The sequence below is a fragment of the Hyperoodon ampullatus genome (assembly GCF_949752795.1).
Source record: "Hyperoodon ampullatus genome assembly, chromosome: 20".
NCBI classification, from domain to species: Eukaryota; Metazoa; Chordata; class Mammalia; order Artiodactyla; family Ziphiidae; genus Hyperoodon; species Hyperoodon ampullatus.
The window spans coordinates 13062633-13134721 of NC_136933.1; the positions used below are offsets into that span (position 1 = coordinate 13062633).

The window sequence follows — 72089 nt, forward strand, 5'->3', positions numbered from 1 at the left end:
AAAGGTGGAAGATCATAAAATGCAGGGACAAGAACACTGGACTCAGAAAGAAGCAAAGCCTTAAAGAAGGGAAGGGAGGGAAGGTCACTGGTTCCAATTATTTTAGGGAGAATGTGAAACTATTCTAATTGCTTATTTCCCAATGAAGAAATTATTCAAAAACCATCCTCTTTCTTAATCCACCCATATATAAGGCATTTATCAAAAAAGAAAGAAAATCACCTTTAAAAGAGGCCGTGGGGGAGGACACAAGTTAATAAACCTCTATGATCCCCAAGGGCAGTACTGCAGAATAATGATGGTGTTGATGATAACAAAAAAAATGGTGATGGGCTTCCCTGGTGGCGCAGTGGTTGAGAGTCCGCCTGCCGATGCAGGGGATGCGGGTTCGTGCCCCGGTCTGGGAAGATCCCACATGCCGCGGAGCGGCTGGGTCCGTGCGCCATGGCCGCTGAGCCTGCGCATCCAGGAGCCTGTGCTCCGCAATGGGAGAGGCCACAGCAGTGAGAAGCCCGCGTAACGCAAAAAAAAAAAAAAAAAAAAAATGGTGATAATGATAAATAAAAAAAAATAAAAGAGGCTGACTGCTATGACTAACCAGCTTTCACATGAGGTAAGCTTAACTCTTATCAAAGAGCTAAAGCCTCCAAAATACTTTTCGCCCAGTATCACTTTGAGGTGATTTGATTTTATCAAATTTTATCAATTGGACTAAAAGGTTCAAATACTCCTGAGATGACCAGATTCAAGATAAACACATACAAATTAAGGTACTTTTCTATATGTGAGCAAGAATCAGTTAAAAAATATAATTTATATCTAAACTCAAGAACAGCAAAAATGACAATCTGAGGAATAAACCTAATATAAAATGCATGAGACCCATTTTAAAGACAACTAGAGAAGTTTACTAAGACATCAAAAAAGGGCTAGAGAAGACACACTGAGTTTCTGGATAGTCAGTCTCAAAACTTTAAATATATTAATTAAATCAATACACTCAAGAAGCAATACCAAGAAAAGACGTAGGCAGGATTTTTCATCGAACCACAAGTTTATATTAAAGTTCACTAAGAAAAGAAATAGGTCAAGAGCAGTAAATATTTTTTTGGAAAATAAGAACAATAAGGAAAAGCTCACTCTACTAAACATAAGCAGTACACAAAAACAGTAATTAAAATAGTGTGGAATTGGTATAAAAATAGATATAAATCAATGGAATAAAACATACCACGTTCAGAAACAGAGCCATGTAAATATAGAAATTTGACATATGCTAAAGGAGGCATTTCTAATCTTTAAGAAAGAACAAAGTACTCAATAAATGAGGTCAAGAAAACTGTCTAAAATTCTGGTATACCATTATCAGCAAAAAATTCAAAAGATTAATCACATACAATATTTGCAAGAGAACAGAAACTGGCCTCATCATTTTCAAAGACATTTTGTAGAACTTAACAGCACTTTATATTTCCATACCCTTCACCACATGCACATATAAACACAAAGATGTATGCAAAGGATGTTCGTTTTATCAGTCTGTAATAGCAAACATACTAAAAGCAATCAGTAGGGTAAATTAACAGTTAAATAATCAATGACATATCCATATACGGCATAATAAGCAGTCAGTAAAAGAATAAAATAGAACTATATGTATTAAGCTGACAAGTTCTGTAACATAGGTGCCAAGTGAAACAGGAAAAACTAAGTGTCAGTAGTAGTTACCATTTAAATTTGAAAATACAAAATGATAATACGTGTATTATGTAAATGCAAAGAACAATCCAGGAGGATAAGTATCAGTTAATAGGGGTCTCTACAGGGAACAGAATGGAAATGAGGTCAAGTACGTGAAAGTAGAGTTTTAATATTCTATAGTTTGTTTTTCAACAAGCATATCTATCTCTCTCCCATCCTCACTCCCTCAGTCCCTCTCTCCTATCCACCTCTTTTTTTTTTAATAATCTCTTACTCTTTTTTTTTTTAATTATTTATTTATTTATTTAATTTTTGGCTGCATTGGGTCTTTGTTCCTGCGTGCAGGCTTTCTTTAGTCGCGGTGAGTGGGGGCTACTCTTTGTTGCAGTGAGTGGGTTTCTCATTGTGATGGCTTCTCTTGCTGCAGAGCACGGGCTCTAGGCACGTGGGCTTCAGTAGTTGTGCCACGTGGGCTTAGTAGCTGTGGCTCACGGGCTCTAGAGTGCAGGCTCAGTAGTTGTGGCACACGGGCTTAGTTGCTCCGTGGCATGTGGGATCTTCCCGGACCAGGGCTTGAACCCGTGTCCCCTGCCTTGGCAGGCAGATTCTTAACCACTGTGCCACCAGGGAAGCCCATATCCACCTCTTTCTTGAAATCTGAGAGTAATATGAAGGGCCCCTGTAAGTAATGAAGTCAACAGTGATTTATATTTTTCTAACATGGAATCCTGAGGATAAACACAGTCTCATGATTTTAGTAAAATCAAGAATGAGGGCTTCCCAGGTGGCGCAGTGGTTGAGAGTCCGCCTGCTGATGCAGGGGACACGGGTTCGTGCCCCGGTCCGGGAAGATCCCACATGCTGCGGAGCAGCTGGGCCCGTGAGCCATGGCCGCTGGGCCTGCGCGTCCGGAGCCTGTGCTCCGCAACGGGAGAGGCCACAACAGTGAGAGGCCCGCGTACCACAAAAAAAAAAAAAAAAAAAAAGAATGAGAGGAGCGGAATGTTGATTACCTTAATACAAGTAGGAAAGATATGGGTAACAAACCCATTCAGCCTTCCCCATCCCACCCCCACGTATAAACAGCAAAGCTTCTGGAATGGGACTGACCTCATTACCGGTACCAGGAATGAAATCCAATTGTTTTAAAGCCAATATGGAAATCCCACTCCCCTTGCTACACAATTGATTCAGGGACAGGAACTATAACCCAGGTCTCAATTCTCTGGTCTCCATTCCTGTCCATAATTACTAGGTCCAAGGTGGTCCAATTGTAACAAAGATCAGGATTCTCCTTCCATGGTATGGGAAGGGATGATTTTCCTCCTTCTAGATGTGAAGAAAGAAATACATAGCCATAGCTGATGCACACAATCATCCTACAACCATATAAGACATCACCCTGAAGGTAAAGCATTTTCATGCCTTCTTCATGGAAGAGGAACAAATACAGGGCCAGAAAAAATAGGCAGTGCTCTGACTGAACATGCCTGAAGGCCACTCTCTCTCAGGATGTGTCCACTAAATAGGCTAATAAATAACCTTTTAAAGCTGAAGTCACTTTGATTTGGATTTTCCATTAGTTGCAACTAAAAGCATCCCTGTTGATGGGATGGGATAAGTAAAACCTAATACCACCTCTTGATCCTATTTTTTAAAGACTATATAGAATTCCATTTTCTTTATCTATCATAATTTATTTAACTATTCCCTATAGATGACAGTTAGGTTGCTTGCAAATTTTATCACAGATAATGTTCAGTGAATACCCTTGTGTGTATGTGTGTATCTTTAGGCATTCATATTACTATTTCCATAGGACAGATTATTAGACATGAAATTACTAGGTCACAGAGCACTCCTATTTCTCTGCCTGTCTTCTTAACAATAAATTTTTCACAACCCTGGGAGACAAGACAACCCAAAGAAGCTATACAGAAAGCTAAGAAAAACTTCTACGGAAGTTTGGTGAAGGACTTTACCAAATCGTGTGGCACAGAATTTCGAACTGAAAACTAAGAAAAGATGTCTTACATCACCTGCCACTCCTACAAGAACACTTTGGTCAAAGAACAGACGTCCATGAAGGCTTATGGGTTGACTATGAGTTGCAATACAACCATATATAACTCAATACCTAATTTTCCAGCGTCAGATATAGATCAAGTTGATGGTATTTGAGATGGATATTAACGGATCGTTATCACCATCAGTACTGTAGCTCTTTATATCTATAGCCTACCTTCTTTCCCCCATACTTGCCCAGTGGCTTACATCCTTTAACGTATAATATCTGGGGAATATAATGTGTCTCAGTTTTCTGACTAGCTCTCCCCCAATAATTGTGCCTACACCCTGCTCTACCCATTTGTTCACATGAGAATACCATGTTATTAACAATAACTGAATCCTTCCATAATCTCAATTTCAAGCATCTCACTCTCAAATTAACATCTCCTATTTTTGAAGCTCATTCCCTCTAGAAACTCAATCTTTTGATCCACCTGGGACCTATAATCCAATGGTCCTACCTTTGCACTCTCCTCACCCCCAGGCAGTCCTTACTTTCTCCTTGGCCAGTTTAAATTGCAAAATTATAACCACTTCCTTGCCTACTTCCCCAATTTCATTGCCCACCTCTGGTTTCATTATTCTCTCCTGGCAAAACTCTAACCCTGAACAAAACAAATTCTCTGCCTGCTCTGTGCCTATACCTATGTAGCTGAATGAATGTAGCAGGTGAAAAACATAATCTTGTTGACTGATGTGTTTAAATTTGTGACCACCAACTTCAAGTGAACGCTTAGTCTTCCTAGCAATTCTACAACTTTTCCCTAATCTATTTACTATCCTCTCTTTCTAAGCTAACTATTTATACCTTCTCTTGTCTACCTAAACCTATCATATTTCCTCCCATTATCCCTCCCAGCTAACAACCATGCTTCAGATTTCACTTAAGCAATCAAAAAAGAACGTCCACAAGCTCCTACCCTGAAATTTATTCACATAATTGTATCTATGCCATATACTCTATTGTGATGGTTAATTTTATTGTGTCAATTTGAATGGGCCACAGGGTGCCCAAATATTTAAACATTATTCTGGGCATTTCTGTGAGGGTGTTTCTGGATGAGACTAACATCTGAATCAGCAGACTGAGTAAAGCAGACTGCCCTCCCCAATGTGGGTGGGCTTCATCCAATCTGTTGACGGCCTGACTATAACAAAAAGGCTGAGTGAGGGATAATTCACTCTTTCTGTCTGCCTTTAAGCTAGGACAGTAGTCTCCTGCCTTCAGACTCACACTTGGACTGAAACAAATAGTGTCTGCTCTCCTGGTTCTCAGGCCTTCAGACTTAGACTGGAACTATACCACTGGCTCTCCCAGGTCTCCAGCTTGCCATCTGTATACAAGATAGATAGATAGATAGATAGATAGATAGATAGATAGATAGATAGATAGATAGATAGATAGAAAACTGGGAATTGGCCCATGCTATTATGGAGGTAGGTAGATAGGTAGATAGATAGATATCCCCCATGACTTATCTGTGCTCCTAAATCCAGCCCCTCCTTGTGTGCACTAGATTCCACATCCTCTCATCTAGTCAAGGGCATTTTTCACCTCTCTTCTGCATCATCAATTTCTCCCTCTCTACTAGTCTACCAGAAAAGTTCCAAAGTCCCATCAGTATATAAGCATATGCAATTTCTCCCATCATTAAAAAAAATCAAACAAATTTGACTTCACTAACTGCTCCATTCTTCTCCCCTTTATAGAAAAACTACTCAAAAGAGTCATCTATATTAGCATCTCCATTTCCACTCCTTCCATTGTCTCCATTTTCACTCCTTCCATTGTCTCTTCCCAGTGTTTAAAAGACACTCCACCCCCCCAAAAGGGCTCACTCATATCAAGGTTACCAATGACCCTCATGCTGCCAAATCTTACAGTCAGTCCTCATCTGGCTCAACACACCAGCAGCAGATGACCCAACGCAGCCAAAAATAAATTAATTAATTTTTAAAAAAGAAGACGGGCTTCCCTGGTGGCGCAGTGGTTGAGAGTCTGCCTGCCGATGCAGGGGACACGGATTCGTGCCCTGGTCCGGGAGGATCCCACATGCCACAGAGCGGCTGGGCCCGTGAGCCATGGTCGCTGAGCCTGCGCGTCCGGAGCCTGTGCTCCGCAACGGGAGAGGCCGCAGCAGTGAGAGGCCCACGTACCGCAAAAAAAAAAAAAAAAGACAAGTTTCATTGCAACAAATGGAACAACACCTATGTTCATGGAGAGAAATACTTAATATTGTTAAGATGTCATACTACCTAAAGCTACCTACAGATTCAACACAATCTCTACCAAAATTCCAAAAGCCTTTTTTTCAGAAATGGAAAAGCCAATCCTCAGATTCATATGGAATTGGGAGTTCCCTGGCGGTCCAGTGGTTAGGACTTGGCACTTTCACTGCCGTGGCCTGGGTCCAATCCCTGGTCAGGGATCTAAGATCCCACAAGCCACCTGGCTGCAAAAAAAAAAAAAAAAAAAATCATATGGAATTGCAAGGGGCCCTGGATAGCCAAAACAGTCTTCAAAAAGAACAAAATTGGAGACTCAGAATTCCCAGTTTCAAAACGTACTACAAAGCTATGATAAGGGTTTAGTAAGAATACACAAAAATCTCCTACAACTCAACAACAAAAAGACAACTCAATTTAACAACAGACAAAGGACTAGAATAGACATTTCTCCAAAGAAGATATACCGATGGCCAATAAGCATGTGAAAAGATGTTTAACATCTTTAGTCATTAAGGAAATGCAAATCAAAACCACAGTAAGATACCACATCACATCACCACCTAAGATGGCTGTAATAGAAAGAAAAAGGAAAGCGGAAAGATAAGAGAAGAAAGGAAAACAAAAGAGAAAAGAAAAAAGACAAGGAACAGAAAAAAGAAAAGACAAAAGAAAAGAAAAAGGAACAGAAAATAACAAGTTTTTGAGAGGATCTGGAGAAATTGGAACCCTTATAACATTGCTGGTTGAATGTAAAATGGTTCCACCACCGTGAAAAACAGTTCTGCAGTTCCTCAAAAAGCTAAACATAGGGACTTCCCTGGTGGCGCAGTGGTTAAGAATCCGCCTGCCAATGCAGGGGAAATGGGTTCGAGCCCTGGTCCGGGAGGATTCCACATGCCGCGGAGCAACTAAGCCCGAGCACCACAACTACTGAGCCTGCGCTCTAGAGCCCACGAGCCACAACTACTGAGCCTGTGTGCTGCAACTACTGAACCCTGTGCACCTAGAGCCCATGCTCCGCAACAAGAGAAGCCACCACAGTGAGCAGCCCGCGCACCGCAACGAAAAGTAGCCTCTGCTCACCGCAACTAGAGAAAGCCCGTGCGCAGCAATGAAGACCCAACGCAACCAAAAATAAATAAAATAAATATTAAAAATTAAAATAAAAAGACCTAAACATAGAATTATCATATGATCCAGCAAGTCCACTCCTAGGTACAGACCCAAAAAGAACTGGAAAAAGGGACTCAAGCAGATCCTTGTAAGCCAATGTTCAGTGCACCATTATTCACAATAACCAAAAGGGGGAAAAAACCCAACTGTCTGTCAAAAGATGAATGGATACACAAAATATAGTATATACACACAGGAAACAGTATTCAGCTATAAAAAGAAATTAAGTGCTAATACATGGTACGACATGGATGAACCTTGAGAGCATTATGCTGAGTGAAATAAGTCCGATGCAAAAGGACCAATATTATATGATTCCACTTGTATATACTACCTAGAATAAGCAAATTCATAGAGAGTATATCAGAGGTTACCAGGGGCTGGGCAGAGGGAGCAATGGGGAGTTACTGCTTAATTAACCAGTTACAGAGTTTGCTTGGGGTGATGCAGAAGTTTTAGAAATAATGGTGATGGTTGTGTAACAGTGAGTGTAATTAATGTCACTGAATCGTACACTTAAAAAATAGTTAAATTAGCAAACTTTGTTATATATATTTTACAATTTTTTTTAAAGATCATTCAGATCATGGTGTTTCCCTGACAAACCTCTCCAGTAGCTTCCCACCTCCCTCAGAATGAAAACCCAAATTTTCAAAATTGCCTACAAGGTCCTACACAATCTGTCTGACTTTATCTTCTACAGTTCTCTATCTCACCCTGCTCTAACTTACTGGCCTCCTAGGCTGCTCTTCGGACACACCATGCAGGCTCCGTCAGAGCCTTTGCACTTTCCTTTCCCTCAAGTAGCCACAGGACTAGCTCTCTCACTTCCTTCAGGTCTTTACTCAAAAATTATCTTCTCAGCCAGGCCTTCCCTGACCACCTACTGTAAAACTGCAGCTCCCTACCCCCACCGACACTCTTCACCTTCTGATATACCAGGCTTTTGACTCATTGCCTATCTCTCTCCAAAATGCAAACTCCAAAAACGAGCGATTTGTTTGTTTTGTTCATTGATGGTATCCCCAGTACCTAGAGCAGCGCTCAATAAATATCTGTTGAATTAACAAAGGGAGACCACTGTTCAACGGCATGAAAATCTAAATGCCCTACCCATACCGACCTTCAGCTCCCTAAAAGTTAACGCACCGAACTATACAAAATCCTTAGTACTCTGACTTAAAGACCACTAAATTAACATCCTAAGTATTTTAATATCCTCTTCCATAGGGAGAATTTTTACATACTCAAACACATCCAGAAAACAAATTCAACCAGGGAAAACAAAAACAAAACAAACCATTAAGGATTCAATGCTTTGAACTAAAAAAATCCAACATAACTTGTTACACTACACAAAATGGGCTGGGTGCCTGGGAGGTGGAAAGAGAGAAGGAAGATGTCCATCTCTAAGGAACATCCCACACACAGCCCAGAGGCCTGCTCTGCCGGACTGAGCACCGCCAGTGTCGGAGAAGGCTAGAATGATACCTCAAGGGTCTGGAGGTGGAAGCAGGGTTGGGGAGGACACGTTACCGTGAGAAGAGTCAGTTCAACGGGACTTCTCCTTCAGCTGGACGACTTGTGCAGCATCCCAATGGCATTGCCTGGAACCCAGTCACTCAGGCTGGACTGACCAATTCAATCGACCTTATTCCCGCGACCGCCGGAGCGTCACGGCGCACACAGCATACGTCACTTCTGGGACACGGACCTTCCCACCCCTCCCTCCGGGGTCCGCCCGCCCCCAGTCCACCACTCCCAGAGCGCCGCGCTGCAGCCCCTCCCACCCTAGCCCGCCGGGCTACGCGAAACGCATGCGCGGAGGACTCCCGCCGCCGCTGAGCACTCCGGGAAGTGTAGTCTCCTTGTGGGTGCCGGTGGGCCGCCAGAGTCCTATGTCCCGGCGGAACCTGGAGAAGTCAGAACACTCTCGCCACCCGGGTTCTTATCCCCACCTTCACACCTGTCCGGTCACCTAGCGCTCACGCTCCGATTCCACGCGCTGGGCTTCCGTCAGGGCGGGCCCCAGGGGAGAGCGGATACCCGGTCTTCCCTTCAGCGGGCTGTGCTGGAGGAGGCGGGGCCCACTGCCCGCCTCCCACCGCCCCCCTCCCCGCCCCCCTCCCCGCCCCCCTCTCTCCCGCGGGCCGCGGGCCGGTGCCCGAACAGAGGCGGCGGCCCCCGCAGCAGCCGCAGGAGGGGCGGCGGCGGTGGGCGCCGCAGGCGATGCCCCTGCCCGGCTGCTCCGGCGTGGGGCAGTGCGAGCGGCGGCGGGGGAGCAGGCAGGGGGCGGCGGCTGCGGCGGCTGCAACAGAGGGGCCGAGAGCTGGAGGCGGCGGCGGCGGCGGCCTCGAAGGGCATCGGCGGAGGCGGTGATGGCAGCAGTGGTGATGTGAGTGTGTGCTGGCTGGGGCCCCGGGGGCTGTCCAGCCCGAGGCGGGCGGCCCGGCGGCGAGCGGGAGCGGGAGGCCAGGGGCGGCGGAGGGATGCTGTGTGCCCGGTGCGGAGCCGGGAGACGCCGCCCGCCGCCCGCCGCCCGCCGCCGCCGCCGCCGCCGCGGACCGTCCTGGCGCTGCGGCGGCCGGCGCCGCGCAAAGAGCGGCCAGCTGTGGGGTTCCCGGGCAGAGGCTGGGGCAGCGCAGGCCGAGGGGCGTCTGTGATTGTTCTCAACACTCCTCCCCCACCCCACCCCGTGTGTCTGTTTGTCACTTGCAGCTGAAGATGGAAAGAGCCAGGCGAAGGGGAGGCGGCGGCGGCGGCGGCGGCGGCCGTGGCCGCGGCGGCAAGAATGTAGGGGGCTCTGGCCTCAGCAAGAGTAGACTCTATCCCCAGGCCCAGCACTCCCACTACCCCCACTACGCGGCTTCAGCCACCCCTAACCAGGCTGGGGGCGCAGCCGAAATCCAGGAGCTGGCCTCCAAAAGGGTGGACATCCAGAAAAAGAGGTTTTACCTAGACGTGAAGCAAAGCTCCCGGGGCCGGTTCCTAAAGATAGCCGAAGTCTGGATAGGGAGAGGCCGGCAAGACAATATCAGAAAGAGTAAACTGACCCTCTCCCTGTCTGTGGCCGCGGAGCTGAAGGACTGTCTAGGGGACTTCATCGAGCACTATGCCCACCTGGGCCTGAAAGGCCACCGACAAGAGCATGGTCACGGCAAAGAGCAAAGCTCCAGGAGGAGACAGAAGCACGCAGCACCCTCCTCACCAGTCTCTGTGGGGTCCGAAGAGCACCCTCACAGTGTCCTCAAAACAGACTACATAGAGAGGGACAATAGGAAATACTATCTAGACCTAAAGGAAAATCAACGGGGTCGCTTCCTAAGGATAAGACAAACCATGATCCGGGGAACTGGCATGATAGGTTATTTTGGCCACACTTTGGGCCAAGAGCAGACTATCGTCCTCCCAGCACAAGGGATGATTGAGTTTCGGGATGCCTTGGTTCAGCTCATTGAAGACTATGGCGAAGGGGACATAGAAGAACGCAGAGGTGGAGACGATGACCCAGTCGAACTCCCAGAGGGGACTTCTTTCAGAGTGGACAATAAAAGGTTCTACTTTGATGTGGGCTCTAATAAATATGGAATTTTCCTGAAGGTAAGTGAGGTGAGGCCACCTTACCGTAATACTATTACTGTTCCATTCAAAGCTTGGACAAGGTTTGGGGAGAATTTTATCAAGTACGAAGAAGAGATGAGGAAAATTTTCAACAGCCATAAAGAAAAGAGGATGGATGGCAGAAGGGCCAGTGGTGAAGAGCAAGAATGCCTCGACTAGAATGAAATTGAACTCCATCAGGCAAAAGTTAAAATCATAAATTGGCTAAAAGTACTGATCCATAATCATTTGAAGAAATTTTTCCTCTTTTTTTGGCCCTTTGTTATGAGTAATACCTCTAGTAGTTATACTTCAAGGAGTCTGATTCTCATGTTATGTTATCCATAAAACACTATAATTCTTTTGGGAATTTCAACCTTCCCAGAGCTAAATAGTTTAGCTGCTTCAGCTGCTCCAGACTATTGAAGTATGCAAATCAGCACAGTGTGACGTTCTGACCTTCTAGATACTATAACTAAGATTAACATTGCACTATGACATAAGCCTAAAAAAAGATACATATACCTAATATGTAAGTGTGAATTTCTATTTAACAAGTTCCCCCAAAAAAGTATTCCATTCCTACTTCATTAAAAACTGCTAGGATTACCTGTAGGACAGTTACCACAGAAACAGAAACTGACTTCTATTATAAATATATTTATTTACAAAAGTACGAGTAGAAATATATTAAATGTCCATTGGATAACTGAATATTAAACAGTACCATTAAAGGATCAAATCTTAGAGTTACTATAGTATTCTATAATTTCAAATTTTGTGGTGACCCTACAGTTTATACTTGCCATATCAATGCCATGAGAGAGTTTTAGTTGGTTATTCTAAGCTAGTTATAATCCCATCTTCACCTCTGATTATTGTACCATATATTATTATTGACTTTCCAAAGTTTCAGGAATTACTTTTATGTCACTGTTGCGTGGGAGGCTTTGCTATGGAAATCTTGATATTTTAGCTTTTCATGCTAATTTGAAGGTTGTGAGAGGTTCTTTCCCAAAATACATCATGGACTCAAGGTGTTATATTTTATGCTGCTGCTTTAACACTGTTTCAGAAGGGTTGGTGCACCAGTTACCTGATATAAAAATAATCTGTAATAATATATTTTAGTAGCACTTTTGCAGTTGCTACCCTGAAGTCCATTTTAACACTTACAGTATAAACCTGACTTTTAAAGGTGTTTTAATTCCAGGAAAAAAAAAAAGTTTTTCTCTAAAAAGCATTTAGAATAAATGTACAATTTCAGCCTGGAAAAATATAATTTGAAGATTGGTTATAAACATATTTGAAAGAATAATTCAGGCATTTTTCCAAGGTGCTCTTTATGATACTTTACACAAGGTTTACTTTACACAAGACTCACCCACTTACTGGTATTAAAAATTACTTTCCAGGAAGTGCCAGAGCAATTTTTCAACACCTAAGCAATTTTTTATACAAGTGGATATAATGTATATGTGTACCAACCCACCCTGTATTAACTGACTGAAATTTTATCTGTTGAGCTGCATTTTATCTGAATGAAATTACTGTCTTTTATCTTGGCTTTATTCACCTCCCACACAATGAGTCCATATAATTATGTTTAAAAGCCAGACACTGATTTCAACCCCCAAATATAGCTCTCATTGATGAGAGCTGGCTGCATGGATTGAGTTCAGAATGTAGCTCTTTTTTTATATGCTATAAGTCATTCACAATTATTTTAACAGTTGTTTTCCCTCCAGACGTTTGTCCCCAAATACACTTAAGTAAGGTCACTGAGAAAACTTTATGATATGAATTAAGAAAATTAATTTCACTGATTTACATTACTTAAGAACAAGCAATCAGTAACCTAGACGTACATACTGGTGTTGGCTTACTGATTGTATTTCCAGTTTCCTCAAGTATGAAGGAATCTCCCCAGTTCATTATAATTGTGGGCCATCTGGATCACTGTGGACCAGCTGAAGGTTAGAAGATGGTGTTAGGACTAGAGTTAATAGCTCATGGCGGGTGTTGAGACTCTAAAAGTAGCAAGGATCTTTAAACAGTCCTCACTGTCAAATAACTATTCTAGGCTTGATAAAAAGTAGTTTTGGGGTGTATGAAGGGGTGGCGTACACTTGAATTACTGTACTACTGATTGCTTTGCTGCCATTGTAGTGCCTATTAATAATTAATAATCAACCTGTCAGATTTTGGCAAACTGGAGCTGTGAATATTCCAGTATTTGAGTGTTCCTATCACCATTGCTGTGACTGTATACTCTCTCTTAAAGCCTTCCCTTCCAAAATATTTATATCTGTTAAGTCTAAATAATTTCCTTCTTGGTTTTTAGTCTGGTAAGGTTTGAGTGTGTGTGTGTGTATGTATGTATATATATATATATATACATACACACACACACACATCTATGTGTGTGTATATATGTGTGTTATATATATATACATACACATGATAAAATGTCAGACTTAAATATCTTTAACTCATTGTATATAAATATTATTAGTTTAATTTTGCATTAATAATTTAAGTGAAAAATTGGTTAGGCAGCCAAATTTTCTACATTGTATGTATACTTCAGAGTTTTTACCATCTGAAAGCTACAAACTGGATAGATGCATATGTAACGGCAGTTGAATATACTTTAGAATCATCAAGCCTTCTGCCAGTCCTTTTGTTTCATTTTTTTCAAAGTTAATGTTCACCGAAAAATGAAATGATGCTATGATTCTTTTTGATACTTAAAATTTCCAGTCATTCATTAGCCATAATCAAATAAGATCCAATCCAAAACTCTGGTATTAGGACAAGTACTGAGATGTATCTGATAAAATACGCTACTATTCTTATCTGTGCAATATACATTTTATTTATTGGCATTTGTAACATAAATGGAGCCGCAAGTGTACATGGTACTCTTCAAAATAATAGGATCCCTGCCTTGAAGACATAAAATTCTTAAGGCAACTGGATGTTAGAAGTCAAAAAGTGAGCATTAAAGTTAGTAACCAAAATTACTAGTTCACTATATAATTCTAAAACACTGATGATGTTTGCACATAATAATCCAAGCATAATGTAGTACAGGCTCAAAACTGTAATAATATAAGCTGATAGTATGAAATTTGGAAACGGGTCTGTTATAATCGTTGGCAGTGTGCTCCTACCAATTGAAAGCAGCACTAATCTGTTGCTTATATGCAAAAGGTGCAATGTATTATAAAAGTATTAAACTTTGCCACATTTTATAATTTTCCCTGTTAAAGCCCCAAACTGCCATGTCCCTTAAACTTGAGTCAAACACAAGCTTATTTGCACTAAAGAGCATGGCCAAAAAATAAATGACAGAGTGGAAAAGCTAATTGGAACCTCTTGAAATAATTGGTTCTAATGGGAGAATTTCACATTTGTCTATTTGAAAGCTATATGGTCCAGGCAGACAATCTGTCAGTTCACTAATTTAATAATGCACTTTACCTTTTGTATATAAAAGATGTACATTTATGCCACTTAACCAGTGGGATGTGTTTCAATAACTATGTAGTTAGAATCTGTAGGGTGAGCTCTTGCATGCATATGTTTGTGTTGGAACTGCCGTAGTAACAAGTTTCCATTAAATCAGTGTAATGGAGAAGGGTAGAAAATGTTTCTGAAGCAAATCCCAATACATTTAACAAGGAATTTTAAAGTAGAGTTCATATTTGTAGTCTTCAGGACTAGAATCAATAAAAAAAACTATTTCTAGCCCAGGTTAGTATTACAGTTGAGATTATATCTAATTGAGATTCCCCATAATACCCTGAAAATGAATTTTGGGAATTTGTGCAGACATAAAAATGTTTAACAATTCTGTTTCATTGTTGATGTGTGTTTAAATTAGTAATGAAAAGACAGTACATGATACTATATTAGAATTAAAAGTATGATTGGCTGATATGGCATCGTTAAGAAAACACCCAGACTAAAGAAAGTTCAAATTAAGGAAATGCAAAGAGCCTAAGAACAATTGCTAAAACAAATATGATATTATTTCAAAACTTGCAGAAGAACTAACTTTCACCAACCAAAAAGGGTATTAGGGGACTTAGTGTATCCTTCCATCCTGAAAACTTCCTAAGATATACCTTTGAAAACTAGATAATTGTTGCTTAATAATAGGTTGTATGTACTTTACTAACAACACTGTGTACTAACAATTCATCAAGAGTATACTATATTTACTGCATTTATTTTATATTTGTGGATAAGAATACATTATATATAGTGATCCTATCTTAATATAATCATGTATTTATATTGTAATTTTGCAAATATTTTCAGTACAATAAACATTTATCTGAGCTGCACAATTTGAAGAGGATGAACTTGGAATACACCCTCAGACGCTCAGTTTTAATAAGCAGCTACCAATGAAAGTTGATGTATGTATTATCATTCCTTTAGAATTTGTTTTACGGTTTATTTTAATACTTAAGTAAATAGGACTTAATTGCAAATTTGAAGTAGTGTTCTGGGAATCATTTTTTCATAAGTGTGAGGTTTTCTTTTTTCCTGCTTATTTCCAAATGTCTTTCACTGGAACTATTTGTAAAATCTTATTCCAAGCTTCATGTAAGAGCTTTGCTTAGTCATCACATAGTTTGAAGTTTCTCTTTTACCAAAACACCAAACATCTTTGGCAGGATAAAATCTAAAGTAAACCACAAAGATAATTTAAAATTGATTCTATGCCAACAGAATAATACAGGTATAATATTTATCACTGCCAAATAAGATTCTTAAAATCTTTCTGGAGTTTCCTTAAAGATTTCTTGAATTTCATAGAGAAATATTGGCTCATGGCTAGCCCATTAGAGGAAGAGAGTAGGGATGTTAGTATGCTGTTGAGACAATCCGTAGTCCACAATACTGTAGCAGTGAGGTACAGGGAAAGTATGTTTTTCCCAATTTCACGTCTTGTGAAAATTGAGTTTTTTGTTTTTGTTTTTTTTGCGGTACGCGGGCCTCTCACTGTTGTGGCCTCTCCCGTTGCGGAGCACAGGCTCCGGACGCGCAGGCTCAGCGGCCATGGCTCATGGGCCCAGCCGCTCCGCGGCATGTGGGATCTTCCCAGACCGGGGCACAAACCCGTGTCCCGAACCCGTGTCCCCTGCATCGGCAGGCGGACTCTCAACCACTGCGCCACCAGGGAAGCCCGAAAATTGAGTTTTTAGATCACAGTTACTCTGTCATACCCAAATTTATGTAGAAAAACAATTTATGTGTTAGTATATTTTCTTGTATAATGTTAAAAAATTAATCTTTTTTCCTTAATTTGACATGATTTTTTAAGTAATTTAAATTTATTTAGTCAATATTTTTGAATAAGGAAAACATGCATATAGTACAAAATTTAAATGGGCCAGATGGGTAGACACTGAAATGTAGCAACTAGTGTTACCAATTTCTTGTGTCTCCTTCTGGAGTTACTGTGCATATACAAGCATATGTATTATATATACAGATATTCTTCTTAAACATACAGTTGAAAACATATCGTATACACTCTCCTGTACCCAGTAGTATCAATTTTAGATCTGTCATTATAAGTGAATTTTTTTCCCCTTTTATCTAGATACCATACTTGATCTAGTTACCATAGATCAATTAAATACATAGATAGTTACATTTAATTTGAACTATTTATGACACCAAGGGAACCTCAAGGAAATTTCAAATGACTCCCATTGGAATTTACTCAAAATGCAAATATATGTATATATCAATTTTTAAATGTATAAATATTCAGTTTCCCGTCCCTATTTGAAACCACTCTGACCTCCTAGCTCCCTCTCTTCCTTCCCTCAAAAAAGTATTGGTCTTTTTCCTGAGGTAATACAGTTCAGGATGTTAAGTTATTTACCCAAAGTGTATTTTAGATTAACTGTGTCCCCTAATGAAAAACACCCATGTTTAAAAGCTTTAATAAATTATCACTGTTAGTCAGTTTTTACTATTTCTGTTACTATTATTTTTATCCAAAGACCTTGCCATTGTAAGAGTAAAGCAGCACTAGAACCATAGCAAAAGGTTATGATCCTGCTGAAATCTTTAGATTTATTAACACGAGTGTTTATATTTATAATGAGAAAAAGTATAGTTATTAATGAATAATTCATTTAACATTTAGTCAAATCCAAGACTAAACAAAGGGTTAACGCTACTTCTGATTATTTAAAGCATTGATTCCCCATTGAGGGACCCAGAGTCCGTCAGATTTCCTTGGGACCAAAAGGTACTAAGATGATTTGGGAAAAGATTAAAAATGTAGGGGCTATGAGGTTACAAGTACAACTAAACCATCTCTGTTTTCTGCTGTAAGAATATAAAATAGCAAATATAATTGTTTGAAAATGAAATTAGCATAATTACTATTCCTGAAAATATAAACAAAGTTGCTTTAATAGTTCCCCAACCCCTCCCCCTCAAAAGTCACAGTTCTCTTTTTATTCACATCAAGGAGGCACTTTAAGGTCACTTTTCTAATAACCACCAAGAAAAAATTATCTGAAAAATTAAAGGTCCCATACTTGAACCCTGAAGGATCCTATATAGTTATGAATTAAAGCAACCAATTACGAGTATGTGGGTTGAGAAAGAATTTCTCAAATTAACGAGTATGTGGGTTGGTGTGTGTAAACTCTATGAAAATGTTAAAAGGTTTAAAAATTAAAGCATTGGTTTCAACTTTAGAATAATATCTCCATAACTGATGGCATGATTTTCTGTTTGTAACATGGAAAAAGTGTTGTTAGAAAACAAGATTCTCTTAAACATTTATTTTTAAAGCATAAAAGAGTTTGCTTCTTTTATTTTAGTGATGAATAACTCATTATCCTTTGCAGAATCTGTAACATTGGTAAAGATCACCAGGTATTTACTTGTTGAAGCTTAAAATGGTTTATAGGTATTGTTCCTTATTTAAAAAGAGGGATCGAAAGGAAGGTAATTCACCTTCAGGAAGAGTTTTGCTTAAATTTAGGCTAAAAAATATTAATAATTTTCCATCCTTAATCAAGGAGTTTCCCATGTTGGCGCTTTCTGGTAAATTGTTTTCCAAACTTTACCTTCTTTGGAATATCCCTTGTGAGAAATTGCATAGTCTTACTGAGGCCAGTGGCATCTACCAATAAATAAAAGCTTATTGGTAATGAATTAATGCTGCTACGGTGAGGTTAGTTTGTAATGTGAATATGAAGAAAATACTCATTTAAGTGGAATATACAGTTCCTTCTTTAGTGTTGACTTTTTTCTAAGGTTGAATAGGCATTGCCTGTACTTTTATTTTACCCCTTTATACTTAGTTTCTGTGTTATTCTATTCCAAGTATTCATTGTTCCCAGGAAATATTAGGAGTAAAGAAAAGAGAAAGTAATCCCTAAGAAAAGTGTTCATAGTATTTAAAAGCTAGAGTCGCTCAAAGTGTAAAATTGGAGGAAAAGTGCTTTTGTTGGCTTTAGTCTTTATCAGAATAACGGTATAAATCTGATTACTTTATTTGATCTGATTAGAGGCCAAATGTCTTTATCTGAGACCCCTATATTTGGAAATATTCAGTATTTTATTTTTCTTAGAACAAATGATTCTGTAGGCTAATACTCTTCTTCAGGATTTTATTTATGATTTGTTGTGGATTTGATGAAGTTGTTGCCTAGAGGCGGCAAATATAAAAGAAGAAATAGAGAAGAGAAAGGTGGTGGCTGATTATTTTGCTTGCTTATAACAAAAGAAATCAATCTAATAGAAATGAGATAAATAAGTCATTCTCAAAACTAAATCCCTGTTTATTTAACCTTTAAAAGAGCCTTTGAGAAAGAATAATAAGACCTAATTCTGCCAGTGTATGGCCTGACCCTGAGCAAATCCTTTCACTTTTGTTTGGTGGTTTCCTTATATGAAACATGAACAAGATTGTACTAGAAGCTAGAGTTTCCTCCTACTCTAAACTTCTTAAATTCTGTATTAACAGAATGTGAAAGAAAAAACAGAAGAATAATACCCGGATTAGAAAGTGTGAGTAAGAGATTCTCTCTTTATATTAAAAACAACTATAATAATGCACCAACCTGTGATGATGCCCAAAAGAGCATGCAGAAGTGTCAGTTTTATAACAGGTATCTCTCTAGCCACACAATAAAATTTTGTTCCTAGTCCTAAGACCAATACTTACTATATAACTATCCTATGCTTTAATTTTTTTAAGAAATATTTTTATTATCTATATGAAGTCTAATTTTTTGGAAGTATCATCACTTGTTTTATACACTTGTTTTATAATCATTTTCTATATTGCACGTGACAAAAGAATTTTTAAAGTTAACATCACTTTGTGAAATGCCATTGTTCCTGAAATAACCGTAAATTACATTGCTAAACAATACACTGCAACTGTCATTGCATTGGTCCCCGAGAATCAGGTCCTTCCTTTGACCCCAATTTCCTTGGTCCTACTGAAGATCCTATGTTACAAATCACGACATTTAACAAAGAAAATCAAGAACGCTGAACTTTGAACAATATAGTTTTGCTATAGAGGACCCTACTAGGGTGTGCAAAGATAAAACATAATGAGTCTGTTTATTTGTTTGTTTTTAGCCTTGAGAAACTACAGAGGTTGATGATTAGAGGGGAGGAAAAGCATCACACAGGTTTTTGTCTCAGAAGCATTTATTTAGGCATCCCAGTCCTCCAGTCATTGGTGCCACCACCACTGTCAACAGAGGGGATTTTAAAAGAGTGACACCTTTCTCCCTAAACCTGTCTTTTGGATGCCTATTTCTTTATCAAAGACAGTGTTCACGGGCAAAGAAAGCATATTTTGAAGTGCATGTATACGTGTGTTTTGTCAATTTCAAAAAAAATAACAATAATATCTGTGCACATAAAATTTGATTGCAGAAACGTTTACTAAAACAGTCTTTAGCCTGGTGGTGGTTCACACTAGCCATCTGATCAACAAATTCTATAGAGTGAATTGGCTGTTGTAGAAGTTTTTTTCCTCTCTTCTCTTCCTCCTCAAATAGCAGATCGATTTTAGGTTCTTGATTGCTTCTTCTTCAGTGTAGTCTGAAATCTAAGTGGGATGGGAGGGAATAATTTAGTTTGGCAGTTCTTTACCCTGGCCATTTTGTAGAAATTTTCCTCAGTTTCCCATTTCAAACACTCCAAGCAACCTTACCAAAAGAACACACCTAAGTGACAAAATTACCCAGCAAATAAAACAACAGAATCATGAGATAATGACTTAGGAATACAAGACACCTAGTGTGTACACACCTAGTGTGTATCACACCTAGTGTGTATCACACCTAGTGTGACAACTTTACTTATCATTTGCTAATTTACTTCAGAAACTGTATTTTATTTCTAGGTCTTTCAGACTAGCAGTGTGATTTATACCAATGATTGTCAGTCTAGAAATTTCAATAGGGTAAAATAGTCTGAAGGTTCAGTTGAGTTATTATGGGATTTTATCTATCACTGTTGAGTAAATTCCCCCAAAAGGGTAAACCATGCTATCATCGGGGTAAAAATAGAATTCTAAAACTCCATCACTCATAACTAACCTCCGTCCCTGTTTTTTCCTCCCTTCTGTACACTGTACCCTGTTGAAAGTGGTTGAGAACACTGATTTCTCCCACTACTACCATAGCCCCACTCCATCCTATTTATTTGTTCAGATGACTATTGAAACACTATAAAGAAAGACTAAAGCTGATCTTTGAAAATTTATATATTGCCCTATGAACTACACTTTGGACTCTAAGAAAGGGCTCCTGCTTCACTTTACTTAACTAATTTCAACACTCTTAACTGTACTTCTGTATAACAGTTTAAGATGAGTAGAAAACATTTCGCTTGGGATGATACGGCCTAAAAGGGCAGTTACTCCTACTTTTCAGTACATAATAGGTCTTCAGAAAATATTTTGACTAGCATGATTGACACGTCATTTCAGAAATGAATTTAGCCTCTAGGAAAATTGCACCATGACCATTTTTAAATAGAAGGTGGTAACAAAAGGAAGAGTCAATCAAGATTTATCAGTACTAATAACTATTACTTATTGAATACCTACCATGTTCTAGGCTTTGTTGGACCCCTTATATCTACTATCTCTAATCTTCGTTATTATCCCCATTTTAATATACGTTTCCAGAGGTTCAGAAATTGGTTCAGTGTTTCAGAATATAATATATTTGAATCCTTACTGACACCAAGCCAAAGATTGTGCTCAGTTAGACCAGACCTGCCTCTGAGACTTACTCTGAAATTTAACTCCCAACCAATAAAGCACAGTCTACCCCAGCCACCACTGTAAATAAATCTGCCTCTGATTACTGGGATGTATGGTGCTAATAAATCCAATTTATTTGATTTTTAGTATAGCTTACAGTTTGAACCTCTAATCCCAACCAACTATTTCAAGTAAGTGTGAATAATTTTTTAAAGGGATCAGATGATGAAAATATAGATGATTATCCCAATTCTACCCTAAGGGCATAGAAGAGACAAATTACTGTTCACAGTGGGTCTACAAGTTAATTTTTCATGAAGCAAAGTCAACTGGTTATGTTAAAAAGAATCTTATCAATATTGGTGAGAGTTTTACTGGGTGATTATTTTTTTTTTGCAACTTTTTCTGCCATCCTACTCCTGCGTTATTCCATTCATTTTCATATTTTAATTACCACGTTTCCTCTTTTTTTTTTTTTCCCTTACCTCCAGAGGGATAAATTGTGATGACTGCCCTGTTTACAGATCCACATTTTTCTCCATTACTCTAGGGCTTTGGATTTCAAACTTTAGGGGAATTAAGAATCAGCTAGAGGGTTTGTTAAACCAGATTGCTGGCCCCTACCCCCAGAGTTTCTGTTCGTTAGTTATGGGGAGTGAAGAGAGGACCAAGAATTTTTGTTTCTGATACATTCCCAGGTGACCCCATGCTGCTGATCTGGGGACCACACTTTAAGAAACAATACTCTAGGCTGATGTGATTTTACCTTAGCTACAAAAGATAGTAAAGAGAAACTTGGGTCAAAACAACTGTAGCATCTTGGTAGGAAAAAGATTCAGTGCTACTCATTCTGCTTTGAGAAATTTACAGATCTTAAAACAAGCAACTTTTTTTTTTATAAATTGACTAGAGGTTAGGTAAAGAATTATTTTCCTCTCTTTTTTACCCTTTCATTACATGTAATAACTCTTATTAGTTCCCTCTGATTTTTTTACAGCTATCTTGAGATAATTCTGATAGGAATTAACAATTATGAATCCTTATATGAAAAGTTTAGCTTTCAAATTTATGGAGACTGAAGCATATTTTTAATTTATTAAATAACTGTGTACAAGCCTTACTAAAGGAAAGTGAATAATTTCTATACTCAAGAATTGTTAATACAAGTTTTAGTGAATATTAAGTATTAGGACTTGAAGGGACCTTGGAATTAGTTTCGCCCCTTAAATTTACGTTTTGTGACATACTCCGTGTAGCTCAAATGGTTCATAATTACTAAAATAGGCTAAGTAAACAGAAAATAAAGGTTAAAGCTTAAAATGCTGCTTGGCTCTTAAGATATATGTGGATAGGAATACATAAATTTCTTTTAAAAGCATGTAATATTTTCACCGTCTTCCTGTGTCCTATCTATATGCATAGGATAGAGGAATTATATATATACTATAGTATATTTATAGTACTTTTTTCAAATTAACAATTGGACCCATTGATTTAAATTTAGAGATACTTCACCTACTCATTGAGAATATTATTTGAAAACATAACTAACATATTTAAGAATAATTTATGTTTGCCAACCTGAAGAGATTCTATAATTAATGTGTTGATCATAATTAACAAAACCATATTTTATATATAAATCTGTATAATTAATATATATGACTATACATAGCCACTTAACAGCTATCATTTTAGTGGATCACATCCTATCAGAAACACAAAATTAATTCACATATAGACACTTGGCAGTTCTGCAAGTTCATTAACTTCTATTTCCAACTTCAGTGATTAGTGCTCCAAAAACAATGAATGAATTCCTAATTTTGAAAAAGATTCCCTGCTGACATAACAGAGATACTCACCAACTCAAAAGGATCATTACAGGTGGTGTAACTTTTTTTTAATATTCTCTATCTATCCTGTTTGTATTATAATAACAATTAAAATTTTAGGTTTAAAATATTTGTCTTAGAATTATAATCTGAGTAGGCTTCAGACAGAATAGAGATTTATAGAAGATTTCACCTCAATATGAGGACAAACTTGAAGAAGTAGTGTTACTCCCACCCCTGTTATTGGAATTATTTAAGGCAGAGACTAGACATACACTTAATGTAGGATGCATAAAGGGAATTAATAAATGAGAAAAAAATTGGATTGTTATTACTTTAAAAATTCTTTTCAACAAAGAGAATTTCTTAGGAATAACACTTAGAACTTTTGCATTCAGGTCTTCTGTTAATTTACCAGGTTTGATAAAGAAGTGTGATTTCAGTTTTTCTAGTATTATTCTAAAAAGAGAAAAAGTTTATCACTTCCTCGCACCCCTTGTTATTGCAAAACAACATACGAACCAGTTTTCAAATTTTCATGAGCTTTACTACTTAAATGAATTAGTTAAGACAAGTTCCATGAAATTTGCCCTACAAAATGAAGTATAACATATAATTTTTATAAGAAATGTTTCACTTTTAATCATTCTTTTCAGAAAGGATTATATGAAGGAATAAGTTTAGCATTTATATTGCTCTTTCAAAAGTACCTTCTACAGGTTTATTTGGAAAGACGTAAGTGATAGTATGGTAAATTGGAAAACCAAATTATTGGACATTATCCAATGAAGGTTTTCTTCATAAAAACCCGGAATAAATTCTGTTTAAAGGTTGAAGCGAAAAAACAATATTTTCACTCTTCATTTTTTTCTTGCACTACTAATTTAAGATGGAAAGAAACCATAAAGTTTACTAATTTCATCTCAGATAATCTGTATTAGAGGTCAGGTTTCCAAGTAAATTGATTACTGTTGCAAATAATACGTGATTCTCTCCTGGAGAGTTTCAAGGCTTTGTAAAAGACAGAAGGGTAGCTGCGGCAATAATATCTAAATTCAGGGATCTAGCGTGAATCAGTATGAAACTCGGTTCTCACTTGGAGAGTCCACTTTTTTCTTGTCATTTCTTCAGTTGTTTCTGCTTTCTATGATTCTGTAACATTTCCAAATTTCAAAAGGACAACTAATAATACCTTCGAGAAAGAGACCTGAGTAAGTTGAAATATATTACACCAAAGTCTATAAACTATATCTGTATTATACATTTCTAAATATTTAGCTAAGTAGATTTTACTCCTCTACAGAAATATTGTGTGTGTGTGTGTGTGTGTGTGTATAAAATTATGAAGAGAGACCAGTTCTTTCTGCATCCCCTTCCATACCCTGGAGAAGTAACAACAAATTTGTTTCATCTTGTTTGTTACTACAGTTGATTGGCTGCCCTAAAGTGCGGCATTGAGAATTTGAAATCTGCATCTAGAGGGAAAGAGAGAAGAACAGCATTCATGCCAAATATTTGCTATTTGTCATCTCTGCTTTAGAGCTATAATGTTCTCATTGTAGTTCTGAAAATTTCAAGCTTAGCCAGACAGCTGGCTCTTGGAGCACAAACTGTCTTGTGACTCACCTAGGAATATGTCTGTTCTAATACTTCAAAGAGATGGTTTTTTTCCTTCTTGGCCGTGTTGCGCGGCATGTGGGATCTTATTTCCCTGACCAGGGATTGAACCCATGCCCCCTGCAGTGGAAGCTCTGAGTTTTAACCACTGGACCGCCAGAGAAATCCCCAAAGAGATTTTTTTAATCCATTGGTCCCTCCTTTAAAACAGTAGAGAATCTCTTCTGTGCCTCTGAAGAACTCAAAGAGCCATGACCATGATGATGTCATCAAAAATACCCTTCAGCATTAAACTCTATATGTACCTTTAATGAGTTCTAACTTCCATTAAAATGACAACAGTTTCTCCCTTTCAAATTCAGCCCAGTCATTCTCAAACGTTAGTGTACATAGCAATTAAAAATGCAGGCTTGGTCCTCATCCCCAGAGATTCTGATTTTGTTGGTCCAGAGTGGGGTTTGAAATTGGCTCTTTCTCATTGTGATACAGATGGTCTAGAGGCCATTTGTTGTCATGGTCTTAGACTTGCATCCTTTCTCCCATATCATTTTTCTAGCTGTAATTACTTAAATTATAATACTGTCAGCCATAACACCATGGGAAGATGATTTTTTGATTATGCTATTAACAAGTTATAGCTACGGCTCACTAAACTCAGAGAGGCTGAATACACAAATCCAAATATTTAAGATTGTGTGCTATCATATTGGCTAGCTTTCTGGGCAGTGATCACTGGGAATGCCAGTTTTCCACCACCTCCTAAATTCAAATTCAAACTACTTGACATATAACCACTGGATGCATACTCCCCACATTTCACAACCAAAACATTCTGAGTCTTCCCAGCCCGAATCAAGTCCATAGGTAATTTGTCTTTTGCCTTCTCACAAGTTGACCCTCAGAGTCTTGAATGACTTCTCTCAACCTTTTTTTTTCAGATAAAAGTTAAAATTTATTAGGAGTAGAAAATATATCCTTAATCAGTCTGAATGCCTCACTTCTGATCTTGTTCAACTTTTTTGTGTGTGTTTAAAAGAGCACATAACAAGAAATTTGCTGTCTTAACCACTTCTAAGTATACAGTTCATCGGTGTTAAGTATATTCACCTTGTTATACAGCCAATCTCCAGAACTTTTTCATCTTGCAAAACTGAAACTCTATACCCATTAAACACTCCTTATTCCCCCATCCCCATCCCCTGGCAACACCATTCTACTTTCTTCTCAACCTTTCTTTTCAATAAGCAAGATATTTTCTGAACCCTTCTTGCACCAATAATGGGTTTATAATTATGGCTACTTAGCTCTCCAAGTAGAATCCTGATAGCTTGTATTGTTATAATTCTCATGCAAAAAGATTTACAATTACAGGGCAATTGTGCTTATATTAAGAGCCCTTTATAATCTTTGGGTGACTGAATGAAGGGCATTTTATCCTGGAAGCTTTCCACTGATTTACAGGGAAAGGTAGCACTTTATTCCTCCTGAGACCTAGGGGACTCCAAATGGAATCTTTGTGCTTGTTTGTTGAAGGTTTGAGGTTAGAGTTACCAGGACAATTAGGCTTAAATCCTGGAATTTCCTAGACTTTTCCTATGTACATTCTAGGATTGTTTTCTCATTACTTATATAGTAGTATAGTAGATTGGAAATTTTTCTGGTGTTTGACAGTGTTGATGTTCACTAAATGATTTCAGAATCTTCCCTTAGTACAGTATGAAACTGTTTAGCTTTAAGTAGCTTCATTAGAAACATAATTTGGGAGGACTAGCCATAAATAAAAATGCATTTTCTGCAAATGAAGTGTTTCAAATGCTGTTTTCAAAATCATTGGCAGTTGAGAAAAAACCCAACACAAGAAACATTTTTAAAACTCTTCTTTTTCAGATTTTTCCTCAAAAAGTTTCTCTTACTCTGTTATTAAAATTTTTTAAGAACTCAATAAAGTTTGCAATCCTGTAAGCAATATCCATCTAAATAGCCAGAAATACTATAATTAGGGTTTTATGCTTATGATCTTGACATAAGGAAAAAGCCTACCATTTCTTGGCTTAAATTATTTTGGAACTAACACAAACACTAGTTGACCATGATTCTTGGATAATGATAACTGAACTTTTCTTCATTTTATGCATTTAACAATTCATAATATCAATGTATTCTTATGATTTTTTCAGAAAAAAATGCAGTTTACTTAGAACATTTAAAATAACTCCATAATTTTTGTAGCACCCATATATTTTTCTTCAATGATCTGTTGCAACGGATTGATAATATTTACTTCAAAGAAAATTCCTTAAAATTGAATTTCATTATTCTCTTGATTTCCATTATAAAATCAAAAATGTTTTCTCAGCAAAGGGGAAAAAATTTTTTTGAGTTGAAAAGATTTAGTGAAAGAGTTGAAGTTCATCTGGTTCAGTAACATACTAAGCAATTATTTTTTTCTTTGCAGTGCTCCCATCGTTTTAAGATCTTTCTCCACTGCCCACTGTTGTCACCCCTAAATCACAGAACTTCATTTAGTGTCATGCAGTCCTCAGGGCACATGCTGCCAACAACCCAGAACTTAACTTCTCCTCTCTTGTAGTCTCTGACATAAGCTAGGCATTAATATTTTGCCAGTAGGAATCTTTGTGGGGTTTTTTTTTTTGGCTGCACTGCATGCACCATGCAGGATCTCAGTTCCCTGACCAGGTTCCAAACCTGTGCCCCCTGCAAGTGCAAGCGCGGAGTCTTAACCACTGGACCGCCAGGGAAGTCCCAATAGGAAGCTTTAATGTAGTAAACTCCGGTGTGAAAATTCCCCAAGTTCTGAGCCTTTTTCTGACAACTGTTTACCTACTTTATCAATTATAGTGTTAAATTTACTTAGAATTAGGGATGCCTGTGTGATTTATAATAACTAAAACTAGTTTGTATTATTGTTCTTCAAACATTGCTAAACTATACTCCTATTTAAGGATCCTTTGGGTCATTAGGTAACTATGTGCTATTTGGTTTGTTAATCACCACTTACTGTTTGACTCATTTTTTGAAAAAGACCCCAATATTCCATTTAATGACTTGCCAAGCTGGGATTCAAGCAGTACCTTCCATTAGGTGATTTGCTTCTGACGTGAGGCATATTACAGAAAATCTACACTTTGATGGAAATTTTTTTATGTTTTATGTGGGAAAAAATTAATCTAGGTAAACACGAAACTTGATTCTTAAATTAGATTTTTAATAATTCAATTCTAAATGACAAGTTCGTTTTAATAATTTTGTTACAAAAATAACTGTAAAATGAATGTGGATGCCAAATTACTCACTACTGTATAATTGTGCTATAATTTATAAAGCCAAAATATTTTAGGTGTTTTTTATTTGGACTATTATTTCAAGCATTCATGGAATTTAAAGAATCCTAAGGTCTCTCCTTTGCCCTCCGGGTGTGCAGAGGTGTGGTGTAGAGGCTGGGGGTACTGTGTTGTATGTTATCATTCAGAAGCCCTGGCTCTGCATTCTAGATAGGATTGGAGCAGGTCATTTCACTGCTGGAGACTCCAGCTTGCTTATCAGTGTGGGCATTGTATCAGAAGAACCTTTCAATTTCTATATCCATGGAGTCAGTGAAACTTCTCCTAAAGTTACCTTCAACTTCCTTCTCTAGGCTTTTCTCATTTTCTCTGTATCTTCTCTATTTTATCTGACATTAATTGACCATCTTTCCTTCTTGGCATCGTTCATATTTAGTTACAGTTGCTTTGGTAAAGTGTGGACTTATCTTTTGGCCCTATACACCAAAAGCCTTAAATAGGCCATTCTTCCAGTTCCAAAAGATTTTTTTTAGACACAGCCTAAAACTTGATTAAATATATTTTAAAAATTTAAACTTACTTTCCCATAGCAAAATCCCATCTTTTTAACTTGAATTTAAGTTTAAAACTAGAGACTGTTTTTCTTCCTCTTTTCTATTCCCCTCTACACCTAGACCCGGGCTGATGGCTTAAATCATCCCTCTTCACTTAATCACAAGTGTTCCTGTTCCTGTTTTGCCTTTGAAATCTTTTTTTTTTTTTTTGAATTTAGTTTTGGCTGCGTTGGGTCTTCATTGCTGCACGCGGGCTTTCTCTAGTTGCGGCGAGCAGGGGCTACTCTTCATTGCGGTGCGTGGGCTTCTCGTTGCAGTGGCTTCTCTTGTTGCAGAGCACGGGCTCTAGGCGCGCGGGCTTCAGTAGTTGCAGCACGCGGGCTCAGTAGTTGTGGCTCGCGAGCTCTAGAGCGCAGGCTCAGTAGTTGTGGCGCACGGGCTTAGTTGCTCCGCGGCATGTGGGATCTTCCCGGACCAGGGCTCGAACCCATGTCCCCTGCATTGGCAGGCGGATTCTTAACCCCTGCCCCACCAGGGAAGTCCTGCCTTTGAAATCTTGTTGCTTCAAGATCACAGTACTTTACAGACAAATCAAAATGGTGACAAGTGGAAATGAAAGTGATAATTTAAAAACCTGATAAGAAATACTATGTCATTTTATTTCAAAGATTGACTCACAAAGTAAGGTTCAGTAGAATATGAGATCTTTAATTTCCTACCCATCCTAAATTTTACTTTAGAAACATTTTTCCCTTGCTTAATAGATAAATGATCCTGTTCTTGTATTCATGCAGTGGCTATTAGGTGGCTACTCTGTGCCAGCCCTTTTGCTACGGACTAGAGATACAGGGAACTACAAAAGAAAAATATTCCACTGCCATTAGCTTTACGTGAGCCATGTCCAAAGTTATTTGATTCAAAGCAGCTGTTGGAGCCTAATCAAACTGTCATTTTTTCCATTCAACAGATACTCATCTGATTATCTGCCACAGGCCAGGCAGTGTGTTGGTATATATGAGAAGTGTGTTTGGAGCTATTATAAAATGCTATATGTTATTTTCCCTTGAACAGTTTATTCTTTAAATATGATGAATGATCTACATTCTCTTAGAGTGTTCAAAGTATATTTCACTGATGCAAATTTAGAGAACTACAATGATACTATTTTAAACAATATTTCTGCCTTCTCCGTTCCAAGTCTCTTTTGATGTCCTAGTATGAAAATAATAATTCTCTTTCATCTCATGTGCCTGTGTTCAAATGGTAATGACTTCCTGAGCTCTAGGTTGGAAATTGTGAAACCCTGTTCAGGTTCGTCATAAGACTGCTGTGATTTCTGTATGTCCATGGGGATTGAGTTGGGGAGAACGATGAGGAAGGCAAGGAATAGTAACATTCATGTCACGTATTTGCACTCCCTACTCCAGGCCTTTGTATTCATCCTTGCTTTAATTTTATTGCATTCTCATCGCATATACAATATCTTCATAAACTTTTCTCTCCATATGTCTGGATTGACAAAATCCATCGGTGTTCTCAGCTATGCATTACTCACCAATGTCTTAGCTGAATGGAATAAGCCTGATTCTACTGTGTCTTTGTAAATCACAGGTTGTAATACTTTTCACTGTAGATGCATTGCAGTGAAAATCCGTTAGCGGATACATTCAACTAGTTATTGGTACAAAAGATTCATTTATCCTGAACGTTTTTCTATAACTGATCATTAGCTCTGAAATATTTTCTAATTAAATTCAATGTTAGAAGAATTATAGAATTTTAAATTATAATACTTTTCATATAATTTGACATCTTTTTCAGAGTTCTTTCATATATTAGATCTCATTTCATCCTGATGAAAATATTGAATTAGATTAGCTTAGGTCAATATCACTAACCTCACTTAACAAATGAAGAAAACAGGCCAAGGCAGGTTAAATGAGTTGCTGTAGATCATCTAGTGATCTAATAACATACCAGGGCTTATAAGGAGCTCACTGCTCATTGAGGCCTCATAATAATACTATAGAAAATTTAAATGGTAAACTTGAAATCAAAATCTGTTAGAATTAAACACATGTTTTTATAGCAAAATTAGGTTGTTTTTTTTTTAACACATTCTAGGTATTTTCCTGTTTTTGTTGTATCTTTAGGCTCAATTCTGCACTGAATCTACGATCCATTTTGGCCCTGGCAGTAGGCATATCAAGTCATTATATTGGTGTTCATGTCTGTATAGAAACCACTTGCCTGGATTCAGCCTCTTTGCCTCTAGTTATTGAGATTTTGACCCTCTCTTTCCTGAGCTTCCCACCTTAGTGAATCTTCCAGAACTGGATCCTAATAACTAGAATACAGATCCCTTCCTGTCCTGTTAACACAAGTCTTGTCATGGCACTGCATTGCAGTGTAGCCTTCAAAAAATGTTATTTAGAGAATTTAAGAGATAAAACTACTTCATTGTACAATAAATTCAGTTAATAATCAAAAATCAACTAGTGATTTTTTCCCCTACACTCTTATGAACAAGAGATAAATGACCACACAATAAGTTAGAAGCAGGCTTTTTCAAAAACCCATTTGAAAGGGATGTTCCAAGTTTTTATCAAATTAACTCAAGAACCCACATCTTCATTTATAACGTTATAGCAGTTAACAGTGCAGTAATCTCCTTCACACACACACGAAATCTAATCATGTTGTATTTATTGAAGCAGAAAATCAAAATAATACATACTAGGAATATTTGAATTTCAATAGGATCAAAAGCATTGTGGTTAAAACTCTACTGACTAGGAAATTCCATTGAGTAAATGATCTCGCTCCTGGCATTCCCAGTTAACCATGGCTTTGTAGCCTCACTGAGGAATTAGCAGGCTGAATTCTAAATTCTTACATGGAGATTGAATTTCTCTCTATACATATTCCTGTGGCCATAAAAGTTTCATGTTGGCTCAATGTGCATAAGTAATCACATAACTACAAATATGAGAAGGTCAATATGTCTAGGCTTATCATGAAGGAGCTTAATAGAAATTCCACATTTGCTTTTTGCTTTGTGAGGAATAAAACCACAATTTTAATTTAAAACAATTTAATTTTACTTAATTTCCTCCTCCCCCTTAAATAATAGCAATAATTTCAGCTGTATTTCTACGTACTTGTTCCCCACAGAGTTATCAGGCCGTGTCAGTGACCTAGTACAGAATGGTAAAGAGTACAGAATAGACTTTCATGTCAGCCAGTCCTGGGTTCAGGTTCAAATTCTGTCACATATTGTGTAATTTGGGGCAAATTTTATAACTTTATAGAGTTATTGTGAGAATTTATTCACTCAGCCTTTAGTTTATACTTACTAGTGACTCTATTTTTGGGGCCAGGGGATGTATCAACAACAACACAGATAAGGTTTCTTGCTTCACAGAACCTAGAGTCAGCCAAAATTTTCTTAAAGAAAATTAAATGTCCTGAAGCTGTTAGCAAAGTTTCTGTCACATAATAAGCATTTAATAAATATTAATAACATCATTATTAATTCTTCCCAACCCATAAAATAGATGGTTCCCCAGAAACTATAACAAACATATGCAAAATTGGAAGGAAACCTCCTTTTACTGGAGGAGCTCTCTGGTAGAGCAGTGGCAAGGGAGTTGGGCTAGTTATAATCCCTTGAAGCTGTTTTCAGTAAAATATAAAAGCAAACAACTGTGTAGGCAGAAATTTCTTGGACAGGAAGCAAAAAGCCCTAACTTTTATCAAAGAAAAAAAAACTAGACTTCACCGCAATTAAAATTTTCTGCTCATCAAAAGACACCATTAAGAAAATGAATAAGCTATCCACAGACAAGGAAATAGCAAAGCATGGTTTTATTGCTGGAGGGAAACAAAACTACTTTGTTTCGTTTTTTAAAAAGACGATCATTCGGCAGTTTGCATAATTTGGGGACCAATTGCCCCACTGCTAAAAGTATTCTAATCACCCGTTTTCTGGTATTGGTGTAAGTATCCGTAGTAACTTAACCTATGATTTTCTTGTCTTAATCTGCCATCGACTTTTTTGTTTTTGGCCTAAAGGAATCTTTGAAGTAACATAACACCCTCATTTTATAACAGATAGGAAAAATATTTAAAATGTCATGTGACTTGTTCAAAATCATTTAACTAGTCATTTCAGAACTTGAGCTAGACCTTATTAAATGGTCTTTCCACTACGTAATATCTACTTCTCTATTAGTTTGCTTCAGAATCAGTCGGAGATGGTATGTGTGATTCATTTAGAATGTGTTTGTTTTCTTCTCTCAGCTGGAAGAATTTTCTCACCTATCTATTTTAAAGGTGAAAAGTATTAAAGATTATGTTCGTGAGTCATTTTTGATTCTGAAAAATAGCTTTTTTGATAGTTGATACACACTTTAACCCTTAGTTTCAAGATGGTAAAGGAGCCATTATAATTGAGGCCCCAGTTACCATCAAGAAGAGACCCCTACAGAACATTGTCTCAATACTGAGCTTCATTTATTTATTTTTTTTGGCTGCATTGGGTCTTCGTTGCTGTGCTCTTCTCTAGTTGCGGCTAACGGGAGCTACTCTTTGTTGCGGTGCGCGGGCTTCTCATTGCAGTGGCTTCTCTTGTTGTGGAGCATGGGCTCTAGGCACGCAGGCTTCCGTAGTTGTGGCATGCGGGCTCAGTAGTTGTGGCTTGCGGGCTCTAGAGCTCAGGCTCAGTAGTCGTGGTGCACGGACTTAGTTGCTCACGGCATGTGGTATCTTCCTGGACCAGGGCTCGAACCCATGTCCCTTCATTGGCAGGCAGATTCGTAACCACTGCGCCACCAGGGAAGTCCCTCATATAACCTTAAACTATATTTTTTTCTATCTTCTAGCACTTGGCATTCTGTTTTTCTTTGGTACTTATGAACCTTTAAACCTCTCACTATCTCAGAAACTATTTACATGAAACATCACACAACTAACCATTCTATTAATTATGTAAGTTTTTATTGTTGCCTCTAGAGAAGCAAACAGTGTCCTTTAGTGTCAACTGAGCTTTTAAAAGGACATTTTTTATAGTTAAAAATTAGATTATCATGTATCGATTTATTGTTGTTTTCCAACTGTGTCAATTTATATTTATGCAATTTTTTTGTCAACAATATCAGTAGCAGCAATAATGACATGGGACTTAGGGGTTTCAGAGCATTACTTATTTTTACTAAGTATGTGCCTGTACTTTTCCTTTTCAGTCATACTGAATTTTTAAAGTATAGTAAGAAGCAACTATGTGAGGTAAGAAATGACAATTCCAGGGAAAAGAAAACATTCATTCATTGATTCAACAAATAGTTATTGAGTTCCTCCCACAGGCCAGGCATTGTGCTAAGGAAATTTCTTACTTTTTCCATGTCTTTCTTCTACTCTCTAGTGGAAATGATGAATAGTAGGTAAATTATATATTTTAGATATCTTTGTATAATACATGGGTTTAGGACAGCATAAGCCTTTGGTGGGTTAGAATTGGAATTATAAAAAGAAATAATTTGGTGAAATAATTATCTGGCTTTTGATTACAGTTTTAACTTTGCCCTTAAATACTTGGCACCACTTGCCCCTGAATTCTCTTCAGGATATTACTATTTTCTTCTCAGAACCAATAGTACTTTTTCACTTCATTTTTGGAATCGTCTGATAGTGTAATAAGGTTATTTCTGTAGGAAGTTGGGAATTCATTGAATATTTTAACTCTGATTGTAACCTCTTTAAAGTCGATGAACATGGCCCCTTAGATTTGAAGTGGTGAGGTAATCATTAAAAATTAGGCCCCAACCACTGGCATTCAAATGGTTTTAAAATGTGATTTACTATATATACAGTCAATTATGCACCAGGTAGCATAAAGTAAAATCTTGTTTCCTTCCCGCCTGCATGTTTTAAGTTCATCTGTCTGCTTTAGGTAGTAGTGGTACACTGTTGCCACACCAGTATTCACACATCCTTGGGGAACCAAAACAAGAGTGAAGGCCAAACTGCCATGATTACTTTTAAGTAGCATTTGAGCCAAAATTTTATCAATTTTTTTCCTGCATTTATAAATTAGTATTTTCACAGTAATAAATCTGACTTGGAAAATCTTTTACATTCTAGGATTTTTTTTTTAATAAATTTACTTATTTATTTATTTATTTATCTTTGGCTGTGTTGGATCTTTGTTGCTGTGCGCGGGCTTTCTCTAGTTGCGGCGAGTGGGGGCTACTCTTTGTTGCAGTGCGCGGCTTCTCATTGTGATGGCTTCTCTTGTTGCAGAGCATGGACTCTAGGCGTGCAGGCTTCAGTAGTTGTGGCACGTGGGCTCAGTAGTTGTGGCTCGCGGGCTCTAGAGCTCAGGCTCAGTAGTTGTGGCTCACGGGCCCAGCCGCTCCGCGGCATGTGGGATCTTCCTGGACCGGGGCACGAACCCACGTCCCATGCATCGGCAGGCGGACTCTCAACCACTGCGCCACCAGGGAAGCCCCCTCTAGGGTATTTTTTGGACATGAAATGTTTTATATCTTTTCTTAGAGCTGACACATTTATTATGGTCCATAAAAGAATGTGTCTTAATTTTTCTCCAGTTATAAAGAGCCTGTTTTGGTTTGGTGCCCTGATATAAAATCCATGTCCTCTGCAGAGTATTAGTCATGGACCCCATTCTAGGATATGTTGCTCTCTATGGGACGTGGTGAGGGTAGAAGTTCTGAAATGAAAAAAGAAGAATGACACCGCCTTCATGATGCTTCTTCAGCAGGAGTATTTTGCTTAGTTGTAATGTTGTTGAACATTTTGTATTAAAGTATAATTTACATACAGCTCTTATTATACCATTTACATACAGCTCTTATTATACCATTCAGTCATTTTTGGCAAATATCAAGACATAGAACATTTTTCTCACCCCAGAAAATTCCCATGTACCCCTTCCCAGTCACCACCCACACTCTCCCCCTCCTCCTGACTTCCAGAAGCAGTCACCGATCTGATTTCTATTAGCATAGGCTACTTTTGTCTATTCTGGAATTTCATATAAGTTAACATGTATTTTTTGTATTTGACTACCTTCACTCAGCCTAGTAGTTTTGAGATCAGCTGTTGAGTTCATCAGTAGATAGTGACTTTTTATTGCTAAGGATGCTTTTTTTTTTAAATTAATTAATTAATTAATTTAGGGCTGTGTTGGTTCTTCGTTTCTGTGCGAGGGCTTTCTCTGGTTGCGGCAAGTGGGGGCCACCCTTCATCACGGTGCGCGGGCCTCTCACTATCGCGGCCTCTCCCGTTGCGGAGCACAGGCTCCAGACGCGCAGGCTCAGCAGTCGTGGCTCACGGGCCCAGCCGCTCCGCGGCATGTGGGATCCTCCCAGACCAGGGCTCGAACCCGTGTCCCCTGCATTAGCAGGTAGACTCCCAACCACTGCGCCACCAGGGAAGCCCTTAAGGATGCTTTTTTTAAACAGGCAAAAAATAAGCAGACCTTCACTGAGTATCTTAGTTGAATCATGGCAGCAAACCTGTAGTAAGAATAGAGGGGACAAAATACCCTTAAATATTCATATTAAATAACTGGCCCTAACGTTCAAACAATTCTCCCACCTTAGTTATGTGCATACTCTTTTGAGAGACTCTAAATTATTCTATTAAAAACAGAGATAATGGGCTAGTGCACTTCAGCAATTGCAATGGCCAAAGAATGGTTATTATTTATTTTACTTCACAGTTCTGCTTCGACCTCAGAAAGTAATGTGAAAAATAATTCCAAGTGAGGAGATACTTCTTATGATATCTCTATTATCAAAGCATGCCGGAAGGAATGCTTTCATTGTTTATTGATATGGTGATGCCTCGGTAGCTTTTATGCACTCTTAAAATTACATAACGTAGACCTTATGAATCAGTTATTATTGGAAACTCACGTTGGTCCATAGTTTTATACGTGGAAAGAGAGTGGATACAATGAAAGCGACATCCAGATTGCATTTTTGTTTTTCTGAAAGTTCTAACTGAATTTACCTAAATTTTGCCATTTTAAGCAAAGAGTCATTGAGATTCTCAGGAGTGGCAGTGTATTTAAGGGAAGATAATACTGTTATTCTAGTGAGCCTTAGTAAATTGTGTACCAATAGATCTAAAGGAGGCATTTTTACTATCTGCTGTTGTCTTTTTCAAGAGAATCCTATTCTTACCAAAGAGGGGTCTGAGTTTTGACGTAATGAAATAAAGGAGAGGCTTGAGCTGGCCTTTGGCTAGTCTATCCCAATCCATGCCATGTCCACCTTTAAGATTCTAAAAGGAGGAGCTGCAGAACCACAGAGAGATCCCAGAACACTAAGTCACATACCAAGAGTATACCCAACAGGGCTTTTCTTAACTTTATGGGAAGGTAGTAAGTCATTTTCAATGTTTATGCAACTATTCAGCAAGAGAAGGAGTAATCATGTGGTACTACAATGTTGTATCAGTTCTATGGAAAAAGACACTCAAAGGAAATGTTTTGCCAGATTATTGAGAGAATATTAATAACATTTCAGATTATCACCATTCTCTGACTCCCTCTCATCTACCTCTTTTCTCATTTCTTTTACCTTTCTGCCGCCACTAGATACATATAATTTCCTTCTCCTCTCCGATAGCTATTTTTCTCCTTATGATTCCTAAATTATTGTACCACATTCATATTTCATTCTGATTATTCCAAAAATACTGAAATGAAACTCCCCTTTAACATGACCTACTTTAATGTAGAATTTGGCCTAAGTCTTACTTCTCATGAAAAGGCAGTTACATTTAAATTACCAAGAGAACCTCGTCAGTGTAATTTAACCCATAAGGAGGGTTTGAAGTGCTATCATACTCAGCTTCAAGGATATATGTTCTAAACTATGAAGACAATTAACTACTTTCAAGCAGTATGCATGAATTCTCTAAGCAGTTCATCATCCTTTTGGTTGTAGTAATTAATTTTAATTAACTGCCAATAATGTTTGTTGCCACGTGGAAAAGTGAGGATGTGGCCCTGGTTCCCATTTGAGTGTGCATAATGACGTGAGTTTAATGTTCAAAGGGTAAAGAGGTCTTAGGTTGTGAAATAAAGAATTATAAGCCTGAGTTCCCAGTGAATACATGCAGCCTGAAGAGTTTTGAAAAGTCCTAACTTAGCAGAAATTAAAGCTGATAGTAAATCATCTTTCCTCCACCTGTGTATTTATGCTTCTGGCTAATAAAAATTAGATTTTTGCTTCCTAATTTTGGAATGAATAATATTTTTGCTTCTCAGTCAAAATGTTCTAATTAATAGTGCTGTTTTTATTAACATGTACAGCAGTTTAGAGATTCAAACAATATCGTTACCATTTAGTGTTTTTACTGATGTGATTTAAAACCATAACTCTAATTTTTACAAGAAATCATTTCTTTCACCTTTCTCTCTTTGAAACTGGAAATGAGGGCATGCGTTGTACTTAACTGGTAAGACCTATTCTTTAGAGGACATGTTCAGGTAAAGTAGTGGGAGTAGGATCAAGCTCTTAGCTGCTAATTGTACGACGACGTAACATATTGTAATATCCACACTATATTGACATAAGTTAAGTAGATGTATTTAGGATTTAAAAGGCTTTACATGGGGCTTCCCTTGTGGCACAGTGGTTGAGAGTCCGCCTGCCGATGCAGGGGACGCGGGTTCGTGCCCCGCTCCGGGAAGATCCCACATGCCGCGGAGCGGCGGGGCCCATGAACCGTGGCTGCTGAGCCTCCGCGTCCGGAGCCTGTGCTCCGCAACAGTGAGAGGCCCGCGTACTGCAAAAAAAAAAAAACGCTTTACATGGTGTTGCTGCAAAAGGAGGCCTAACGATGGTTTAAAGAAAACTTCTAATACTCACAGTTGTTCAAGAGTTCCAGAATATTAAACCTTACAAGGTTATTCTTTTTTCTTAAAAATAAAATATATTTTGATTACCATACAGATTCCCATCATATCAGAGGAGAAACCAGTTAGCACAACATAGAATTTTAGAGCTGGAAAAGACTTTGATATCGTCTAGTTTAATCTCACCATTCACCTAGTTCACTAAAATCTCTATCTTCTCAAGGATCTTAACTTTCCTGCACTTATTTCCAGAACACTGAAGAACACTAGTCCCCAGTTCCTTTCACCCTATCTGTGTAACTGTCCTTCCACTCCCCTCTGATATTCTCCGCAGTCATGATAATGATTGCAGCTGGGAGGATTATTTCCTTGGTTCCTTGTGCCTGAATTAGCTTAAGAATAGTCTATTGTACATAAAAGTCCAACTTCTCATTTAAATATTTGACAAAAGGCAAGGTGAATCATTCAAAGTGTTAGGAGTAGTTGTAGTAACAGTCGCGCGTCATTGATACTCTGGAGGGCATGTACAATATGGGCTTTGCCATTGTGCGTAATACTACCCTATCATTTAAGACGAGTCATACTACCTACTCTCCTGTAAAAGAGAAGACGCAAGAGTGGACAAGCACAGCTTTTCAGTTGGGTGGTGGAGTTGAAGTTCTTTGTTCTGTTTTCTCAATCTCATTTCTCGTTCATTAAGTCAACAAATATTTATTTTGCATACAGCATGAACTTGATAGTCAGCTAGGTCTAGATGTACAACAGACAAGATCCAGTCTTTGGCCTCAGAGAGTGTCTGGTATAGATACATAGAATAGGACAACTGCCTTTGGATTGGAGAAGATACATCTGTGTAATTCTACCACTGCTCAAGCAATTTATTAACTTTGCCTTCCTCACAGGGATACAATGAGAAGTGACTGTTATAACCGATTGTGAGGCATTTGGAAATGAAAAGTGCTATAAAAGAGCTGAATAATAGAAAGCAAGATGAATTATATGATAGGAATGGTCCTCATCGGTATATTCAATACTTACGTCAGCACTATAGCAGTGCTACCAGGGAAAAGCTAAATGAGGTAAATACAACTGCCTAGCTTTTGCAAAATCAAGAAAAAAATTCTGTGTGTTTTAGCAAGAAAGATTGTGGAATCATATTATTTTGGGTATTACATGAGCTAATATATAGTTGGAATATCATATATAGTGTGGAGTTTCTACACATCTGTAGTTTCTATTAAGAATATTATACATTTCAGTGTTATTTGAAGTATTTCTCTAGTTATTGTTAAATGCTACCACTGTCCAAGACTATTGCTTACCAATAAGAGATTATGTTCTCATATTCGAAAACTACAAGAAGGCTCTTTAAATTATATAGGAAGGATAACTGTCCTTTCTGTGACTAACCTATTATATGTTGGGTTTGGGGAAGTTGTCATCAGTGATTTATCATGCCTGATCCTTTCTGATTTTACTTGTTTTTAAAGTTTGTTACTTCTCTCAGAGGACTAGGATACCAATTTTTATATCCCATTCTATATCCTCAGAAGGTGAAGAATTTATAGAATTGGGTATTTCTTTCATATGCTTTTATGTGGTCATTTTTACACCCAAGGGAGAGTCTCAAACTGTAGAAAAAAGAAGAGGTCCTTTTTTGCTAGTCATTTAATATTCTATGACTATGAACTAATCGTAATGTTAACATAAGTTATTGTATGTTTTTACCAGCATTTTTCACCCTAATTAAATGAGACACTACACCACTCTGTTTAGCCTGTGGCATAACAAAAAAGACAGGTGAGCTGTCATTGAGAATCATGATCTTACGTTCTCTCTCTCCTCTGAATAATAAAATTTTTTTTGGTCTCAGTTTATAATGTGACACCTCCCTAGTTTAACTTCATCACATTCAAGTGACAAAACTATTAAAATTCTAACCTAATATGGGTACCATCTATTTTAAAATATATATTAATATAATTATTACATGGTAAAGGGATCTTCTGTTTGTTTGGTTGGTTTTGTCTTTCCCTGATTCACCAAATTTAATAATATGGAGAGCTTCCACCACAGCTGCTTATTATTTGTTCCATATGTTGATGCTTTTGTCTCTAATGTCCTTTTGTCCTTATTATATTACATCTATACATTTCCATTTCACATTTCAATTTAGAATAAAGAGATAGAAGCATGAAAATTAATTACCCATGCATCAAACATTTTTGCTGTGCTTAATAGGAACGAACACTTAAGACTAGAAACCTTAATGTTTAATACTGTCTTCAAAACTCAGCTATTGCATATATTGTCACGTCAGCAATGGAAGAAACTGAGTATAATATGTAATCAGATAAAACAGGATAACTATGTTTAAAATAAAGCATATGATGTCTGTGCATTGCATGGCAGGGTGTTACTGAAATTTGCCTAGATAATCTCTCATGATATTTTCAGATTTTATGGGAATGCTTTGGCTATACTTGGATTTGAATCTTCATAATGACAAAGGTTCTTAATAGTTATTTTTTTAAAACACACTATACTGTTTTTAGAAAGTTATAATTCATCTTCCTGCTTATATTTGTGCTAAGTTTGTACTATACTATTAAAAAGAAAGGTAAATTTATATATACTTAGATTTTGAAAAGTAGACTCGTACATTTTTTTAAATTTTTGGTAACTTGTGACACTTTGGTAAAGGAATGTGCAATTATAAAAGTTTATGCCATTTTAATTTTTTTTTAATTCCCAGGAATTACTCTTACTAGGCTTTAAATTCAAAACCAAACCCAATTTTAAGATCAGCACTTTTTTCCTACTGGTAGTTCCTGCTTTTCCAATTATATGGAACATAAACTATTTTTTGCAATGAGTTTTACCTTTCCTCCATTCTAATCTCAAAAATCTTTAAATTTAAGGAACATTTTAATGCAGAGGTAATTAGAAAAGCATTTTAGATGTCTTGGCCATTTAATCTGGTGCCTGACTTTAGTAATTTTCTGATAAAATTAACTAAATTCCTGAAAAAGAATATTCAAACATTTTAATTTGTTTTCATTGGTTGTAACCAATTGAGTAGTTGATGTCCATACAGTCATAATTTATCTTAAAATATGGAGCTGCCAAGAGAACTAAGGACACAGCTGTGCTTAAAATACCCCCATATCCTCCAAAGAGAAACCACAAGAAGAAAAAGAATTCTGTATGATATGGCTCTTATATATACTTCGATTAGGTTACCAGTATTTTACTGTGATACATCCATGGGTATTAGAAGCAAAATGAAAATAAATATAAATGCTTTAATATTAGATATTGGCATCAATATAGATTATGCATAAGGTATTGCAATAAAAATATTAATTGTGCCTGTATTTGAAGAATTTATGTTAGATTTTCTGTGGCCTTTTTCATTCAAGGCTGCACAATCATTTTAAATGTAAACACAACAGAATATATGTATGAATGAAATGATGGCCCTGTTTGCCATGGGATTAAATATTCTGTTGAATTTTGGGGGGCATTGGCTGTTGTATATTATGACATAAACTTAGATTGTTCACAAGCAATATGTGTGTCTTATGTACAAATCACAGCATTTAGAAATTATACATCTTCCTTTTCCTCACAAAATGAATTCAGAATTTGTAACTCAAACTTTATCGTTTTAAGCTGCTAATTATTAAAAATTACCTAATGTGGATCAAAAGAGTAAATGAAATAAGGACTATGAAAGAATGCTAATTAATAGCATAAACCCATATCAAACTTCTGATAACTTTAAGCTTCTTATAAAGCCTTAAAATATTTTAGTGAAAAATTAATTACTTGGAAATGAAGGCACTTTATTACCTTGAACTAAGCTATTTGTCTGTATAGAACTTGTCTAAAATCCCATAAAATATTCTTTATCCTTTTATAAATTTATCCAACTTATGTGTTTTTCTAAAGGTTCTTATACTTAAATGTAATAATTCAAACTATTTTAACTTAACAGAAAATTGTATTACATAATACAACCAATGAACAATACAGAAAAAAAACTCAAGCATAACAAAAGTGTTTGTGGTAATGGCAAAACTGTTAGTCTAAGTTAGTCTACAATCATTTGAGGTTAAAATGTTGTAAAATTTGAAGGCTTTTTCATTGAACAATTTTTAGATAGCTTTTATTTTTTAAGTCTTATTTTTAATTGGTACTACCTTGTTTTGAAATGTTGATCAAAGATAAGGGCAATCAAAACTATTAAGCTAGGCTTCATTACTCAATTTTGTTTTAGTTGAGGTTTTTTTTTAATGTAACCCTAAAACATTAAGAAATTAGTGTTGCTTCTACTATGCTCAAGTCAGCCATGCCTGGAGAATTATCGAATTTAAATCAGTAATGTGGATGTACTGCTGTGTATACCTGTTTCCTCTTCAGAAAATTAGTACTTGATTTAAACAATAGATTTGGTTCAACAGAAAAAAATAGGATTTTTTTTCAGAAGTTAAATTTTTTCTCAAATTACACCTTACATCTCTCTGACATTTATAAGGATAGGCTAACTTGTATCCAAAAATGTTTTTCGACAGAAGAATATTTCAAAGCAAACAAACTTTGTGCTTTGTTTGGGGGCAGTTCACTTAAGAAAAAAACACTTTTCTATAGTTTTACTTATTTTTAATTCTTTCTCTCTAGTGGTCATTTTCCTATCATTACTCGTAAATGTTTTGCTAAATGTAAATCCTGCTTCATAGATGTAGTCATCATTACATGGTACAGAAATGAGTCAAGTTTATTAGAAGTCTACTCTTACCGAGGAGAGACTAAAGATAAATTCCATGTCAGTTCTTTGGTTTGTTTCTTTGTTTTCTTTTTTAAATAAGATATATTAACCCAAAGGTGTGTTAATGTCATGGCATGAACAATCTTAAATGTAGATCTATTGAGTATTTTGTGATGCTGAGTAACAGACTTTTCTCAAATCTCTGTGATGCTAGCTATTTTCCTTAGAAGGTTTTTGTTTAATGTTAGATTGTTGTTCTGAAAGATGTTGGTCCTAGTGGGATTTTTAAAAACTGGGAAAACAAATAAATGCATGTGTTACAAGTATAGAAATAGTGAATTGTAAACTTACCATATAGTACTGATTCTATTTTCAAACATGTTTTTGCTGTTAATATATACGACATAAAATTGCTGCCATACTGTAATTAAGTACTTTTTCCTAAATGACCCTGTTATCACTATTCCAGAATTAGAAGTTGGGCAGATATATGATTGATTCATGTGTCTGCATAGATGCTTGGGGAGTAAAAATATATTTTCCTTGGCATCAATGCACTGAGATCTGAATATACCTATATCTATTCTTATTGCACATTTCTTATACAGTATCTTCAAATACGCCAAAATTGGCCTAGACATGACTTAAAATTGAGGGTTTGTTACATGTTTTCTAACAGAAAGGTTTTCAATGAAACAGAAAGGTATTCATTATAGGTTTGTACTGTGAAAATAGTGAAACTCCCTTTAAAATTTCATATATGCTAAATTTAAATTAATATTTTTTCTTTAGCTCACAAATTACCCTAAATCCAGAGGGAATATCCACCCTTTTCACTGTTGTCAAATCCAGCATAAGGAACAGCCCTATGACACTACAAAAACAGTTGAGGAATAAGGAATAAGTCTCTTATGTCACACTTCAGAATAAAGGCATTCGGTGAAAGAAATGAACCGAAGTTCATCGTGAATGCAAGGCTTCTGTTCTTGACATTCCTCCGCGGAAGGGAAGACAAGTGTCAACACCACTGGCATCATTTTCAAACCGATCTTATGTGGAATATCTTCCACGACACTGGAGTACTTCTTGACTCTATCAGGGTTTTTTTGTTTTGTTTTGTTCTGTTTTAATTCATCAAGCCTTTCCGTTTTCAAAAAACCATTTGTCAGCATTGAGGTAGAAGGACATAGATTTGAAAATACTTTCTTAAGAGATCATGTAACTATATAACTCTGAATTTAAAAACTGAGGAGGAGGGGTCATTTCAACCCACCGCCTCTTACAAGAAACATGTTTTTAAATCTGTAACTGCTTTAGTGTTAACAGGGTACAAAGTGTTGTTTGTCCTGTATTGTACTTAAAAGGTTCTCATTGATTGGTGATTGTATTGTACTGTATGAAAACAAGTCATAAATTGCCTTGTATTGTTTATAGTAGACCATACCACATACTACTTCAGTTTTCATGTTCCAAATTTTTCAGTGATGCATGTTAACAGTTAGGTCCTAAAATTCTGTGGTGCTAATTCTTCCATATCCAATGGTGCTTTTGTGGATGCTAACTGCACACATGCTGAACAAAGCTTGACGTTTAAAACTTTCCTCCCTTCCTCTGTTTATATAAAGTACAGTAAAATAACTTGAATTTGTCTCCAAATATCACTGACAATCTAATAAACTGGTTTATATGTGTGATTAGTTTGTATTCTCAATTATTTTTCAGAAAGCAGATTAGTTCTGCTGGGCCCTCATATCAACAAAAAGTAGATCTTTTGCAGTGTTTATTTTGTTATTTGTGCCCAAAATTTATGGTATCTTTAGGAATTTAAATCCAGTTGGCCTGGCTTCTAAAATCAAGTTCAACTCTATGACATAAATCACAGCAAGATCCTTTTTGACCCACCTCCTAGAGAAATGGAAATAAAGACAAAAATAAACACATGGGACCTAATGAAACTTAAAAGCTTTTGCACAGCAAAGGAAACCATAAACAAGACCAAAAGACAACCCTCAGAATGGGAGAAAATATTTGCAAATGAAGCAACTGACAAAGGATTAATCTCCAAAATTTATAAGCAGCTCATGCAGCTCAATAACAAAAAAACAAACAACCCAATCCAAAAATGGGCAGAAGACCTAAATAGACATTTCTCCACAGAAGATATACAGACTGCCAACAAACACATGAAAGGATGCTCAACATCTTTACTCATTAGAGAAATGCAAATCAAAACTACAATGAGATATCATCTCACACCAGTCAGAATGGCCATCATCAAAAAATCTAGAAACAATAAATGCTGGAGAGGGTGTGGAAAAAAGGGAACCCTCTTGCACTGCTGGTGGGAATGTGAATTGGTACAGCCACTATGGAGAACGGTATGGAGGTTCCTTAAAAAACTACAAATAGAACTACCATATGACCCAGCAATCCCACTACTGGGCATATACCCTGAGAAAACCATAATTCAAAAAGAGACATGTACCAAAATGTTCATAGCAGCCCTATTTACAATAGCCCGGAGATGGAAACAACCTAAGTGTCCATCATCGGATGAATGGGTAAAGAAGATGTGGCACATATATACAATGGAATATTACTCAGCCATAAAAAGAAATGAAATTGAGCTATTTGTAATGAGGTGGATGGACCTAGAGTCTGTCATACAGAGTGAAGTAAGTCAGAAAGAGAAAGACAAATACTGTATGCTGACACATATATATGGAATTTAAGAAAAAAAAATGTCATGAAGAACATAGGGGTAAGACAGAAATAAAGACACAGACCTACTTGAGAACGGACTTGAGGATATGGGGAGGGGGAAGGGTAAGCTGTGACAAAGCGAAAGAGAGGCATGGACATATATACACTACCAAACGTAAGGTAGATAGATAGTGGGAAGCAGCCGCAGAGCACAGGGAGATCAGCTGGGTGCTTTGTGACTGCCTGGAGGGGTGGGATGGGGAGGGTGGGAGGGAGGGAGATGCATGAGGGAAGGGATATGGGAACAGATGTATATGTATGACTGATTCACTTTGTTATAAAGCAGAAACTAATAAAAAAAAATAATAATAAAATAAAATCAAGTTCAGATCAGATCTATAAAAACTAGACCTATCAAACCTGGAAATAAGTAAGTTGAGAAGAGCACAAATGTTCTGAGTGTCTATTTTAATACTTTATTAATAAAGTTTTATCATCAGGTTGATATCATCTGGTCCATGAAATAACGTTTACATGGAAGCAAGTAGGCCTTCAAAACCTTTACTGCAACACAAAGACATTGAAAAAGCCATTCCTAAATGCTTATATTTAAAGTTCCTCTCCAGGTGTATGAAAATAAGGACAAAAAAATCAAATTGGAACTTTCCAGGACAAGCTGATATCACATGCCAGAATGGCATAATAAATAAGCCCATGCAGAGGCTTCACTGATTTTTAATTTTAGCATTTGTACTAAGAATCACAGCATTAGGACAAATGAAGTTGCTCCTGTATCTTCATGAGGACAGAGGACTATTTCTCCTAAACCAGAGATAAACTCAATATTAAGGCAGTGTGTGAATTTGTATGCTGACCTTGGTATTTTTCCTAACCCATGGGTAACCTTAAATTTTAAAAGAAAAGATCAAGATAAATCTATAAAGCTCCTCAAGCAACAATCATGGGTCTCAAATAGAAAATGATCAAACCTATTCACCTAATCGGGTGGGTCCATGAGTGAAATGACATTCCAATACTACTGTGGTTCTTTATTACATAAAAAATGTAAGCTACAGTAATTTTGCCGCAAATAGTTATTAAATCATGTCTAACTTCTAATATCAGAAAGTGACATTTAGAGAACAGAGCCCATATGAACACTGGGTTTGCATCTCCATGACTATCTTGAACAAATGCAGTATTTACTAAATCACAACCTCTCCCCAAAGACATTTCTTTCTTCTTCTTCTTTTTTTTTTAAATATTTATTTGGCTGCCTTGGGTCTTAGTTGAAGCATGCGGGATCTTTCGTTGTGTCGCGCGAGCTCTAGAGCGTGCAGGCTTAGTTGCCCCACAGCATGTGGGATCTTACTTAGTTCCCCAGCCAGGGATCAAACCTGTGTCCACTGCATTGGAAGGCAGATTCTTTCTTTTTTTTTTTAATATTTATTTTATTTATTTACTTTTAATTCTTTTGGCTGCGTCAGGTCTTAGTTGCACACGCAGGATCTTCGTTAAGGCATGCGGGATTTTTCGTTGTGACATGCGGGCTTCTCTCTAGTCGTGTCGTGCAGGTTTTCTCTCTCTAGTTGTGACGCACAGGCTCCAGGGCGCGTGGGCTCTGTAGTTTGCAGCACTGCGGGCTCTCTTGTTGAGGCGTGCAAGCTCAGTAGTTGTGGTGCGTGGGCTTAGTTGCCGCACGCATGTGGGATCTTAGTTCCCCAACCAGGGATCAACCTGTGTCCCCTGCATTGGAAAGCAGATTCTTTACCACTGGACCACCAGGGAAGTCCCCCCAAAGACATTTCTACTGTATATTTTTGTAACTACCTTTACAGGATTCCATCTCATGAAAACTAGCAATTAGTAAATGTGCTACAAAATAATTCCAGGTTTTCTTCAATAAAAAAAGAGAGAGAAAGGTCAAAGAAAGTCTTAGGGTATCTTCATTTCTGTGGTAATATTTTGCCTGGTAATCAAAAGAAAATTAATTCTAATTTTATGAAAGGATAAGAGAATAAATAAATTTCTTTTGGAAAAAAGTCTACTTTTTAATCTACATGGAAAGATCTCTAATTTTTATCCCCATGGTCAACCATAGTTATAAATCACAGTTCATCACAGTTTCTCCCACCTCAAAAATTGTTCTCACAAATTTTTTATCAGTCTTTTTAGTACGAAATTATTTTCAAAAACTCATTTGCCCTTTATAACTGAAAAGTAATACAATGACGACACTTTGTAAGTTTGGTTGTTTGTGAGAATAATGTAGTCCCTCCCTCATTGAGTGAAACCATCATTGAGGTTTTTTTAAAGGTACAAAATTATATTTGCCTTTACAGTTTTATCAACCTTATTTTGGTAAGTTGCTTTTTCTGTTCCTTAAACAATATTTCCCTTGGAGATCTTAAGCTCAAGTGTCATTTGTAAATTCTTGAATGAAAACACTTTAATAAAGATCCAGATGTTTTCCGTTGAAGAACATCTTTTGAGCTAAATTTCATGTATGCTAACAGCCCAACCTTACTCATCTTAGGGAACTAGTTTTTCTCATCAGGAATTGCTTTGAGTTTGCAAATGGCCAATGATAGTAATATTAACCTTCTTTTTTCTTTTCTTTTTATTTCTTTTTGGCCACACCACGAGGTTTGTGGGATTTTTAGTTCCCCAACCAGGGATCGAACTCCGGCCCTCAGCAGTGAGAGTGCAAGTCCTAACCACTGGACCACCAGGGAATTCCCTTGACCTTCTTTTTTTAAAAAAAGCCAATCTATAACCTAAATTATTTCAGACTTGTCTTCACACATTCTTTTTAAAACTATTGAAGTAGGTGCATGCTGAGTTCACACTGAAAAAGAAAATCACTTTTCTTACCCCCCACTTTATCCTTGGCGAAGTGAAAAGACTTCTAGAAAATAAGCAAAAAGTAATTTAACACAAAAACAAATGAGTCATAGTTCATAAGACTGAATAAACTTTGAAATGCAGTAAGCACAGCACTATACATATTCTCCCCAAATAATCTCTCCTTCTGTGAGTGGTAACTGAAGCTTACTCTTTTTGCAAAGCATAATGTTTGCCATCCTAAAAGACTTAACTAAAAGATTGTTTTGTGAAGATTAAAAAGGACTCTGAATGAAAAGTTTTGTGTGTTTAAAAACTCAGTTTTGTTAGTTCATTCTGGGTAAATACACAAGAGATTCCTTTTAAACAAGGTCATTAAAATAACACCTTGAGCGTCAGATATCCAATGGAGAAAACAATTAATTTACAACAAAAAATAGTGTTGCTCCTATGGAGTAGGATTAAAAGGAAACTGCATAAGAAGTGGACTTCAGGGGCTCCCCTGGTGGTGCAGTGATTAAGAACCCGCCTGCCAATGCAGGGGACACGGGTTCGAGCCCTGATCTGGGAAGATCCCACATGCCGCAGAGCAACTTAGCCCGTGCGCCACAACTACTGAGCCTGCGCTCTAGAGCCTGTGACCACATCTACTGAGCCCGTGTGCCACAGCTACTGGAGCCCGTGTGCCTAGGGCCTGTGCTCTTCAACAAGAGAAGCCACCGCAATGAGAAGCCCGCGCACCGCAGCAAAGAGTAGCCCCCGCTCGCTGCAACTAGAGAAAGCCCACGCACAGCGACGAAGACCCAATGCAACCAAAAATAAATAAATAAATAGATTTTTTTTAAAAACTGGACTTCAATTTTTGCTTCTATACTTTTTAAATTATTTCATGATAATCATATATTATTTTCATAATTTTAAAAATGATTTTTTAAAGGAAGGGAAAAAATGTTAGATAGATTAGAATACCTGTGTCGACCAGTTGGCAATTCTCTTTCTAGTAGGAAAATCTATTTATAAAACCTAGTAACTATGTTCCTTGACAAGTATAAAATCAGATAGGAAGGAAATGAGTAATATTAATGAATAGCATCATGTTATGATGGGCTTCATGATACAAACCTGCCAAGAAAACGGAAATAATCACACCAGCTCATCAGAGCAGTCACCCCGGAAAGGTATGACTACCAAGAGATCAGACCCCTTGGGAATGAAGGTTTGAATCTTACTACCAGGTAAGCCACTGATTCCTGCCAAGGCGAGGGCTGGGGTGAGCGGTAATTTAGAATGGATGATGGAAGAGGAAGGGGATGAGTTCCAGCTGTGGCCCTGAGATCAAACGCAGCAGCATACCTTTCTCAGGCTGTGGTTGCTGCCTAGGTTCGTGAGCAGAAACGGGGGGGCCTGAGTGGATCATGTGGTTTCCATACACATTCTTCCCACCATGGCCCCTTGTTTAAAGCAGCACTATCTCCTTCTGATCAGCATCAATTATCCCTGCCCACATGGTGACTCCTCTTCTAACCTGCTGGTTCCTTGGCATAAGGAATCCACAGTGCCAGGACAGCAGCTGTAACTTGTTAGTTACATTGTAATTCCATGGATCCTGGCTATGTTCCTTGGCAAGAACGTGCCCCATTTGGAGACCAGAGCTGTGGGAACAGGGAGACAAACTCCCCCAGTGGGTCATTGGTAGTGATGATGAAGGAGAGCTGAATATGTCACCCCAAAATGTACCACTTTGGCATATTGATCATTTTGAATTAAAGTTACTTAAGAAACAGCCAGCACAAGAAGGACATTCTGATCCTCCTTTGTGCCCTGAAAGCAGGAAATAAATCTCCCACGTGAAGATACCCTTCCTGTCGCAGGAGCGTAGAAGGCATCCTTATCAACAGAGTAGGGAATTCAAGGCTCAGAGGGCTATGTAAACAAATCTTGATACTTCTTCAGTAATGTGCTACCCCAAGTCCAGATCCCTTTGTTCTGTCAATTCATCACAAATTGAGTGTTTCCTTGTCTAAAAAGGTATAAAAGCTGCCTGTTTCGGTCACTTCTCGGAATCTCATATTTTTATGGACTCCCAAACGTATGAAATTAAATTTGTTTTTCTCCTGTTAATCTATCTTGTGTCACTTTAATTATCAGACCAGCCAAAGAACCTGGAAGGGAAGAAGGGAAAAGTTTTCCTCCCCTACAGCTTTGGCGCCCGGCGTGGGCCTCTCCACAGGCTGGTCGTTGTTTGCTCTGGGGCTGCAGCAGCTGAGAGATCCCACGGCCTCTGACAAGCGCCGGCAGAAGGTAAGAATTCTTACCATGTCAGTCTCCCTGCTCTCTGCCTTCAGGGTCTGTTGGAAGTGAGCGTGTGAGAGTCCTTTTCTTTTTCTTAAATTTAGATTAGCAGGAGAAAATATTTGTGTGAACTGGCTACTTGGGTATAGCAAATCTGGTAGAGATTTGGTACGAGTACATTTGTTTTCGATTGATCCCTTTCCTCCCAGAGATGGTCATTGCTTTCTTTTGTCTCTGTCTTTTGTGTCGTTTGTCATAAGAAAGAAAACCATAGGGCAGAACATAGGTGTAGGTCCTATAAGTCTGTTGTTCAAGACAATGAGTTCACAGTTCTCACCAGGCTAGCATTTATTTGGGCAAACTTTGCTCTGGTTCTCCTATGTACATAAAAAGCAGAGGAGAGTTTCCTTTCATCTTGTTCTTTGTCCTGAGAGCTTGGCTTTGTGACCAGTGAGAATATTCTCTCTGGTCTCTGCCAGCTGGAAGATGCAAGTACTGGCTTGCATTTGATGGCCAGTCAAATGGACAGGGATTCTGAGACACAAAGTCTCAGCAATCTATTTGTCTGACTGTGCCAGGTCTCAGGGGAATTTGTCATAAGGTGTCCCAGTCCATAAAGGACCTTTGTCATTTCAACCTTCATTGTCTTGTTGCTGGAAATGTCCCATTTCAGTAGCACCAGCCCAGTGTCACAGATTAGCAGCCTTGGGACTGGAGGCATCTCACATTCTCATGGGAGACCCAAGACACTGTTTGCACTACAGGTGTCTTACTGCCTGTGACAACGAAGGTCTTTACTTTCTTAGGCTAACTCTGGGAATGAACTTTCTGGATCTTGTGAGGGCTGCATCTTTTGCACTGTCCTTTGAGATACCTCTTGTGTTCATGGTTAAGCCATAAAAAGGCTTATTGGTTTGAGTCACTGTTGAGATTACTGTAAGATCCTTTTTATCAATGACCAGGTGATGGATCCTGTGAATTGGCCACATCTGAAAGAAAAAAATTTTTTTAGTGAGCTCTCATCCTAAACAATTATCTTATTGATATCTGTGGAAAGACCAAATGAAAAAGATTTCAAAAAAAGACTATAAAGGCTAGCTTGAGGGAATCCCTTAACAAGCTGAAAGAACAGAAAATAGACTTAGAACAAAAATTAAAGTTGTCATCCAAAATAAATTCCCCTCCTTAAAATCCAGTACTGTCTCCTTAGCAAATTCCCAAAACTCCCCCACCTTCCACAGAAAATCCCTTAAACACCCGGTTACAGACAGCCCTCTAGCCTGGTCTCTACGCCCAGGGTATACAGGTTACTCATGTAAATGCTCAAAGCGAGAAAGTGAATTTAGCAAAAGCACCTGGGAAGGTCAGTAAGGCTCACTTGACTGTCTTTTACAACTCCTCCTATTTTCCTAGGCTCTAAATCAGGCTCTGCAAGCATCAGGCCTTCCTATGCAATATCCTTCACAGATGTATCTTTGACCAAGAATTTATGTACCCTGGACAGTGACAGACCTTTTAAATTATAAAGCCCTTTTACCTCCACTTCCAGAAGATCCTACCAAATTTAGAGAGAGGAAGTAGAAAGATTAGTGGCCATTCAAAAGCCCTTTCTCAGAGGAAACAGATGACCAGAATTTCTCCCAAGGTCTTCCTTCCCACAAATTATCAGGAAATGGATCAGCTGGAGGCCGAGGTTCAGGGGCTAATAGAAGCCATAATAGAAGCTTTCTCCCCTAGGGTGAGTTGGTAGAAGTTTGAATTGTGCACTCAGAAAGAAGAATATCCAAAGGCCTTTGTTGAATGCTTTGTATAGACTTTTCAAAGGCATACTGCACTAAACCGTGAAGTTCCAGAGCATAGAAATCTTTTAATTTCTGCTTTAGTAGGAAATTTTCTCCCTGATATAAAAAGGCAAATTCAAAATACTGTGGTTGGGTGGGCTAGTCAAACTGCTATCATCACAGAAGCAGCTACCCAGTTCTTTGAAGATAGCTTGCAGGAATGCAAGAGAAAAAAGAAGTTAAAATCAAAAATCCTTGATTTGCAATTTGAACCTTTAGAGAAACAAAAGCTCAACTCTGAGAACAAGTCAAAGTCCACTCACCCCCTTTTTTGCCTTCAGACATCTGCAGATATTGTAAAAAAAAATCAGGACATTGGAAGTACAGTTGTCCTGCACATAAGAAAAAGATGGACATTTTAAAATAGTCATTACCCTAGACCTAACTAAACAAACTGTTTCTGTGTGCTCTCCCACTTATTGCTGTGCTATGTCTCTAACAATAAACGGTGTACCTGTTTTTACAGTTTTTGCCTCTGTGAGAAATGCACTGCCCCCAGTAAAAATCAGGATTCCTGATTTTCATCCAGGCTACCCAGGTTCAATTCCTGGGCAGGGAATTAAGACTCCCTTCACGTCACTACTCACTGATGCCTCTCAGAGATCAGTAAGTGGAGCCGCCTGCTTCCACCTCTTGATTCCCAGATTGGAGGCCTCTGATTTCATGCATGTACTGCATCTTGTAGGATTGTACGCTATGCTTCCAGAGTATTGCCTCAAGTTAGCACTTCAACTGTGCCCTTAGAAGACTTTCTGCATTCTGTGAAGCTGGCTTCTTCTAGATAGTGTGATATTCATGTCATAGGCCTACTCCATCCACCTCCTTCAGGGTGAAGTGGGTCCTCTGATTGGATGCCTCTGTCTCTGCTACCGTGGCCACCCCGTTTCCTCATGTCAGTTCTGAGGCAGCCGATGGCAGTTGACTCATCTTTTCCCAATGCTGACACCTTCCAAAGCCATAGGTTTTGCCCAATCATATGGACCAAGCAGCAGCACTGCTGTACCTACTGTAGAGTATTTCCTGCTCTGATTGCTACTCAAAGCTGTCATTTATCTATGTAGTAGATATGGGCCAGAGCAATATTTTCATCTGTGGAATGTATTGTCTCCTGAGCCCAAAAAAGCCACGTAAGCGTGTTGGCCTTCCTTATGTAGTAGGAATGCAAAATGCAACAATATGTCTTTTACTTTGAGAAGATGTCCTCGCATGCTCCTGACCATTGGACCCCCTAAAAACTTCACTGAAGTGGCAGGAGTCTGAATGTTCACGGGGTGCATTCTGGAGTTCCCACTTCCCTCAGCCTCTTAATCCCTTCCTCTGATCCCCTGGACCATGAGCAGTATTGCTGGCACTGCAGCCTGGTCCGCTTGCAGAATCCTTTCCTACTGAGGGCAACTCAGAAATTCCCACTTCACTGAGTGTTGTCATTGCTTTACCCAAACTTCTAAGAACCACCCTAGCAGTGAATTTGCCCCATTCCCTGGGGTCCTTACCAAGGTGTTGAATCTCAGGTCCTAAGAAAGTTACATTTCAGGCCCCTTTCCAATCAGTCTCAAGATATAGTCCCAGGTGTACACCTCTTCTCCTGCTGGTACACACTAGCTAATTCTTGCAGCTCTCCTGGTGTATAGTGTCCTTCCTTCTTAATCATTTCCAATATGTACCCACCCAGGTTATGCTGAGACTGAACCTTGGTTATCAGACAGGGAAGAGGTGAGGGCGGCTACTAAGGGGAGCTCATGTTCCTCCCTAAGGGTGAGGATTCTGGAGCATCTTCTGGCATGATAGAAGTGCTAGCTCTTACCAGGGAAGGATGGGACACCTGTGCAAGCCTAAAGGATGGGGGTAGGGGTAGTCCTGCAGAGAAAATATACTCAGGGACATCCATCTACATGTCCTCATCCCAGTTTTCAGGGTCCCAGGTTTTCCCTGACCAGCACCCTGAGCTTGGTATAACAGATCTCTCTCAGCTGAGTATTTGAATATCTAGGAATCTCTACAATTCTATTTGATCTTTGACTTGTTCAACTGTGTCTGCTCTCCCACTCTACAGGAGGTAAGGGCCTCTTTGGAAGCTACTAAAGAGACCCTCTGGCTCTCACACTTAGCCATTACTTGCTTGTTAATGGCTGTGAGTCCCTCATTATCCCTCTGCTGGCATCAATACAGCTTAGCATTAATCAGCCAATTCTGCTGTCTTTTGAGTATATTGTTCTCTCCAGAGTTTTCCAATACTTGAATCATCACATCTGCAACAGCATTCTCCTCCTCCAGGACCTTTCCCCAGGTCACCATAAAATCTTTAGCCTTTGAGTCACCGTCTTACACCAGGGGCTATCCGTGCCCCACCTATCAACCAGGTCATCATCCTCTTTTGCCCGCTGCATGGTCAGTGGGCCAGTCTCAAATGTCAGTCTTGTATTGGATCATTCTTGGTACTGCTTGTGTTAGTCCAGGTCATCTGAGAAGCAAAAGCTAAGACAGGATTAGAGATGTAAGAGATTTATTGGGGCAAATGCTGGAGAAGGAAAATGGGGAGCTGAAGGAGGCAGACAGAACCCTCAGACCAATGCTGATACAGCCCCTGTGAATGAGAGGGGGAACATCTTAGAACTCAACAGTGTTCCAGGGAAGTTTGGCAAGACCAACAGGGAGACCTCAAGCCAAAGGTGCCCTTCAGAGGAATCCTGTATATTTCAGAAATGGGGCTGCCTTCCTGTCCCTGCCATAAGCAGTCACTGGGAACAGTCCAAGGGAATGGGGTCTTGGCGTGAACACAGTGATGGAAGTCAGAGCACAGCCTTTGGTTCATTATCCTCCCTGCTTTAGGAGACCTGGGAGGCATACCCTCATGGCTGCCACCCCACTGCATAGAGGCATTTGGATCACAAAGAGCTCATCTCAGCCATTGATGAAATGTTGATGCTTATTTGGCTTATTTTGAGAGAGGGGTAATTTTGATCATTATGCTCAAATCTGGGGGAGAAGGATTAGCCTAATTGGAGTCTGAACTGACCATAAGTAATAAAAATAATGTTAAAATACTCATGAGTACTCTTAAGCTCAATAGTCAAATTTCTACTGCAAAAAAGCAACTACTTTAAGACTTTAAAAAAGATAGTTTTTAAAATAAATTTATTTATTTATTTGTTTGTTTATTTTTGGCTGCGTTGGGTCTACATTGCTCCGTGCGGGCTTTCTCTAGTTGCGGTGAGCGGGGGCTACTCTTCATTGCGGTGCACAGGCTTCTCATTGCAGTGGCTTTTCTTGTTGCAGAGCACGGGCTCTAGGTGCACGGGCTCAGTGGTTGTGGCTTGTGGGCTCAGCAGTTGTGGCACGGGCTCTAGTGTGCAGGCTCAGTAGTTGTGGCACACGGGCTTAGTTGCTCCGTGGCATGTGGGATCTTCCCGGACCAGGGCTGTTAGCCACGAATCTACTTATCACCTCTATGGATTTGCCTATTGTAGACATTTCAGAAAAATGGAATCATACAATATGTGGCCTTTTGTGTCTGGCTTCTTTCACTTAGCAAAATATTATCAAGGTTAGTCCATGTTATAGCGTGCACCAGTACTTTATTCCTTTCTATGTCTGAATAATATTCCATCGTATGGATATACCATATTTGTTTACCCATTTATCAGTTGATGGACATTTGGGTCGTTTCCACTTTTTGGTTATTATGAATAATGCTGCTATGAACATATGTGTACAAGTTTTTACATAGACATATGTTGTCAGTTCTCTTATATATACGTCTAGGAGTAGAATTTCTGGGTCATATGGTAATTTTGTATTTAATTTTTTGAGGAACTGTTGTCCACAGTGGCACCATTTTACATCAACACCAGCAAGCAAATTACTTTTTATATTTAAAATATCCTAGGCATCTTTCTGTGTCTAAAGATTAACAAAATTATTTTTAAAAACTGTTTAATATTCCATTGTACAAAGGCATCAAAATTTATTTAACTAATCCCTTAATAATGGACATTGCATTGTTCTCAGTTTCTTACAATTTCAACTAATGAAGCATAAACATATTTTATGAATAAATATGTAAAAGAAGTAAAGTTACTTGTTTGAAAGAGATGAGTGTTTTAATTATTCTATTGAAGGATAAATGACCAACAACACACTGTATATATTTGCAAGTGTACAATTCAATAAGTTTTGATTTTCTATACAACCATGGAACCATTGCTACAATCAAAATAATAAGCATATCTGCAAAAATTTCCTTTCCTCTCTCCCACCCATCCTCATCCATTCCTCTGTCCCCCAGCAACTACAACCTATTTTCCATCAATATAGATGTTTGCATTTTCTAGAATTTTATATAAATTGAGTCATACAATATATACTTTTTTTTGTCTGGCTTCTTTTACTCAGCATAATTATTTTGAGATTCACCAAATTGTTGTGTCTATCAATAGTTCATTCCTTTTATTACTAAATAGTATTTTAATGTATGGATATACTAAACTTTTAAATTTATTAATCTATTGATGGACATTTGAGTTGTTTGCAGCCTCTAGCTATTAAAAAATAAAGCTGCTGTGAAAAGTTGTGTTCAAGTATTTTATGTACACTTGCTTCCATTTCTCTTTACTAAATATCTAGGAATGGAATGATTGGATCATATGGTAAGTGTATGTTTAACTTTTTAAGAAACTGTCAAACTGTTCTCCAAAGTGGTTTTTCCATTTTACATTCCCACCAGCAATTCCTCCACATCCTCACCAATACTTAGTATGATCAGTTTTTCTAATTTTTGTCATTTGAATAGGTATGCAGGGGTATCTCACATGGTTTTAATCTGCATTTACCTAATGACTAGTGACTCTGTGTATCTTTTCATATACTTATTTACTATCTACAGAATCTTCAGTAAAGTGTCAAATCTTTTCCCATTTTTGATTTGCAAATTTTTTGATTGCCTTATTTGAATTTTAAGAGTTCTTTATACAAGTCCCGTATCAGCTGTATGAGTGCAGACATTTTCCCATTCTGGGGCTAGCCTTTTCATTTTCTTAGCAATGTCTTTTAAAGAACAGAAGCTTTTAATTTTGATGAAGTCCAATATATCAATTTTTTCTTGTGAATCATACTTTTGGTGCCATATTATAGAACCCAAGATCTCAGAGATTTTCTCCAATATTTTATTTCACAAGTTTTATAGTATTATGTATTACATTTAGGTCTATGATCCATTTTGAGTTAAGTTTTGTACATGGTATAAGATATGAATCAAATTTCATTTTGTTGCAATAGAATATTCAATTGTTCCAGCATCATTTGTTGCAAAAGCTATTCTTTTCCACTGACTTACCCTTGCATCTTTGTTGAAAAATCACTTGTCCATATACATGTGGCTCTATTGTTGGACTCTATTCTGTTCTATTGATATATTTGTCTATCTAGGTGCCACTACCATAATGTTTTGATTAATAAGTCTTGAAATCAGGAAGTGTTAGTATACCAACTCTCTTATTCTTTATAAAGTGGTTTTGGCTATTCTAGGTTCTTTGCATTTCTAAATGAATTTGAGAATCAGTTTCTCAATTTCTTCAATAAAGCCTGCTGGGATTTTGATGGGATTGAATTCAATCTATACATCAGTTTGGGGAGAAATGACATTTTAGCAATATTGAATGTCCCAACCCATGAATATTTTGTATCTCTCCATTTATCTAGTTCTTCTTTAATTTCTTTCGTGAACTACAGTTTCAAATGTACAGGTCTTGCACATGTTTTTTTCAAATTTATTAAATATTTCATAATTTTGATAGTATAAATCATGTTTCTGTAATTTGTTTCTTATTGTCCATTCCTAGTTTTTAATACAACTGTTATTTGTATATATTGTATTTGATTGAAATTTTATAATTTGTTCCTGTCAATGTCTATATCTATCTATCTATATGTATATGTAGATATACTTACTAGCTAGCAGAATATCCTACACTGGCTCCTTGGTTTGTGGGGTAAAAAAATTTTTAATGTAAAAAGGCAAGTGGAAGTCTCTGAAACTACTCCCCTCCCCCAGCAAAGATACTATAATAAATCAGAAACAATACCGTATCCCAGGGAGGAATGGCAGAGACTGATTCTACCCCTAAAGACCTAAAGGTTGTAGGGGTTAGTGATCCATATTATACATCCTTCTTCTTTTTTTTTGGCTGCACCATGTGGCATGTGGGATCTTAGTTCCCTGACCAGGGATCGAACCCATGCCTCCTGCAGTGGAAGCACTAAGCCTCAACCACTGGACCTCCAGGGAAGTCCCTATACATCTTTAAATATTAAATAATTCTCCAATCTGACTCCTAGTGAAATTGGACCAAACCTAAGGGCAAGGTATGGGGACAAGTTGTGTAGAGAGTCCATGCCCTCCCTGGACCCACCACTCTCCCAGACCTCCATGTGTCCACCAACTTGGAAGCTCTCTGAACCCTGTCGTTTTGGATTTTTAGGGACACTTCATTGCACAGGCATGACGGATTAAATCATTGGCCATTGGTGATTGAGCTCAATCTGCAGCCCCTTTCAGCCTGGTTGGTTCCCCTGGCAACCAACCCCCTTCCACTTGGGCTTTCCAGAAGTCAGGTCATTAACATAAACCCAGGTGTGGTTAAAACAGGCTTGTAATGAATAACAAAAGACACCTTTATCACTTCTCTTAGCACTTAGGAAATTTTGAGGGTTTTAGGAGCTCTGTGCCAGGAATGGGACAGACAAAGACGAACAACACAGGGATATTTTATGATGTTGCAGAGACGGCTTGCTGTGCTTCGTGTTTTCTCTGAATTCTCTAATCTCTCTGTCACCCACTACTATTACAGTTCAAAGCAATTTGACCTGATGACTGTGCCCTCAACACCTCTCTCAAATCAGCTTGAAGGCTGGTCTGCCACATTGGAAAATGTCCTCGTGTCTCAGAACAGGACTTTTTTTTTTTTTTAGTTTATTTATGGCTGTGTTGGGTCTTCATTTCTGTGCGAGGGCTTTCTCTAGTTGTGGCAAGTGGGGGCCTCTCTTCATCGCGGTGCGCGGGCCTCTCACTATCGCGGCCTCTCTTGTTGCGGAGCACAGGCTCTGGATGCGCGTGCTCAGTAGTTGTGGCTCACGGGCCTAGTTGCTCCGTGGCATGTGGGATCTTCCCGGACCAGGGCTCGAACCCGTGTCCCCGGCATTGGCAGGCAGATTCTCAACCACTGCGCCACCAGGGAAGCCCCCCCAGAACAGGACTTCTATAACTTCCTGATTTGTAGGTCTCAAAGCAGAGTGTGAGAATTTTAAAACTTCCTGACAGTTCTCCGAGGAGAACAGAGAGTGAAAGGTTAAAAACACCCACACCTACCAAACAGATTAAATGGTCTTTCCTCCATGCTTGCAAAGTGTAGATACTAACGAAATCATCTCCTTTCTACATTCTGTACTCTCACTCTTGCCCAATAAGCAAAGGTCTAAATACTGAAAAATCACTAATTAAATTCTGAATCCCTCATATAGCAAGATAGCAATTACGTATTAGTGAAGAGCTTCAAGCTGAAGCCTGTTTTCTATTTAGCAGAAAACACCCCCTCCTACTTATTAAGAAACTACCATATCATTTATCACATGCACCATATTCTAGACACAATGTTATTTTCTTTCACATAAGTGATTTCCTTGACTGTATCTCTTTTTTGTGTGTGTATTTATTCATTCATTGCACAACTGGTAGCAGGAGAAAAAAATTCTAACAGGGATTTATCCCTCTTGACTTGCCTGGATCCTCAGCATTGATGACTGAGCAAATGAAGGGTAAGTGTAATTGGCTTTGATTTCCTACAGATGGAGCACTGTTATTTAAATATAATTTCTTTCTTTATGTTGTAGTTCCTGGTTCTAAAAGATGGTTTGTAGATGAGCTAAAACTAGATACATAGCATCCTTCATTTAAACTCTCACTTGTTAATTACACAGGAAAACTGTTGCACCCTGTGTATGGATTTGAAATCACTGGCCATATTCCAACTTTGTGAAAGATGAGGTATACACTGTGTCTCACCACTGAGTAACTCTAAATGTAACCATGTGATTTTGCTATGTCAGTACTTAACGTGCTTTATGCTCCTACGTGCAAATTTGTTGCGGTTTAAAGGAAAATAAAAGATGGCTCACAAAGTCACTATAATCTAATTTCAGGACATTTTCATCCCTTATAAAACAAACCCCAAACCGTTAGCTGTTAATCCCTGTCCCCACCAACCCACTCCCCTCCCTTCTGCCCCACTTCCCAGCAGCTACTAATTTCCTTTCTGTCTCTATAGATTTGCCAGTTCGGAACACTTCATATAAATGGAATCAAGGCTCATCCATGTTGTAGCATGAATCAGTACTTCATTTACAAAGAAGGCTTTTTTCATACACCAAAATTAAAAACATTCTTTGTGAGGGAATGAATAAGGTATATTGAAGATAAACATGTAATTTAGTTAGGTACCAAAATATCTTGTTTTGATTGTGTCAAGGTGTGGATTTTTTTTACTTGCACATTTTTACAGACAGCTGTATAATTTAAGTTCAGAAAATGATAATTAAAAAGAAAGACTAGGACTTCCCTAGTGTCTCAGTGGTTGGGAGTCCGCCTGCCGATGCAGGGGACACGGGTTCGTGCCCCGGTCCGGGAGGATCCCACATGCCGCGGAGCGGCTGGGCCCGTGAGCCATGGCCGCTGAGCCTGCGTGCCCGGAGCCTGTGCTCCGCAACAGGAGAGGCCATAGCAGTGAGGGGCCCGCCTACCGCAAAAAAAAAAAAAAAAAAGCCAAAAGACTCTGAGACCAGTAAAAAGAAATTTTAATACCTATTTATTCTCTAACCAAAACAAAATGAAACAATATTCAAGTATGACCACACTAGGTTTAGCCTTCTGCTTATGGGAATTCTTTTCTTTTTTCATGTGTTTAATCAGATGTTACCCTCCCCACACTCCAAGAGGCAAAAACAGTGGTTCTAGCTGCAGTGGTTTTCCTCTCCTTCAAAGGGAAAAAACGTTCAGGCCCCCCTGTTTTTGGGGGGCCACGCCCTGCAGCTTGTGGGATCTTTGTTCCCCGACCAGAGATTGAACTTGCGCCCTCGACAATGGAAGCTCGGTGTCCTAACCACTGGACCACAAGGGAATTCCATTTCTGACCCTTTTTAAAACTTCTGATGCAGAAAAGATGGGCACTGATGACATCTAACCGTAGTTCCCTTATCTCAGTTAAGAAGGATTCAGGGGCTTCCCTGGTGGCACAGTGGTTGGGGGTCCGCCTGCCGATGCAGGGGATATGGGTTCGTGCCCCGGTCTGGGAAGATCCCATATGCCGTGGAGCAGTTAGGCCTGTGAGCCATGGCCGCTGAGCCTGCGCGTCCGGAGCCTGTGCTCCGCAACGGGAGAGGCCACAACAGTGAGAGGCCCGCGTACGGCAAAAAAAAAAAGAAAAAAAAAAGAGGATTCAGTATGTGGGTCCCTCTCCATAATTTAGTACTAATGTTAGTATTTATATTAGTTCAAATATTAGTATAATATTAATATGGTATACTTTATATTAATATCAGTACAAATATTAGTGATTTCCTGTAGGAACTTTGCAAATTTTACATGTTCTGTTTGTGATGAAAATACAAATTATTTCCCCAAGAAACGTGCACACGGATCTTGGTGAGACTTGCTTGAGAAAACTAGTTAGTCACAGTTTTTTATTTTTATTTTTTTCCCAAAGAGGAGGGAAAACCATTAAATGTATAACAAGTATCAATAAGCTTTAGGACTAGAACAAGGAATTTTACCAAGGGTCTTCTGGAATTTAATATGTAAATTAAAATATTTACATTAAAAAATGTAAATTGATTTTCGGTAAATAGATCTGCATTTTAAGTGCTGCTAGGGTCATTTCTAGTTAAAGGATGTCTGGGGAAAATCCTTCTGAAAGTGGAGAATCCCTTTGCTCTATGAATCTTTTTACCTGAACAACCTGGTAAATCTATTGGGTGTATAATGAGTTTTCTTACTAGAGAATTCATTAATGGATAAGTGAGTTGTGCTTTACTATGGGATGGCGTAGTACCTTGAGTGGAATAGTGTTCAGCAATGAAAAGGACTAAACTACAGCCAGCATTACTTCCCCTAAGTAATCAGGGATGCTGCATGATCTCTAGTCTCTTTTCGGCTACATTGCTCTGCTAGTCTCCTGCTTCCTTTTGAAGACAAACTCTCAGCTCCCTATAATTTTGGCTTGAACATGGAGCTTCCCTAAATTCAGCTTCAGCCCTGACTGTCCATGACCTTTCAGTTCAAATACCCATGAGCATCTAAGTGACTCAAACTCTCATTGTCACAATTCCAACTTCTCAAAAGCAAAAGTCTAATTGATGTTATCTAGTATTGGGTATCCACAACCTGTCCTACAAGCTGTGATGGGGGATGGTGTTTTCCAGGGGTTGTGAGCAGAACAATATCTTGAAAACAGCACTGTGGATGGGAAAGAGATGATTGTCAAATTTACTACAGATACCATCTTTGCATCTCTTACTCAGGATCCCACACCCAGACACTCACCTCCCTGAAAGCCCCCTTTAAAATCTATCTCTGAAAAGAACAAGACCTCAAATGGGACACAAGTTCCCTGCTACACATTCTAAGTTCTGATTTAAGTCCAACTGGATAAATGACACCAGAAATAATTGATCCCTTCAGAGAAAACCTTCACTCTTCACAAGGCTGTCTGATTCCCCAACATCTGCAACATATTAACCAAATCTCGATTTAATTCAGTAACCTTAACATCACAAAAGAATCATATGTATAGTAACAAGCAGGGCAGGTGTTTTAATCATTGTGAATTACTCCTAATTGCCTTTGATCACTAGTTCCTTCCACTGTCCTTAGTTAGGACTTGAAAAAAATTATACTTACATTATACTCAGCTTTAATAGGAATTCATGGCTGGGACTATTATCATTTCTCCTGAATCTTTCAGTGAAGGATGCATGAGGGCTTGAAATACCAGAAATCACAATAATCCACTATCGACAAGGAAATTTCATGCACGTGTGACAGAGAATACTTCTGAACTCCCATGCAGCCAGCCACGAGAACAGGGCAAATCTTGAGTTCCTTTGGGAAATTAAGGAGATTCTCGACCTGAATGGATTCATTCTGGATTTCTAAGAGGCTTTGGGGACTTGTTTAAATGTTATCTGTTACTGCTTGTGATATTGAGTGCAGGATGGAGGCAAAGGAAAGGAAGAAAGAGAAAAGAGCACATGTGGGAGGGAAAGTCGTTCAACAAAGAGAAGAGGGGCAATGGGGAGAGAAAAGGAAATAGGCATAATTGAGGGGTGGGCAGTGGAAGATGGGCTCCCACGGTCCCTTAGGATGCTAAATGAAGGCCACCGCTGGTCTACCCAGATGAACTTGAGATAGTGTCTTTCTCAGGTTTCTCTAAATTCTACCTCCCCACCCTACTACCAGACACACACACACACACACACACACACACACACACACGAGGTCACCTTAATACATTCTAATATGTATTTCCCATCAACAATTCACTTCAGTGCCTTGTACTCTCTTTGCTCCAAGTTGTTTTTCTTTTTATCCAAGTTTTAAAATGCTTTCAAAATTATTTTTAAAGGCTCAGAAGAATGAGGACACTGAAAATCATAGTATCGAGGACCTGGAGTAGTTTGATTTGCCAGTGGGAATGCAGTAGTGTTTATACATCCACTAGTGTCTCTGATTTTGAGTTTTAGTCTAGTTTCGTTACTTAATAAAGTTTTTCTTGTATTGGAAATACAGGTACTTTTCTACAATACTAACATTAGTGCTACGGACTGAACGTGCCCCCCAAAATTCACATGTTGAATGTCTAACCTCCATTGCAATGGTATTTAGAAGTGAGGCCTTTAGGAGGTAATTAGGTCATGAATGGCATTCATGCCTTGATAAGAGACATGAGAGAGGTGATCCCTCTCTGCCATATGAGGATTCAGCAAGAAGGTGACCATCTGCAGACCAGGAAGAGGGATCTCACCAGGAACCGGAACCAAATCAGCTGGGACCTTAATCTTGGACATCTCGGCCTCCAGAACTGTGATAAATAAATGTCTGTTGTTTAACCCACCAAGCCTACAGTATTTTGTTACCGCAGCCCAAACTAAGACAAATCAAGCAGAGGGAGCATTAACTCCCAGCTTTTGGAGTTCCTCAATGTGGTGCTGACAATTCACAACAGCTAACACTCAAGGCTCATTTGACTTTGTTCTTGGGTTATTACTGAGCACTTGTGCACGTGTGTGTACACACATGCATTTTTAATATCTGACAATGACCAGGACGCACACAAATGGCCAAGGAAAGAGCTGCATGACAGTAAGCATAGATGCTAACCATGTAGTTAGCAGAAATATAACTTGAATCCTCCCCACCACACCAAACTACTTTATTTCACTTCTTCACAACACTATCTGGAAATATACTCAATGAGATTTAAGTCCTAAGCAGAAATAGCATTATGTCTAGAAAACATATTACCTTTGCCTTTACGTTAAACTGAGGGTCTTGTCATCATTATTCCATTGGGCCAAACAGTGGTCAGGAAGGGGAAGGTTGATTCCTGAGAGCTGTCACCTACAAACTGGCACTTGCCATCTACCTCTACAAGGATTAATTATGAGCCACTGCAGCTGCTGATTTTCAACACCCCCTGAAATGAGTTCAGGGTGGAGATCAGAAATGAGGCCCTCTGCGCTCTGGGAAAAACTGACAGAACAGGTCTTCAGATAGTTAGATATTTTCAGGAGATGATTTTAATGAGCCCAATTCTTGCATCTCCTCGTATCTAGAGAAGCACTAAAATCCCTCATGGTGACGTCTGCTTCTCGTGTCTAGCAGTAATCTTCACGAGACTAGCAGAAACCTTCTGCAAAAAATATGTGCTTGGGCTTCCCTGGTGGCGCAGTGGTTTCGAGTCCGCCTGCCGATGCAGGGTACGCGGGTTCGTGTCCCGGTCCGGGAAGATCCCACGTGCCGCGGAGCGGCTGGGCCCGTGAGCCATGGCTGCTGAGCCTGCGCGTCCGGAACCTGTGCTCTGCAACGGGAGAGGCCACAGCAGTTAGAGGCCCGCGTACCGCAAAAAGAAAAAAAAAAAAAAAAAAGTGCTTGATTACGTGGAATCCCCCTTCACCAAGATCACATATATACTGACCTTCCCATCTGCCTCCTTGGAGCAGTTTCTCAGAGCTATCCGAAATGCTTTCTCCCGGGCTATAGTCCTCATTTTGCCTCAAATAAAACTTAACTCATAACTCTCACATTGTGCATTTTTTTTCAGTCGGCAGAGCCATGCTTAAAATCCATAAATACTATTAGGATATGTTTGTAAGGCAGAGAGACTGAGCTTGTCTTTTCTCATTCACAATCTATTAACCCAGGGAAAAGTTCACCTAGCTTTATCTTGGAAATCAGAAAAGAGCATGGAATTTCAGTATTACATAATAATATCATTCAATTTAAATGGAGACCAGAAATTGTCAGGGAGGATCAGGCATTATGAGGGCACTGGGTTAGGGAAGGAAAGCTCAAAATGAGCTCACTGTCATCGGAAAGATTTTTCTTTTTAATTAATTTATTTATTTTTGGCTGTGTTGGGGCTTCGTTTCTGTGCGAGGGCTTTCTCTAGTTGCGGCAAGCGGGGACCACTCTTCATTGCGGTGCGCGGGCCTCTCACTGTGGCGGCCTCTCTTGTTGCGGAGCACAGGCTCCAGACGCGCAGGCTCAGTAGCTGTGGTGCACGTGCTTAGTTGCTCCGCAGCATGTGGGATCTTCCCAGACCAAGGCTCGAACCCGTGTCCCCTGCATTGGCAGGCAGATTCTCAACCACTGCGCCACCAGGGAAGCCCCATTGGAAAGATTTTTTTAAAGGGAGGATCAGATCGAAAAAAGAAAAAAACAGGCAAAGAAATTAAAAAGGGACAAACCGGTAGAGAGATGCAAAAACTGAAGCCAAATAGATATTGTCCCCATTAAGGAAGAAGTAATTGAAATGTGGTGAAAGTGGGTTCATAAAGCGAGAGGATTCTTCCATGTTCCCGTATGAAACCAAAGCCTTATAGCTTAAATATTGGGATAAGATTGGAGAAGCAGCCTGGGGAATCACTCCCTCAGTCAACCCAAATTGAATAGAATATATTAAAGCTACTCAATATTTTTCCATCTCAAGCTTACAACTTTCTCTGCATCTCTCATAATATAGTAGCAGTTTGAAGTCGATCTGAACTGCTAAAGAGCATCTAAGGAGTGTCATGATCAGAATTTGTTTCAGAGAAATGCCACGTTTTAGTTATGTTGTATTCCTACAGCTAGCAAAGTGGCACATAGTAGGTATTCAGTAAATGTTGAATCGTTGAATAGTGCAGCAGATGCGGTCAGAGCTTTAATCTTTTTCTCTTGACCTGCCCTGAGGTCACCAGCAGTTTCAGGTGTGACATCCCTTACTTGCTGAAGTCTTGTGTAGTGTTGTCATCTGGGCCCCTACTATTATACTGGTGGCAGCCCCAGGACGTTTCCCCGGAGCCAACATTGTGCCTGGACCGCCCCTTTTGGTTCTTATTATAATTGCAGGAAGAGAGAGGCAGCAAGCACAGAGCTGGGTCCAGGGTGGGGTTGCTAAGGGCTTCCTGGTTTCACTTTTTTTTTTTTTTGGCCGCACTGTGCAATATGTGGGATCTTAGTTCCTCCACCAGGGATTGAACCAGTGCCCCCTGCCTTGGAAGCGCGGAGTCTTAACCGCTGGACCACCAGGGAAGTCCCTGGTTTCACTCTTGAGTGGCTAATTTCAAACATACAAGATCGGGAATTAGGGCTTTGGAAAAAAAAAAAGCCGGGACACTCCAGTAGTTAGTTATCTAAGTTACCCAGGGCTTTCTAAAAAGGACTTTCAAGGGTAGGGGCAGCCTGATTTCTTACCTAGTCGTTTTGCTAGTAGCTGTGTCATACAGCTGGCAATTTGTTTATTCAGGGTGGGTGTCTTTGCAATGGATACGTCAGCAATGAAACCGGTAATGTCAGGCACTTCACCTGCAGCTTCTTAGCATTTCTCTGCCTCAGGGCTTTCTGGCTCCAGGAGCTATTCAGCCTGGGCACAAAATGCTGCAGGAAAAATGCTCAACTAAAGAGGTGCAGGAGTTAGTGGATAAAAAACCCAACTTCCTTGCTCCTGGATGAGACAATTCTGAGGTGTGTTGTACACAGTCTCACCGCAGGTCCCTGTGGAATAAGAGAGCCATTCCCACAGCGGCAAGCTGCTCAATCAGGAACGTTTTATTAACTTTCCCCTCTTCCCTGTCTTATTTTACCTCTCCTTCAACAAGCTTCTCGGTATGTCCTCTGGATAAACTACTTGCACCCAAATCTTTATCTTGGGTTTTTTTGGCGGGTGGGGGGGGACTTGTCGTTCAAAAACTAAAACTAAGTGTTAATAACCTATTAAGCCAAGTGACTTTCTCTCATTACTTCCCTGACCTTGCAATTCCTTTCACAGAGTCTATGACTTCTGGGCTCTAAAGTTATTAGTCAGGGATAAATGTGGCTTTGAATCCCAAGAGACAACTTCTGTTACTCATCAGAGCAAATAAAGACTGAATAATAATCAGATTCTGCTGGTTATATAGCCAAAGCAAGATATTCATTTATTAAAAACTTTTGAGAAATCTGAACACTAAGCTGTGTTGAACCAATCAATCATTTATAACTCATTTGCAAGAGACTTGTATTAATACAAGTATTAATTCCCTATATAGACCCAACCTTTTCTCACCCAAATCACTTACCCTCTCTGCAGCTCAGTTTTTCTTATTTGTGAAATGGAAGTAATCTCCGGCTCCTTCACAGGGAGGTTTTGAGGATTAATAAGTTAATGCTGGGAAGCACGTTTCTGCCTTAGACTAATGTTTCTATATAAATGCAAATGACTGCATTACAGCTAGGCTTCCGTGTACAAATGCAATGACTTTTAGATCCTCTATTCTCTCATAACAGAAGTCATTCTAAGCTGAACACAGCTTACTCAATTTTTTTTTGTCCAAGAGAAAAAGCAGTCGTTGTGAAGGGTAGCTAGGAATGTTAGAGTCACTTCTGATACTTTTCCCAGAACGCCTTGCTGTCTCCTAATTGCTCACTGGTTATGCGTATGCTGTCGCCTTAGCTACTTATCAGGTTATTCCTCTATGGCCTCCTGTGCTCCCATGTGTTCCCATCACTCCTGCAGCCCTTTGAGGCTTATTTAAATAAGCTGTCTGCTTCTATTAAGAGAGGATCATTCTATATCTTACTTTTTCAATTCTTACAGAATTCCTCTTTCTCCTAATTCACCCCTCTGAAGCCTGACTAGGTGGATTCTGGGCAGTGGTCAGAGAGGACCAGTTATGGAACTGTTCTCTTTAATAACAGTGGGGTGGTAGGATTCCGGAACAGTAGAGGCCAGGTGGGCAGACCTTAACCACCAGCAACAAGGTGAACTTAATTACTGTAATGTTTGGCAAGGTTGGATGGGTCAACTCATCAGAGGGAACCACAAATAGAATGAGATGTACTACAACCCCATGCTGGAGTATTCTTGAAAGACACTGGCGAGGGGAAGCCCTCCTGATGGGCTGAGTTTCAAGCAGTGCACCTGGTTATCGACGTGTGTGAAGAGAGAAATGACTGGAGTAATGGGCAGATACTATTAGGATATACCAAGCTGGGGCGCGGGGCGGGTAGTGGGAACAGTCTACCCTGGTGTGGAGATATAATTTCATACCGACATTGTTAGAATTGCCACTGCCCAGTGATAACACAAAGTGAAGTGTCTTTTAAGCATTTCTATGTAAATTCTCTACAGACCCTTCTTGCTTGCAGAGGAGTGGGCCACTTCCATCATTCACCCCGTAGTTCACCATTCCTCATAGGCTCTGGTGAATAATTCAGTTGGTTGGTCAGAGGTCTGGAAGGATTAAGACTGGGGACATGACAGCCTGGGGGCTTACAGGAGTGGGCTAAAGTGAGAGGATCTTTGTATCCCCATGAACACCCACCAGAATAGAGTCACTGCAGAAGAGGCATTATACAACTAAGGACTTGCCCAAAATTTCAGACTTCTATCACCAGCCACCTAGTACCTGAACAAAGATGACCAAGATGAAGGCACTGTAGGGCCCAACAGCATTGGCTTTCTCACACCAAGGCTGATTTAGCTTGGTGTAATTTATACTCCAGAGCTCCCCGTGGGGTTATGCTGAGGCTGGTAATACACCTGTGGTAGGCAGAATTCTAAGATGGCTGCCAATGACCCCACCCTTGTATGATCCCCTCCCCTTGAGTGTGTGCAGGACCTGTGATCATGATGGACTATCACTCCATCATTCCATAATCAAGTGGCATTATATGGCAAAAGTGAAGATATTTTGCAGCTGTAATTAAGGTCCCTAATCAGTTGACTTTGAATTAATTTAAAAGGTGATTATCTGAGGTGAGCCTGATCTAATCAGGTGAGCCTTTCAAAGACTGCTTAGGCCTTTCCTGAGAAAGGGAGCCCAGTGAGGAAGTGTCTTCAGTGGTCAAGGCAGGAGATGGTGGTGGCTGGACTGGAGAAAGGGTGGGGAAAAGTGGTCAGACTACAGATAGACTTTGGAGGCAGAGCTGACCAGCTTGCTAAGGGCTTAGGTAAGAATTCCCTCCATAGTATCCCTTACGGATTTTCAGACAACTCTAATTCAACTAACACTTTTAAGTGATAGAGAATTCACTTTTGGACAGTTCTTTCTAACTGACAACCTTCTTTTCTGTGGTGGGCTAAGTCTGCCTCACATGGCTATGCCATGTGGTCTTAGCTCAGTGTAGTGTAAGCACCTGACAGTTGGCCTTTTTGATTGTCATACCAGTGCCTGACATGAAGCTTTTGATTGCTGAGGCATCCACTTCAAAGACTGTCTTCTTGAATAAACACATTGCCAGCTACATGACTAAAGAGCCAGGCCGCCCCACCCCTGAAGTTCCTTTGTTTTCGAGCTCTCTGGTTGACTTAGATAACTGACCCCATTTGGCTGCTTGTTTTTCCCTTGCCATCTTTAATTCCTGCTTTAAATTCAACAATAAAGACTGAACCCGTGAAATCCTAGGTACCCCAGCCTCAACCCCCAAAGAAAGCAGAATTCCAGGCCCATGTTCACACTCTCTCTCTTTACCAGAGACCTTGCTGTGTGGCTCCAGGTGTGCCATGTGCCCTCCAGGACCTGTGAGTAATAGACCTTGGGTTTGGGGGGAGTGTTTTTGTTTGTTTTGTTTTGTTTTTTAATTTTTCGGCCACGCCGCGTGGCATACAGGATCTTAGTTCCCCAACCAACGATGGAACCCGTGCCCACTGCAGTGGAATCTCAGAGTCTTAACCACTGGACCACCAGGGAAGTCCCAATAAACCTTGTTTTTTTCTAAAGTTCCCTGATGGTTATTGCTGACTGTAGTAAAGTATACAAAACATAGAATCTACCATTTTAAGTGTATAATTCTGTGGCATTAAGAATATTCAGTGTTGTGCAACCATCACCGCTATCCATTTCCAGAATTTTTTCATCTTCCTGTACAGAAACTCTATACCCATTCAACCCTGACTCCCATTCCCTCTCCCCTAACCTCTCCCTGGTAACCTCTGAGTGTCTTGCAATCAGAATAAGAACCACAAGGGTTGGTCCAGCCACAATATTAACTCTGAAAGGGGAAATGTCTGCGGGCGCTCCCCTCGGGCCCATGTGAGTGCCCCCAGGCATGTCTAGCCCATAGCATCACTATGGATAGGTTGAGACCAACAGGAAACCTCCAGCCTCTGACGGCCCCAGAGAAGTCGGCTCCCTCCTCCACTTGCAAATGTCAGTCACTGCTTGCTCACGTCCTGCTCTTTGCAGGCTCACCCTACCCAGTTTTCAAACACGTGAAAACCCAGTCTGGCACGAAGTGAGAAGCTTTCCCTGATAGTGAGAGGGGGTATGGAAATAATTGATACACCAAAGGTGCAGAGAGTCCTGGATGACCATGTGAGCACTGGGCAGCAGCCTGCCTCTAATCCTCACCCCCAGCAAACAGATACACTCACGCACACTCACCACTTCCAGATATAGCCAGCCTGTCTGGTTTGTCCACTAGGGTTCTGTGCCCCCATGCAGCTTCCCCACTGGGAACAAAGCTTGGCCCTGAATCCCAGCTTGGTAGACCATAACCCAGTTTCCCTTCACCAAGGGAACCTCCCACTTCCCTCCAGGACTCTTGCTATTCCTTTTGCAATAACTGGACTCTGAGTCCTCCCTAACTTAACG

The 72089-nt window shown here is 39.0% G+C and overlaps 1 protein-coding gene across 1 annotated transcript; it reads left to right on the plus strand.

Moving 5' to 3' along the window:
- Positions 1-9897: 9897 nt before the first annotated feature.
- Positions 9898-43926, plus strand: PURG (purine rich element binding protein G; the record flags this gene model as incomplete). The annotated part of the gene is made up of 2 exons (XM_079726583.1): positions 9898-10773; positions 43822-43926. 2 exons carry the CDS (start codon positions 9898-9900, stop codon positions 43924-43926), a joined length of 981 nt encoding a protein of 326 aa, XP_079582709.1.
- Positions 43927-72089: the final 28163 nt, after the last annotated feature.